Genomic DNA, 72,089 nt, shown 5'->3' with positions numbered 1-72,089 from the left:
CCCTCTGCTCTGAACCCTAAAAACTGCCCCTGCCCTGAAAACTACCTCTCCCCCTGCCCTGAGCCCTAAAACTTGGTGCCCTGCCCTAAAGCCTACCCCAACCACAGCCCAACACCCTGAGCCCTAAAACCGGCCCATTCCCCTAAAACCTACCCCCCTTACCTCTCTGCATCCTGGTCCTACCTGCAATGATCCTTTCAGTTCCTCTCCCCCGGCTTAGATAGCTAGAACGCCGACAGCCTTAACCACGCATTTGCGTGGTTAAGGTATATGCGTGGTTAAGGCAAGCGTTGTTCAGCTTGTGGGGAAACAGCATGTGTGCTTAAGGCTGCATTTGTAAAGGTCATTTCCATCAGAGATGGCCCTGTAGTCAATTTGTGTAAGGCAGAGATGATGTAAATTATTAAAAGGCTGAAAAATAGGCAGGAATGGAAGTTGGTGACATGAGCAATAGCCATGTACTTTTTTAAAGGCAAGGATGTACCATCCTGCTGTACAAATTCACCAGCAAAGAAGTGGAAGAGCAGTCTTTAAAAGGCTCGGATGCCACCAAATCTGGTGAAAGGAAGCTAACATTTTAAGTATGTTTCCACATGTAAAGGCCCTCCTATGCTCCAGAAGTCTCTCAAACGTAGATGACCTCAAGTCGGCTCAGGTCTTATTGGGTCATGGATCAGACCATAGTCACATTTGCACCATTCACATGAGAGCATTGGGAACAAATGCTTGGTGCGTTGCTGCCCTGATAGCACAGAAAGAAATCAACCCTTCTATCATCATCCTTGCATGCAAAGCCCAATACTTCTTTTAGATCCAAGAGACCCTTGCACTTACTAGTATATACAAGGAGACATCCTCCTGTCAGCCATTCTGGCACTCAAGCATTTTTATTGTGGGCTGCAAGTAGGGGTCTGCTTTCATATCAGAATGTGCTGACTTTACCTAAAAAGGAAAGCCCCCATTGCCCCATTTAAGTCACAACCTGTAGCAGTGTGTGGCTGATTGGAACTCAAACACAACTTCCACTTTAAATATTAGTCAGGAATTACATTTCAGGGTAAAAAGAGACAATGCAGTGAAACAAGATGTAGTCGGCTTTGTTTCAGCTAGACAGCAGCATGCCAAATCATTTGGGAGATATAATTGTGTTCAATCCTAACCCAGCTCTTCTGAGACCGATGAGCAAGGACTGGACTGGTCATTTATTCCACCGGTCATTTCCCTAGTGGGCTCAAGCCAAGGGAGGCTGGAATTGAAAGCCCAGGGCCACTCCTGGTGCCTCTGTCTCTTTCTTAAGCTCTCCAAGATTAAATTGCAGCAGGCATATTGGGGCTTGGAAAAGAGAGAGCAAGAGAGAGAGAGAGAGAGAAAGAGAGAGAGTGGGAGAGAGAGAGAGTGAGAGAGAGAGAAGGAAGGAGGTGAAAAAAAAGCTTAGGAAGAAAGCAGTAAACGTATAAATCAAAATAGAGAGCTACTGCTAGGAGAGGAAGAGAGCGGGCTGATTTGAGGGTATTGTCTGGGTTGCTTTATGGTTTCCCAGTCTGGCCCTACTATGGGTATATTTACAAGGAAATGGTGGAGCATTGCAGCAAATTTTGCAAGGATGTGCTGTATTTACAACAATACGGCGCACCCTTGTGTCTTCGCTGGCACTAAAAATAGCTACCTAGCGCCAACACAGACACACTTGCGCCATAGAGCAAAGGTCCCTGTGTTGCAAAGAATGAATGTTTATGTGCAGGAAGGGATTGAGGTTCCGTGAATTCTGAACCCGTTTCATAAAGGTCATGGTTTTGTTACGAATTTGATATTAGCGAACCGTAACTAGTTAGTACGACAAGTATGAGTGATTTCATCACGTTAGACTGATGGATTCACTACGTATTTAGGGATTTCGTTCTGAACCCTTGGGTTCCATTTTGTGTATGGCAGCCATTTTGTGGTTGCCCTCACATAGGCCGATAACTGTGGCTGAATAAGTCCTTAAAGTACATGTATCTCCAGTTCGTGCTGACTCCTGTTTGACCTGAGTGAACTGACCCTGTTGCCTGAAGCTGACCTTGTTAAACCAGTTCCTGCCCTTTAGCTGATCAAGATTAAGGATCAGAGCACAGGACATCGTAAAACTTTATTGCACACAAATATGCCTTATCCTACTCGCACCTGTTTCTGCTCCTTTCTTTATGGTCTGTTTACGATGGGGATGTGCCCTTTTTTATTATGGGTTCGTTCGACCTGTCTTAAGAAGAATGTTGGGTTTGACCAATGATTGATCATGGGCCGGGTAACTGAAAAGTGGGTTTTACCGTCATGCGATACTTTGGGTGTGGATACATGTGATTGGACAGTTTGTAAATGTTAGGTATTTGTCTGGAATGTGATTTTTGGCATAAAAAGGGATGACTTGCTTAGTAAAATTGAGCAGTCTCCTGAGAACTCATACGGTGATGACTTCTAGGACTTCTGTTACTGGCTGCAGCCAATAAATTTGATCTTTGACGCCACCAAGAAGAATTCCGTGTCTCGGTGTTCTAAGACAGGTGATGCCCGAAGACTTTGGGCGTGCCCCTGGCGCAGCTGGGTCTTAAATAACCCGGTTCTTCAGTTGGCGCTTCCAACGTGGGGCGACTTCAGCGGTACCGGTCCAAGCCTGAAGATCGCGAGGAGCTTCGTGAGGAAATTCTGGAGGACGGCCACCACTTCATCGACCCCAGAATGTCGAATGTGGACTGAAGGTCTTTTCTACGAGGCTTCCCGCTTTCCTGACGGCTACGAAGGACTGCTGCCCTGACTGTCGCCCTGTCTTGGACCCATTTGTGATGCTTTGTACGGCGAGACGATAGACGGGTCTTCTGCTGGCGTGACTGATACCTCAGTTAAGTATAAGTGGGTCGCTCCCAGTCCTTATTTTTTGGTCCTTTTGGTCCTTAGTTTTGATTTGAAAATTGCGATTTCCAAAGCCAAGGGTCTTGTATATTTACGAGTGTATCGGTAGAGATAATTCCTTGAAGTTTGAAGCTCGATTAGTGAGCGAAGATGCCTAATCGTAGCAAAATTGGTACTTAGTTTGGTTGTGGTTGTAACAGGGATTCCCGATTGGAGGATTCATGTCCGATACCTCCAGTTGGAACTCCGACTTATGAGCTCTATTCTAAACACGGTGTGGGCCTCATTATGTTTAATGAAGTATGGGTCCGATACACTAGGAAAAACGGTGTTTTAAAATGGCCACATCATGGTAGCTATGACACAGAGGTTCTAGATAATTTGGAAGTTAAATTGTTTAGGAAGAAAGCCCGGCCGGCAATGTTTGACTCCTTTCGCCTTTGGCGTAAAGAAGCCAGACAACGAGAAATTAAACAAGCTAAAAGAGATAAAAGAGAGAAGGATGTATCAATAATGCAAGCTGCTAGGCAGTTTAAAGAAAACGAAGAAGATAAAGCAATTGAGGTGTCCGATAGGCAACATAATATGGCTATTGATAAATGTTATCCAGCATTGCCATCTCTTCTTGAGAATGCAACGAAGGACCCTGAGAAGGATCCTTTGATGTCACATTTGTTGAGATTGCCACCCCCTTATGCACAGAGTGCTACGGCACCTCCGCAACCTCCAGTTGCACAACCTCCTGTTGCTGTTCCGCCACTGGCTCCTCCTCAGCTGGTTCTTCCTCTTACGCGCAGCCTCCTCTGGGGCCGCCGACTTTGCTATCGGTTTTGTCTGGAACTACTTTGCCTTATTCTCCTGTATCTTCAACTTCTCTTGCTACTATCCCCACGCTTCTATCACCTCAAAATACTTTGTCTCCTGTCCTTATGACAGCTTCTCCTTCTGCTCAACAACAAATGACTGATACTGTTACTGATCTTTTGTCTGTCCTTTCTTTGGGTCATTGAGTACGACCCCTGTTTCTGCACGTAAACAAATGCGTAGCCAGCTACCTGGTGCCGAAGAACGGGCAGTGTTAGATCTTTTGGCTCGCAGATGGGTTTCGAATGTTTCGAGGTATAACTTAGAGTCAGTTATGGATGTCTTCCAACAGTGGAAGGCACCAAAACAAAGGTACGTTTTTGATGTTATGTGTACTCTTCTTCGTGATGAATGGGAAGATATTGATTTGGGTTCAGTTCCTGTAGAATTGCTAAATGTCCAGTCTGAGTTTGCGAAAGGGACGATAGTGGGTCCCGGAATTGAGAATGCAGTTGCGATGGTACTTGCGTTAAGGAGCGATTTCCCTTCTCAGCGACTGTTTGAACCTGATTCCTCTGTTAGAAGACAAGCGAGACAGTATCCCATGAGAGAAGTTCCTCCTGTATGGAAGGAAGCAGTTCAAGCTAATGTAAATCAGGGTATTGTTGCCGCACCTGCTCATTTTCAGCGAGTATGGGTATATGTCCCGTGGAAGAGAGCAGAGGTCTTGGCTCTTAAGCAGACCATACCTGATCCTCGTAAGAATCCTGCTGGTTATTACAAAGAATTGTCTCAGACAGTAGATGCGTGTATTATGAATTTAGCCAACATCGACATTTTGATGGGTAATGTTTGTAGTTCCGCAACCTTTGTGGGCGAAGATTCGTCATGAGAATCATGTGGCAGAATTAGGAGATACTTGGGCGAATATTATTGCTGCAGATGGTAGACAACAGGGAGGTGCTAAACCTGAACCTTTGGTTACGGAATTGCCAGGTAGAATTATTAATTTAATGAAGACGATGATGCCTGCTTCACGAGTGAATTGGGATAAGTTAACAGCATGTAAGCAGAAGAAAGAGGAAAGTGTATCTGATTTCTTCACTAGGTTTGAAGAAACATTTATAGATCATAGTGGTCAGGACATGAGTATGGAGGGTGGGCAAAGATTATTTGGGGACAAAGTTGTCTTTAATTTGCTCCCTGAACTATGTAATAAGTTGAAAGATTCAGAAAGTTCTTGGGCTGTTTCTTCGTCGGCCCAGATATTGGCAACTGCACAGTACTATGAGAATAGGGATAAGGACGAGAAAGATAGAGTAGAGAAAAAGACTAAAGACTTAAAGACGAAGGTTCTTTTACAGCAGGCGTATCTGCCTCGCTCGAATCAGCAAGAGTCACAGCAACGCCCACATTCTCAGCAACCTTCACAGTTTCAGAGACCGCAACAGAACGCTGGGTATTTTCCTCCAAGACCCCCCTTGGGTTTGAATCAGTGTGCGTACTGTAGGGAGGAAGGTCATTATAAAAATGAGTGCCCTGTTTTACGACAACGCGCGAGTGGTATGCCGGCCCCAAGAGGCCGTGGTGGTTTTCAGCAAGTGTCAAGAGGTAGAGGACGTGGTGCGTTTCCTCAGAATGAACGTTTCTTTCCCCCACAAAATTCTATGAATTGCTTTGATCAACGGAAAATTGCATCTGGTCAGTCGACTCAGTACTATGCTGATGACTATTATGTTGAGAGTGAGAATGCTGACTATAATGATTGCTAGGACAGCCATGGACAAAGAGAGGGAGTAGTGTCGGTTCCAGTAGATCAGAGTGGGCCTTATGTTGCAGTAGCCACATCGGGTGTGGTAGAGCCTTTCCTTTTGGATACTAGTGCAGCGAAGAGTTCTATCATGCACTCTAAACTCCCCGGCGCACCTTTGTCTGGTTTAACTAATGTTTCGGTAGGATTCTCTGGCGCCCCAGTTCGTAATCCAGTTTCTAGTCCTTTGTCTCTTTCTATAGGGCCTTGTGAATTGGAAGCACCTCTCATTTTAACGACAGGTTGTGGTGAGAATTTGTTAGGCTTGGATTTGTTGAAAAGGTTGCATGCAACATTACGTTGTTCTCCTGCGGGAGTACAGCTTACATTGGGTAAGAAAGTGATCTCTCCGATGTATTTGTCTAAAGATCGGCTTCCACCGGAATTGCGTTCTCTCCCTGATACTCTTTGGGCTACTGGTCCTAATGATGTGGGTCTTTTGGAGATTCCACCTTACGTTGTAACACTTAAAGCGAATGTTAAATTGCCGCGCATTCCCCAGTATAGGATTTCTAACGATGGTGAAAGAGCGCTTTTAGCGATCATTTATGATTTGATTGAGAAAGATGTGATTGAAGAAACGAGAGGTAATGTGTGTAACAGTCCGGTTTTGCCTGTCCTAAAGCGCACTGACTCTTCTCAGCCACCTGTTTACAGGTTTGTGATCGATCTTAGAGAGGTTAACAAGATCGTCGTGGCACAGTTTCCAGTTGTTCCGGAGATTACTGCTTTGTTGACTTTGATTCCTGATTCAGCTGCCTGGTTTTCGGTTATAGATCTGAAGAATGCTTTCTTCAGCATTCCAATTGCCGAGGAAAGTAGAGATATTTTTGGCTTCCCTTTAGGAGGCCGAAGCTTCCGTTTAAGAGAGCTCCTCAAGGCTATTGTGAAAGTCCTTCTATTTATAGCCAGGCTTTGAAAACTCAGCTTGATACTCTTACGTTGCCTGCTGGTAGTGCTCTTATTCAGTATGTTGACGATTTGTTAGTGGCTGCTGATGATGAGGAAACTTGTAAAGAAGCTACTCTTTCTTTGTTGCGACATTTGTCGGACTTGCATCATAAAGTGTCACCTTCTAAATTGCAGTATTGTCGCCAAGAAGTGACCTACTTAGGTCATCTCTTGTCAAAGGAGGGAAGAAGGTTGACCCCAGAACGAATTCAAGCGATTGCTCGAATGACTGTGCCAAGTACACAGAGAGAAGTGCGTGTTTTCTTGGGTATCACGTCGTATTGTAGACAGTGGATTCCAAATTTCTCTCTATTGGCGAAACCTCTGTTGGCTTTGACTTGTAAAGATACACCGAATCCTTTTCCGTGGTCTGACGATTGTCAGAAAAGTTTTTCTGAGTTACGTGATGCATTGTGTTCGGCTCCTGTGTTGGGTACTCCAGACTATAACAAGCCTTTTACATTGTATGTGCACGAGAGAGAGGGATGTGCATTGTCAGTTTTGACACAGCAGTTCGGCGATAAGCAACGTCCATGTGCGTATTTCTCGTCGACGTTAGATCCGGTAGCTAGAGAGCGTTGCCGAGTTGTTTGAGAGCCACAGTGGCAGCAGCTGTTTCCATTCGACAGTCTGCTGGCTTGGTGATGGATAATACGCTGATTGTGATGGTTCCACATGCAGTGGATACCTTGTTAAACAGGACGAAGACACAGCACTTAACTAGTGCTCGATTGTCAGGTTATGAGTTGACACTTTTAGCGAGTCATGTGCACATAAAGAGATGCAATACGTTGAATCAAGCTGCGTTGTTGCCGATTTCAGTAGAGACAGATGTTTCTGAACAGCATGATTGTTTTCTTAGGACAGAAGAGGAAACGAAAGGCAGAATAGACCTTAGGGACACTCCTCTTGTGAAGTGTGATGGTACCTTATGGGTGGATGGTTCGTGCTTCAAGCTTCCGAATGGTGATACGACTGCGGCATATGCTGTTACGACTTTGCATACGATTGATGAAGCTGCATGTATACCACAGAATTCTGCGCAAGCAGCAGAGTTGATTGCACTGACTAGAGCGTGTGTGTTGTCGGAAGGAAAACGAGTGAATGTTAATACCTATAGTCAGTATGCGTTTGGTGTTGCTCACAGTTTTGGGCGTTTGTGGAGAGAGCGTGGGTTCCTTACTTCCCATGGAACTAAAATCCAGCATGGACAGTTGGTGAATGAGCTTCTCGAATCACTTACTTTGCCGAAGCAAGTTACGATTGTGAAGTGTAGTGCTCATCGGAAGGTTACGGATGATGTTGGCCGTGGTAATGCGTTTGCGGATGAAGTTGCGAAAGACACAGCAAGAAATCTGATGAGTCGAATGTATGTGGCAGGCCCTGCGAGATGGATTGGTGATGTTGGAATGTGCGAAGATACGATTGAGAGTGTGAAATCGATACAGGCTGAAGCTACTGAAAGTGAAAAGAATGTTTGGAGAGAAACTACGGGTAGATTGGATTCGACTGGTTGTTGGGTTGAATTGTCAGAACACCAAAGATGGATGCCAGATGCGTACGTGCTTGCAGTGGTTACTATGGCACATGGTTTGTCTCACATCAGTGTGAAAGGGATTTGTAAGTTGTTGGCTCCAGTATGGCAGAATGCTGGAATTCCCAAATGTGCGGAGAATGTGGTCAAGAATTGCATGGTGTGTTTGATGTATAATCCTGGCAAGGGAACTCCAACTCCAGCTGGTCACTTTGCGCCTCCGACGTATCCGTTCAAGGTTCTGCAATTGGATTTTATCCACATGGAAAGGTGTAACAACCTGAAATACGTCCTTGTAGTTGTTTGTGCCTTTTCTAGATGGGTAGAGGCATACCCCCTAAAAGACAATACGGCCTTGTCCACAGCTAGAGTCTTGCTCAAAGAATATTTCCCGAGGTTTGGTTTACCAAGGATGGTGTGGAGTGATAATGGAAGTGAGTTTGTGGGGAAGATCATGAAGAGAGTGTGTGTGAGGGTTTGGGAATACGACAGAAGTTCCATGCTGCAAATCACCCCCAATCAGCTGGACTAGTGGAATGTTACAATGGCACTTTGAAGCTAAAGTTAGTCAAAATTCAGGCGAGTTCTGGTCTCCAATGGCCAGATGCTTTGCCGTTGGCACTTTTGGCAACTAGAACTACAGTACATTCCCGGATTGGCCTTAGTCCCTATGAAATTGTTTTTGCCCGTCCGGCGAATGTGTGGGGAGTGCCGAGGCCAGTGAAGTTTAGTGACATCGAATATCCTGTGTTGGTGGACTATTTGTATGATTTGATGGCTAAATTGCGTGTCTTGCATCAACAGGTTCATGATAAATTGCCACCAGCATCTGTGGATCCAGGTCACACCATCAATCCCAGTGACTGGGTCCTAGTGAGGAATTTTCAGCGGACCAAAAATGAGCAGCCCCGCTGGACCGGCCCCCACCAAGTGCTCCTGTCCACAAGAACTTCGGTGAAGGTCTTCGGGAAGAAAAATTGGATTCACGGCATACATTGTAAGAGGGCTCCTTTGCCTCTGCCGTACGACCGGTGGGTCCAGAAGGGTATTCCTGATTCAGAAACTGACACTGTGCCTCGTTTTCTGCCTTTTAGCGATGCACGTTTAATTGGGACGAGTTCTGAGCGTGAAAGCGACGACCTTCTGCAAGAAGCTGTGCCACTGTCAGTTCGACTGGACACTACTGAGCCTGAACTTTTGTTTCGTGATCAGACATTGCCTAATAAAGGCCGTTATAATTTGGGACCAAGAATCGTGGGACTAATAAAGTAAAAATTATTTTCTTTGCTATTTTTTTAAATTCAGCTCTCCCATCTGAGAAACTGTTTTGACCGATTTTTGTTTTTCGAGCTGCCATCCGAGCTCAGCTGTAGGGTCGCGGTATAAAGACTAGAGAGTGCAAGCCGAAGACACAAGGTCAACGGTTCTGGTTGGTCTAAAGGAGTACCCTGGACTGACAGACGCATTCCTTAGCACGGAAGAACCAACTGCCGTGAACAGCACGGTTAGAGGATGGAGTTTCCTGGGACAGAGAGAGCTGCTGAGAGAAAAAACTCCAAAATGAAACTGTGTAAATTAATGTACAGCAAATGTTTCCTGATAACATGTGTCCTGATGTTTTTAAGCATGACGTTAGCATTGGCGGGCGGGATTGTTTTCGCTACCCAATTGACTTCTGCACCCACCTCCCAGCCGATGTCTTTTTCTACTGCTACTTCTGTGCATTCTTTTCATGTCCTACCTGAACACAAGCAGATTAGAAGGTCAGAATTTGTACATAACACATTCATACAGCTACTACACCAGCATCAGTTGGCAGTGAACATTACTAATTGCTGGGTGTGTGGTCTTATGCCACATACTACAGGTAGAGTTGTTCCTTATCTGATTTTACCGTTTAGTCAGAATGGGTCGATATGGGCTTTTCAGACTATGTTCATTTACGCCCTGGAAGTTTATCCTCTACATTCCATGAGAGATAACTTAAGTAATCAAGCTTTGGTGAAGGGAGTTATGAATATGAGCAGAGATATCGACACGTATAGGACTATTACTAAGGAAGAGTTAGCGGCTTATGTTGGATGGAACACGACTGGTTACAGTGTTAGTCTGAGTGAAAGGCAGAAACGAAAGAGGTCACCTCCGATTTGGGTCGTACCCCACCGAGGTCAATTTTGTCTGCAAGATATTGGCAAAAATCTGAAAGCTCAGCTAGGGAAGAGTGTTTGTATTCAGACGTACGTTTTTACGTCTCAATCTTCCCCGCCGTTTTTGGCAGCTAAGGGCACATATTTTGTTTGTTACAACAGAGCATATACATGGTTGCCCCCTGATTTTTCGGGAACGTGTTATGTTGGATACTTGTTGCCTCCTACGTATACTGTTGCTTCAGATTACCACAAGACGAGAGTTGTTAGAGGTGTCTTCGATCAGGAAGATACTGCTGGACAAGAAGTGGGAGACTTCTTCAAGGGTTTCTTACCGTTTTGGGGACCTTTGGCTAACAGTAGAGGTTTACGACAGTTGACGAGAGTGGTTGAATCCACCATAAACGAAACTGCTGGTGCCCTTGGTAACCTGACAGCTGAGCTTCAAGCGGATCGCCTTATGACGTTACAAAATCGTATGGTTTTAGACGTCATACTCGCAGATCGAGGTGGAGTATGTAAAGTGATCCAATCGAGTTGCTGCGTTTTTATCCCAGATAATGCTCGGACAGTTTACGAGGCCATTTCCAGGTTACATAAGATCTCCGAGTCTATACATGTGGACAAAGGAGATTGGTCGTTCATTGGATGGTTTTGGGAACTGTTATCGACCTGGGGATGGAAGATTCTGATGATCATTGGGATGGCTTTAGCGATTCTTTTCCTGTTCTGTCTTTGTGTGCAGTGGGCTCCTGCTATATGTGGCCTCTGTGCTACTACGTGTGCAAGGAGACCTGTCCTAAGAGAGGTACTAAGTAATAGGATTATGCTCCAGCAACATCTTGATGATCTGATGAATATAGACCTGGACTCAGATTGAAGTGAGTGTAGGTTATTGCCTATGTAAGGGCAAAAGGAGGGTCTGAGGTTCCGTGAATTCTGAACCCGTTTCATAAAGGTCATGGTTTTGTTACGAATTTGATATTAGCGAACCGTAACTAGTTAGTACGACAAGTATGAGTAATTGCATCACGTTAGACTGATGGATTCACTATGTATTTAGGGATTTCGTTCTGAACACTTGGGTTCCATTTTGTGTATGGCAGCCATTTTGTGGTTGCCCTCACATAGGCCGATGACTGTGGCTGAACAAGTCCTTTAAGTACATGGATCTCCAGTTTGTGCTGACTCCTGTTTGACCTGAGTGAACTGACCCTGTTGCCTGAAGCTGACCTTGTTAAACCAGTTCCTGCCCTTTAGCTGATCAAGATTAAGGATCAGAGCACAGGACATCGTAAAACTTTATTGCACACAAATATGCCTTATCCTACTCGCACCTGTTTCTGCTCCTTTCTTTATGATCTGTTTACGATGGGCATGTGCCCTTTTTTATTATGGGTTTGTTCGACCTGTCTTAAGAAGAATGTTGGGTTTGACCAATGATTGATCATGGGCCGGGTAACTGAAAAGTGGGTTTTACCGTCATGCGATACTTTGGGTGTGGATACATGTGATTGGACAGTTTGTAAATGTTAGGTATTTGTCTGGAATGTGATTTTTGGCATAAAAAGGGATGACTTGCTTTGTAAAATTGAGCAGTCTCCTGAGAACTCATACCGTGATGACTTCCAGGACTTCTGTTACTGGCTGCAGCCAATAAATTTGATATTTGACGCCACCAAGAAGAATTCCGTGTCTCGGTGTTCTAAGACCGGTGATACCCGAAGACTTGGGCGTGCCCCTGGTGCCGCCGGTTCTTAAATAACCCGGTTCTTCAGGATCCCTTTCTGCGCATCTCTGCACATAAACCGATAATGGTGAATTATTACTTCTATGTATGCTGCATTTTGCAGCACACATATAAGTAGCAAATCGGGGCACCTTCCCGTACATAAACAATCATTATTGGTGTTTTGTTCTTTCTATGTGTGCAGCAGAATGTAGCAAACATAGAAAAAGCAGAAATGAAGAGAAATTACATTATTTCTCCTCGTTACGCCATTTTAACACCTGCTACTGGATGGCGTTCGTTTTTGGAGCAGCCTCAGATTTACAGATCCTTGTAAATCTGGAGCAGCATCAAAATACAATGGGTGTTGCAGTGGAACAGCAACACCCATTGCTCACCCTGTTCACGCAGATACCTGCTTGAAGGGTACCATATTTGCAAAGCTGCATTAAGCCACAAAAAGTGGCTTAATGCCACTTTGTAAACATGGTGCAGCGCATTGCGCCACTGGAATGTCGGTAAAAGTGACGTTCCGGTGGCGCAATCCCCTTGTGCTTTGGGAAAACAGCTTTTATATATGTCTCCAGAGATTAGCATTCATTCTTATCTCCTCTGCCTGGCGCCTTCCCATTAGCTTCACTTTCATTCTGCTCTCACTGCCAGCAAGAGGCCTTTGATTCAGAACAATAGTAGCTGAATAGGTATAGTTTCCTGCTGCTATAATTCAGCTAGCAAAGTGTACCGTACTACCGTAGCAACATGAGTTGAAGTCACTTTGAGTAAAGTGCCGAGAAGTAAGGGGCTTTGACAGATTTTAAATGACTGATGTGAACACAGTTCGAGTTTCTGTTGTGGGAAATAGCAGAACTTTACCTGCACTTTGATGCTTAATGGGTCCAAGCCTCATTTGCGCGATGTGTCTTTGGTCATTCTCAGACCACTCCCCTTTTGCATAGGCAGATGAGGAGATATTCTCTGCACACATGCAGAGTGAAGGTATACACTCACAGGAGGTTATGTATGCCTTCCTGTGAACCTAGTCTTTCACCACATTAGTCCCAGGCTGTATGCATACACAACAGAACAACCAGGCACGTGTCCAGGATCTCAGCCCAGCTTTTCCTTACAATACCTATTGTTACCTAGAACGCTAGTCCAATTGCTTCAATAAAGGTGCACGAGCACTACAACTCCCAGAATGCATACACAAGTGCTAAAAGTTCGGGACTAAAACAAGGTCACCCTGAAGACATCTGGAACCCTTATCTTTTTCTTGATTTCAGAAGCAGGCTTTTTTTTTTAAAGAATCTAAGAAATCGGGAGCGGTTTCACCATGTCTCTCATCCAGTATTTCCTTTCTTCTTGGGTATGGCCATGCAGAGTAAATAATCCAAGATGCCTCGTTTTTTCCCAAATTATTGAACTATACATATTTTCATTACACCCCTTTCATCCTCTGCTCCATTTTCAAGGGCAGTATGAGCCCTGACTAGTTCAAGGGGGCTCTTTACTGTAGGCCTGAACGTGCACAGCAACAGGCACACAGCGCCTCGTTGTTTTGTTAAAGGAGGCCTGGCCCCATTGCTTTATCTCGAAGAGTGTGATGCAAGACAGATTTCCAGGGGGAGACTCTGTTATCAGCAGGCAGTGCATTAAAGACTGAAGGTTAAACCAGGTGAAACACCCCCATTCCACCCTTGTTGAAATAATGGCCATATTAAAACAGGCCTAGTCAGTATTTATGTTTTCCACGCTGTCCGGGCTGCTGACATTCCAGAGGACATTATCAGCATTCTGGTGAAATGATCAGACAGATGCCAAACAAAGCCCTGAAATATTATCAGATTCAGAAACTAGTGAAACAGAAGTGTGGGAAGGGGCTGTGAAAAGCAGGGAGTGGAAGAGAGAAAGTATTTCAAATTAAGATGAAAAGTTCCCCAGATGGAGAATATGTGAACTCGGGGTTAGCGTAAGCCCTTCTCACAGATGCTGAGAAAATGGCTCAGTAACGTAACCCACTGCAGCTCAGAGCAAACTGGAACCTACAGCTTGTGATTATAGGGCCAGATGTACAGGGTGACCAGATGACTCCAGTTTTCTAGTATGGGATTTCCTTTAACCGGTAATTACTTTCAGGTGTGTTAGTGCAATTGGTTCAGTGGAATCAAACCAATGATCTCTTACCAAGAATGCACCAATTCATTAAATTAAACCACAAGACAGGAAAATTGGTGTCCTGGTGACATGGTGTCATCTAGTCACCCTACAGATAATCTGACAATGCCCCAACTAATTTCCTTCACAAAGCTGTCACGTTTCGAGTTCCACAAAAGAGCAGGTGATCCAGTTATTTTTATTTGCGTTCTGGAACTTATGGTCTCGGTTTTACAATGGGAACAACAGGACTAGGGGCCAGATGTAGGTAGCCAAATACCGGTCGGTAACGGCCGAATTCGGCCGTTACCGACCGGTATTTGGCTTTTGAGATGTAGGTGCCTGAAAACAGGCAATTTCGGTAATTTTACCGAATCTGTAAATATACCGGTCGGTAAATTTACCGACCGGTATTTTTACAGAATCGGTAAAATCGAGATGTAGGTGGGACTCTTCTGAGTCCCACTAGCCCTACAAAATCGGTATTTTACCATCAAATACAAGTTGATGGTAAAATACCCATTCAGGTGTGCATGCACATGTGTGCATGCACACCTGTGCCATATGACAGGCAGACCTGCCCTTAGGGCAGGTATGCCTGCCACATGGCACCTGAACCCGTTTTGGGGGTGCTAGAGGGTGTCAAAGTGACACCCCCTGCACCCTTGTGTAATTCGGTATTTAAATACCGACCGGTAAATGCCCAATCATTCCTATGGGCTATATTTTACCACTTCTTAAATACCGAATCGGTATGATTCGGTATTTAAGAGGTGGTAAAATAATTTTACCTACATCTGGCCCTAGATTCCCAGAATGCACAGGAAAAATCCTTGACAGGACAAGCTACTCTTGCATATATCTGGGAATTTTGGGAGCCGTTCAATGTTACCACAGTGTCTGTCCTACTAACCTTGCAGGGGTTGCTCTGCTCTGGATGTGGCAAACCTCAGTAGCATAATGGGTTGTTTCCAATGAGTAGAACTCTCAAATATTCAAACTTCTAAGGGGAGAGTTCTAAAAAACATATTTGATGAAATCAAAGTTTTAGTAACACCCGTCACCCTTGGCACCAATGACACCACCAAGAAGTTATTAAATATAAAGAATATTGCAGGAAATGATGTCACTGAAATTGTTAAGCACAAGTCCCTAAAAATGTGAAACTTCAAAAATCAATCCAAAACTTAGTAAAATAGATACAAGGCTTAAAATATAATTGAATAGTTTATATATGTAGTTGTCCAGATTAAACATACAACAGGCAAAAATCGACCCGAGTCAAAATGAGCAATAAAGATCTCAATAGTGTACATAGTAATGAACCAAACAATACCATTGAAAATATATGTCTAAGTGTCTCCAGACAGAATATGCACCAAGAGTTTCAGACAGCAGGTATGGAATTTGCTTTAGGCAGCGCATGCATCAATGACCCAAGGCAATGTATACATCTATCAGTCATGATAATACATGTGTCAATGGCACAGATAAGGCATGCATTACTGTCTCAATAGCTTATGAATGAATTGCTCAGTCTGTGGAAGTATCAATGGTCCTATGCTGTACATGCATCAGCTGTTTCAGACAGTGTTTATGCATACATATGAGGCCCATAAAATAAATAGATCAGTCATCCCATACTGGATAAGCGACACTGGTTTGATACAGGTTATAGATCAGTGCCCCCAGACGGTACAAGCATTAATGGTCCAAGCGGCTACATTCACTGATGGACCCCGGCAGTACATACATCAATGATCACAAGGAGTATGTGCATTATTAACTTATGAATTATATGTATTGCATCAATGGCCAAGACAATAACTTTGTCATTTGTCCAACAATCTATATCCCGAATAGTCCCAAGCAGAATGTGCTTCAATGACTCAAAGCACTTAATGCATCAATTGAACCAGACCATATATGCTTTGTTGGTCCCAAGCAGTAACTTTACCAAAGGTACCAGGAAGAATATACAGCAATCATCCTATGGAGTAAATTCATGCATGGTTCAAGTCAATAAATTAATTAGGGGTATATGGCAGTATATGCATGACTTTTAACAAACAAGAGTTGCCTATATGACCCAAAGAGAGGAATGTGACAGGTGCACATTAGATTATTTGCAATGCTTTTTTCTAGCTGAGATGAGGAAGTAGGTCACAGGCTAGATGAGACTCTGCACCTGAGGTCCTGTAATAGCAATGGCGTAACAAAAGTTTGAGGCCCCCGTGCAAAGTACATAGAGAGCCCCCACCCCCCCAGGGTCCAGACGCAGTCAGGATCTATCAGTTGCTGCCTGTGCACAGTGCCGGAGTGGGCCCCCTGGAGCACGCCCCCTCCGCCCCCCACACAGCAGAGGCTGTGGGAGCTAATGTTATGCCATTGTGTAATAGGTGAATACTTTTATTCATTTGGTTTGGGCTGGACTATTGGAGATAAAAAATTTGAGAATGCTGCTTCATCAGCATTATGCACATGAACATAGCATGCTGCATCATAGGCTTGAGGAAATATGACCACATCATCCCCATCCTAATGGAAATCCATTGACTCCCCTTGCCAGCCTACAACATCCCCAAAATGATCTGGATCATCTGAAATGCGACCTCCTCTATCTAGCTGACAAGCTTGCCACTTCTGATGGTTCTCAATACACCCACAGCCAGGACACTATCAGACTGTAGACAAGAATTGCATAAAAGAAAAAATAAGGTAATAGGGCTGATCCAGGTATGTACTCAGAAACTGGAAGAAAATCATTATAGATATGAGGAAAGTCCCGGACCTCCTCCAAATTTAGAAAGAACAAAAGACACTGTTCTTGAAATAACACATCACAACGAAGTAAACAGTCTACATCACTCGTAAAATCCAGCATCTTTTCCAATCACTCATTGATTGTGTGCTTGCCTTTCACCTTGCATGAGGTGCAGATATAGTAGGTAGTGGTTGATGAAAGAGACATGAGGTGGTAATAGATAGACGGAAGCATTACAGAGTGGCTAGCGCTTGAAACGACCTGCCCGGTCCTTGCTTACAATCATTTACTGCTGCTAGGGAAATCATTGTGATATTTTAAAAATCATGATTACTACTTTTTTAAACAAATTGTCTGTGTTTTTAACTAACGCTGTATTTTGCACAATTGAATAGAAAATTGTCTCGCACTCACTTTAACCCCCCTATTCCCTGTTCCGCCGTGGGAAGTCCCGTTGGTTGCGGAGGGAAACCAGGGTAATTTTGGCCCTCACAGTCCACACAGCCACCATCTTAGGACTGGTGGGACTGGTGGGGACGCGCTCTAGCTGACACAACATCCGGGCAAGAGCCTACTTAGCCCTATGCCCGGCCGGACGCGTGCAGCGTGCACGCCGGTGGCGTGCCGAAGGCTTGCCAAAGGCGAGACCGTTTGCGCCTGTCTGCACCCGTCCACGTTGGACCCGCGCCCAGCGCCAAGACCCCTGCCCATTCTGACATAAAATGCTACTCTAAAGCACAACTGCTTCTTTTACAGGCAGGTTCCTGTGAGCACCCGACCATCTTGCACAATATTAGTATCCCAAACATTTCAAATTGCGCTTCCTGCGGATTTCGGATACATAGTGCACCCCCCACTCCCCTCTCTAGCCAGCAGTGCACGAGCAAAGGTGGAAACAAGTTTAATACTACTTGCTTCCACTCACTGCCCACCAATAGATTTAGCCATACCCCAGACGGCTTACCTGATAACAACCATAAAACCTTAAAAAACATACTCATAAATGTTAGATCAATGTTGAAACATAGGTACGAGCTTGAAGCCCTAATAACTGACAACTCCGCAGACCTTGTTTTCCTCAAGGAAACATGGGCGTCCGAAACGTCAGGGCCTGACTGGACCATAGCTGTTCCGAGCTGCTACTCTGTGGCATATGCCAATAGGACGGGCTCAACGGGAGGCGGAATTGCTATAATACACCGCTCCTATTTTAAAATAAACATTCTCCCACAACTAGGTCTGGAGGCTGAAACCATGACCTTTAACGTTAAAGACAGAAATCAAACTGTCTTTTCCGGTCTTTTGGTTTACAGACCCCCAGGACCCAGAGCCCCTTTTATTAAAGCTCTCCTAGCCTTTCTGGAATCTACCTCAGATGCAGCCACTTTCACTGTATTAGGTGACTTTAATTTTCACCCCGAGGAGAATAATAACACCGAGGCGGCCACCTTAATTGACAATTTCCAAAGCTTTGGGATGAACCAGATAGTTTCCAAGCCGACGCACACTGCTGGACATACGCTTGACGGTATTTTTACTAATAACGACCACATAAAGATCACATCGATCTTGCCAGTCCCACGTTCAGACCACGTGGCTATCCTCTTTAACCTACAAACAAATCGCTCTATCACTCGCCGCAGGGATCATACACTGCCAGTTAAAATTCGTCCAAGGAAAAAGCTCCAAGCCAACCAATTAGTGAATGTGCTTTCTAGGAATCCTCCACTACCCGGAACATACGATAGCAATAATGGAGCTAACCACTTTAATACCTGGATTAGCCAAGCAATGGACGACTTGTCCCCAGAAGAATCTATGAAACCTAGAAGACGAGCAGTTACTGCTCAATGGTACACCCCTGATGTTAAACTAATAAAACTTAAATGTCGTCACTATGAGCGGATCTGGCGATCTGATTAAAGCCACCATAATAGGATAGAATACACCAACATTTTACACAAATACAAGATAAAGATAGTACAGGCCAAACGGGCCTTCTTTACCAATAAAATTCAAGAGGCCTCAAATTCCTCAAAGGAATTATTTAAAACTGTTGCACACCTATCTAAGAGTCCTCGCCACCCCATCTTTGTCCCTGATCAGAACTTCGTGGATAATATGGCTCTATTTTTCCAACAAAAGGTCCAGGCAGTCTAAGACGATCTTCATACCTCAGTCACTAGAACAGTAGGGACCCATAGAGCCCCCTCACCTCCTGATGTAATTAAATTCTCACACTTCTCACATCTAGAAATGACACAGGTCATCACCCTGCTAACCCAGACCAAATCAGGATCACCTCTGGACCCCTGCCCTCCCTATATATTACACCTGATTCCTGAGACAATAATCTCTGTTCTGACCCCCTTGATCAATGAGGTCATAAGCTCTGGCATATTTCCTCAGAGCTGGAAGAAAGCATGCATCAGGACTATCCTCAAAAAAGAAACTTTAGACCCTATGGAACTCAAACACTATCGGCCGATATCCTGTCTCCCCTTACCAGCCAAAATCCTGGAAAGAGCCATGAACCAGGAGCTCATGAAATACATTGATCACAACAACCTCCTAGACCCTTCACAACATGGTTTCAGATCATGTCATTCCACCGAATCGGCCTTAATAATGGCAACAGAGGATATCCGCAGAACAATGGATGAAGGTGGTAGAGCAGCCCTGATTCTATTGGACTTAACGGCGGCATTCAATACCGTTAATCATCAGGTCCTATTGAACAAGCTGAGGGCTTTGGGCATTACAGACACTGCCCTAACTCTTTTTGAATCCTTCCTAGATGCCCGAATACAGCAAATCCACTGGGGAGGTCTCCAATCTGACGAGTTTTCTCTTCCGGGTGGAGTCCCCCAGGGATCTGCGCTCTCGCCCACACTATTTAATGTATATGTAACACCTCTTGCGGCTTTAATAAAATCACATGGTCTGCACCTAGTGTCGTACGCCGACGACATGCAATTGACAGTGTCACTTTCCCAAACGGTGGAAGCTACGGCAGAACGCTTCAGAAATTGTCTTTTAGATGTTAAAAAATGGATGAGTCACAACTTCTTAAAACTGAATACCGAAAAAACTGAAGTAATCGAGTTTGGCCAAAAACCATCCATCTGGAGTCACCTTTGGTGGCCCCCAGAGGCGGGTAGGTGTCCAGCCCCTCTCGAAAAGGTCCGAAACCTCGGATTTATGATTGACAAAGACCTCACATGCACAGCACAAATAAGTCAGGTAACATCGGCCTGCTTTTACACTATTAAGGTGCTCAGCAAAATCTTCCTATTCATACCTCTCAACTTAAGGAAAACAGTGATGGGAGCTCTAATAATGTCCCGGATAGATTATTGCAATGCACTCTATCTAGGTGCAGGTGAAAAACAGCTTGCCAAACTCCAGTCAATTCAAAATGCAGCAGCCAGGGTCTTATTGAACCTCCCAAAAAGACATCCCACATCCCCAGCCTTGCAAGAACTTCACTGGCTCCCAGTTAGGCATAGAATCCAATTCAAGGCCCTCTGTCTGGTCCACAAATCTCTTTATGGGAAAGGATCAGAGGATCTTACCAATCTCTTACCTCGCTACGTGCCTTCTCGCACATTAAGATCTGCAAGTAAAGATCTGATCTGTTTGCCAAAAACAAGGAGAGCACGATGGGGTGGAAAATCCTTTTCCTACCAGGCTTCCAAACTGTGGAACACCCTGCCCCTCGCGCTTCGCTCGGACAAGAACAGAACAAGCTTCAGGAAGGTGCTAAAAACCTGGCTCTTTTCTATGCCCTAATTGACAATTGTACTGCCTCTGTTCTACAGCGCCAAGACGCCTCGGCATAAGAGGGCTTTACAAATAATTCAGTCAGTCAGTCAGTAATAAGGCAATGTAGCTTTGGTATTCATCGACCACAGCATTTTGCCTGAGAATGAGAGGTCCTTAGAAAACCCTTGGACCTCAGCACTTACATTTTTGATTTTTTCCCAAATAGGTAAGGAAAATAAGAGGCAAAATACGGACCAAGCATGGATTTCTTTTACTACACATCCAGAGCTAAGGCATGTCCATTTCCCTCGATTTCATTAGGTCCCACCGTCCGTTTGTAAGGGCACTGGATGCACTTGATTACTGAAGACAGATGTAAAAAAAATATATACAAATCCTGGACGCTGTCTGACAGTGACCTCCAAGCATACCAGCCCAGACAGAGTAATTAATGGATGATATGCTACTCTCTGCCTATCCTTCAAACATCATACTCCTACAGGAAGGAAGGACGTTATTTAGAATACTCCTTTACAAAGTGGATCTGGGCACTTCTCAATCCAGTGGAGTAGCAAGGTCAGGTGGTACCCGGTGCAGAACATTTCTTTTTCACCCCCACGCATCGAGTTCACCCACGTTTCGTTGCGTTCGTTGACTGAACTAAAAAGTTTCAATACGTACATATTTTTGCCATTTTGTCACCCCCCTCGGTGATGACACCCGGGGCAGCCGCAGCCACCGCACCCCCCTTCCTACGCTGTTGTCTCAATCTACTACGTGGATTAAATAGTTTCATTATATTAAGTTGTCCTTTTCAGAACAGAGAAAGCCGGCTAGAATTGTTATCCTCATCGGCTGGAGGTGAGCTTCAAGGCTGGTGTAAGAGGGACCTGTTCATCTTTGTTTCAACTTGTGAAAAGTCTGCCTTGACATACCATGCAGCAGAGGTTTACTGCAGAGGAGCATCATTAGCTCAATTAAGGAGCAGCTGGCTTTAGACAGGAGCGCCTGTATTCATGCAGCAGCTAGGATTAGCACCATGGCGCTAAGGATTAGCGAATTTCAAATATTGCTTTAGGGCTTCAAGTGTCACATAAAGTCAATGAGCCTATTTCAGCTCAGGCAAAAAAATGGAAAGGGAAGAAGAAGCGTCAAGAAAAACAAATTGTCTGATACAACATAGAAATTAATTCCACTCGGAAAACTGCAGATGAATTTATCATAATAAAATGGGCCTCGATAATTTGAGGCTATGAGGAAATCAGTCAGTGGTATACCAGGCATGTGTAACAATGACTGAAGCAGGCATTATTTTGAAAACCATGTACACTAAGGAGGAAATGCTTGTCCCAACATTTCCCAACACATGTAATTCTTCGGGTATCCATCCTTTTCATAATTTTGAAATACATAGGCACAGATGTGATAAAAACAATGTAAATGGAATGCTAAATAGAAAGTTACAGTAGTTGAGTAGAAATTAGGGCCTCATTACGATGGCTGAGGGACCACTACTGACAGGCTGTCAGTGGCGCTCCCTGCGCCATCGCAATGTGGTTTCTCCCTGCCATATTGTGATGGCGGGGGAAGCGTGGCAGTCAGTCTTTCAAGATGGGGGATCAAATCCGACCGCCCGTCGGACCAACTGCAAATCCCTGAATTGTGGCAGTGCCTGCCAGGTACCACTGTAGGGATTATGAAATCCCTTCCCCCTGGTCGTTCTGCGGTGGTCAACCTGCCGCAAAACAGCTGGCAGAAACTGATTTGGGGGCTCATAGCGGGCTCCTCTTAATCCCTCTTAATCAGGGACATGTGCCCGCATACATATCCCTGTACCATTTGGCAGGCACTGCATGGTGCCTGCCACGTAGTGCAGGGATATGTCTGCACCCTATGTTTTATACTGCATCCCCGCCACAATACAAAATATAGGTAATGCTACCGCTGTGATGGGGGTCGCATCATAATTCGGATTGTGGGTAGCCAGTCCCAAATCCAATACGATGGCGGACAGACTGAAGTCTGTCCGCCATTGTAATGAGGCCCTTATTTCGGATGCGCATAGTTGCTAATATGAACCAATACCTAAACTAACAAGCATTGGAAAATGCAATTTTTTGTCGCTTGATTAATCAGCGATTTCATTCTAGTATGTGGCGTCGCTAGTCAAACTGTGTCATTAATGCTATGCAAAGTGGGAAACAACCATTGCAACTCAGTCATTACAACGCACTACATTTACAACGCAGTCACAACTCAACAGCCTTTACATTGCATGCCATTACAACGCAGCCATTAACCCCTTCAGTGCTGGCCACGTTCAGCGGACGTCACAAGCACTACCTCTGTAGTGCTGCGCACGTCCATTGAACGTTCCAGCCCGCCCGCGCAATAGAACATTCCGCACTAGCGCGGAACGTTCAACGCAGCGGAGGGGTTAAAACACATGTCACTACAACGCATGCAATTACAACGCATTATAAGGTAAGTAATGGAGATTAGTAATTTTTAACGCTGCACTATCCAACACTTACCCTACTGTTGCACTCACTGAAGTGGAAAATAGTAATTTTTACCCCTACACTATTCAACACTTACCCTACTGTTGTACTCACTGGAGTGGGGATAGTAATGTTTACCCCTACACTGTGCGACACTTACCGTACTGTTGCACTCACTGCAGTGGGAATTGTAATTCTTACCCCTACACTATCCAACACACCCTACGTTGCCCTAAAAGTATTATGCGTTGTAATGGAATGTGTTGTAATGGTATGCGTTGTAATAGAATGCGTTGTAAATGTAGTTTCTATTAATGTGTTGTGAAGGCATACTTTGTAAAATCATGCATTGTAATGGATGTTATGTCAAATAGAACTTCCCTTTGGGCACATTAATTTTAAGAGACATCAACCAATCTAAAACACAATAACCAACAAATATTCAAACATGAAAACTAATATTCAGACATAAAAGCTAAGAGCAACGCATGGGCAACAGAAAAATGTAAAACCAATCAAGTCAATATGCACAGTTTATTTATACATTAAAAAGGGTTAAAAAGACAAATTAAAAATTTATAAAACTTGGGAGCACAGAAAATACATCAAAATGAACAAATCAAGTACATGAATACATCTAATCCATTTCCTAAAGCTATAAAGGGAAGTACGCAAAAGGTATATTCAGCAACAATCAGAATACTCCTAAATCAATATGTGTTGTACTGTTCCCTTAGTTTCAACGCGTTTCGACGGACAACTAGTATATGGCCGCCTTCATCAGGAAATATTGTCTGTTATCCCAAGATATCTTGTATGTAGAGCGTATCGTCTGAGTGGAGATTGATGTCTCCTTTCATTAAAATAGAATAAAAATTCTCATTCTAAAACGATTTATACGTAGATGACGGCAAGGTCGATAAGAGCCGTTATTTTAGATTCAGAGTACACGCGGTAAAACACCCAAATCACAAGTATGTGTTAAGAATCCAAATACTTCACAGTACTCATAGTTACAACATATATTTCATTTATACATATATGTCTGCGTGCACGCTGTCGTATTCAGGGTCACTTCAGTCTTTCTTTCTTTTTTTAGACGGCCTCTTGAATAACCGTACTCCTAGCGTCCCGCGTGTAATTCCGGTCATCTACAATGGAGACGACCGGAATTACACGCGGGACGCTAGCACCAGTCCAAACAACCCAACGGAGACGACCGGAATTACACGTGGGACGCTAGGAGTAACGTTATTCAAGAGGCCGTCTAAAAAAGAAAGAAAGACTGAAGTGACCCTGAATACGACAGCGTGCACGCAGACATATATGTATAAATGAAATATATGTTGTAACTACGAGTACTGTGAAGTATTTGGATTCTTAACACATACTTGTGATTTGGGTGTTTTACCGCATGTACTCAGGATCTAAATTAACGGCTCTTATCAACCTTGCCATCATCTACGTATAAATCGTTTTAGAATGAGAATTTTTATTCTATTTTAATGAAAGGAGACATCAATCTCCACTCAGACGATACGCTCTACATACAAGATATTTTGGGATAACAGACAATATTTCCTGATGAAGGCAGCCATATACTAGTTGTCCGTCGAAATGCGTTGAAATTAAGGGAACAGTACAACACATATTGATTTAGGAGTATTCTGATTGTTGCTGAATATACCTTTTGCGTACTTCCCTTTATAGCTTTAGGAAATGGATTAGATGTATTCATGTACTTGATTTGTTCCTTTTGATGTATTTTCTGTGCTCCCAAGTTTTATACATTTTTAATTTGTCTTTTTAACCCTTTTTAATGTATAAATAATCTGTGCATATTGACTTGATTGGTTTTACATTTTTCTGTTGCCCATGCATTGCTCTTAGCTTTTATGTCTGAATATTAGTTTTCATGTTTGAATATTTGTTGGTTATTGTGTTTTAGATTGGTTGATGTCTGTTAAAATTAATGTGCCCAAAGGGAAGTTCTATTTGACATAAAGTCTATTGTTGGTACCCTATCCCTTTGGGTTTGGGTCCCCCTCTCTTTTATTAGAGATTGTAATGGATGTTGCCATGTAAAAACCGCTTTGTAAAGGCAAGCGTTGTAAATGTTTGCGTTGTAACGCGTCCTATTCATGCAAAGTGGCACTTAGTCACAATAAGAGAGCATTTATATAGCATTTGCTTCCTTAGACTTGCACTTTTGAAGCTCTGCAGGCCTACCAATATTGTGATCCAACGCAGTGGTACACTTTTTTATCAATGACAAAAGGTTCGGACGCTTGAGCTCACTGAAGAGAATTTGAAAATGTAGCTGGAAAGTTACACAAACCCTCAGCAGTAGTTGCAAATCGTGTGGAGGTATTTCTCCAATTAAATAAGTACTTCACTACCAACTCTTCTTTGAGGGTGGTGTGAGAAGTTGGCCTGGTATATGATGTTCACTATTCTAGTGAGCACCTTGCACCAGTCCAAACAACCCTATGGTGATGGATGTAAAGTCAACCTTATAGACCAGCTATCCTAGTGGTAGCATGGACAAAGCAGTCTTAGGCTAAACTCAAGAGGGCATGTGAAACCAGCTGTTTTACCATATGCAACCCCTTTAATACCAAATGAAAGGACACCACAGAGGTTATATATATAAAATATATATGTATTTATTACTAAATGAATCCTCTGAACTCTTTATGAGATCAGAGGCACAAGCACATAACAAGATACTTAATCAACATACAATAAGTTGCACAAAATACAGTAATGCCCTAGGGGCACTTCGAACCATATACTAAAATAGTGGTATAAGAACCACGTCACGAACAAAGGATAGGCCTAGGGCCTAGAGAATTGCTGGGGCTATGCTGTACTACCAAAGGATAGGGAGCAGGAGACCCACAGGATGCGTGTGCAGTGTCTTTACACACACACAAGTTACCATAGAGTTAGAATGGGAACGAAAGAATTGGAAACTAGTTCTTTTAGGTCACTTCCGGATGGACTAGGAGAAAGCTACTTGAAACTAGGACACTAGGATAGTCAATACCCACAGGAGTACCGAAATACTCGCATTACCTCACCGACAGGAAGCGGGTGCATAGGTGTCAAAGTGTGTCGGGTTTCGTCGCTGAATCCTATGGAGCCTTGAGAAAAGATGCTGCAGGCGACCAGGAGGGAAGTGTCCGGTTGGATCCAAGGGCGGATCGAGGATGAAGAGTACCTGAAAGCAGAGGGGACAGAGTCTGGGTCACTAGCCAGTGACTAGGAAGGAACCATGCGATGTCGCGAAGCAATCAGGTGATGTCATGAAGCTTGTCTCTTCAGCCACGTGGATCAGGAGGTGTCGACAACAACCAGGAGATGGATACGGACTGTCCCACAAAGGCTCTCGCTGTTGGCGGTATCGGCTTCTGGATTGGAGTCAACAAGCCTTGGCAAAGGCAACCCACGCAGTAATCAAAGATGGCTTACGGATCAGACCAGCAAGGTCTGATGGGCTTCTCATTTTCAGGGAAGCAGAAGCCATTCTGGAGCAATTAGACCAGTGGTGTAAATCAAAAGGTTCGTCGTCATAGAGGCCACTAGCCAACGGGCAAGTGACTGGACAGAAACGTCAAGCAGGAAAATGCAGAAGGGCCCCACACAGAACTCGTGGAGTGTGGAGGGCTGATCTTCAGTGCAGTTAGTGCTCAGGGCTGGGGCTTCTCAATCCCCAATGCACAACTTCGAGGGTGCCTCAGAAGTTGCATGGAAAGCAATTCACTGGCTTTCCAAGATAGCCGGTCCCACGTCTCTCGCTGCCTCCACTGGTCTCAGCTCTGCTGTGACTGTGGATCGATATTAAAAAACAGTGGTCCAATGGACTAATACTTCTAAATATCACAATTAATTGGACATTTTATATTTCACACAATGAGATATTCTTTGAGAACAACAGAACAGCCAAACAAACTGGTGGTGATTTATTTATTTTCTACCACTAACAGACAATATATTTGTCATAAATAATACAGGGTCGAAATGGTTGCCCCAACCGGAGCGTGCAAAGATAGAAAAAGTCAAGTGGATTTAGTGATGGAGAAAAAGAGGGAAAAATTGTGACATAAAAACAATCCAGCAATTCAAATACAAGGATCAATACTCATCCTTACATAAAGACCTGACCCTAATTCAATTCTGCAATATCCTTTCAAAATTTTTTCAAAAACCGTTATGATTGATAAATCCTACGCACATAGAAAAGAAAAAATATTGGTCCAGGTCAATAATCTATATTGAGCATCGACGTTTCGACTCGACTTGTGGCCACACGGTGAATTAAGCCTGGGCCGGGCGAGTCTTCATCAGGACTAAATGGGCAACCATATATTCTTTGGGATGACCCTATGAAAACAAAAAAATTGTCTCAAAAGGCTGATACTGATGAATAACTCAGTAAAAGTAAAGGACAGGGTTCCATTGCTTACCCTGACGTTGATGGGTGATTCTATATTCGATTATTCTATACTTGTTTCAATCAATGAAGAAAACGTCCTCCTGAAAGAATATATAATTATTCTATTGAGGACCCGCTTTAAAATTCATCGTTAAGGATAGAGGATAGTAACACAATAGTTATTACCTTGATGCGTGTATGCCCTCAGGGAAGTTCAAAAAAAGGGGAGTGATCGTCATTCCTGTCTTCCCCATTCCATTATTTCATTCAAACAATTCACTAAAATAAAAGTAATATACCCAAACTTAATGTCATTATTTGGGATTAATATTAATTAAAAATTCGACATATGATCCCAAATCATCTTACCGTGCTTCAAAGAGCCGTCATCCATAGAGGATATATCGTAGTAGTGACTGTGGATCGGGCTGTTGGAAGTCTGGAAGTCTGGGTCTTGTCAGGCTCTGTGCTCGGGCTCCGGCGGGAGCATCGACAAAGCAAACTGCTGATCGCTTCATGGTGCATGTTTGCACAGGGTGGTCACTCCTTGACCACAAGGGAGATTCTTCGGTCTTCTATGTCGAGTAGAATGTCGAAGGTCCAAAGTTTCGTTTCAAGTTTCAGTCAGGATAAAATCTAAAGTCTTGGGACTCAGCTCCTACCTATGTACCAAATTTAGGGGCTGGATTACCTGCTAGGACCCTCCTATGGGTGAGACCCATGAAGGGGGTGGTTACACCCCTTTCCGTTTGTCCAGTTTCACACCAGAGCTGGGGCTGGAGTGCCCCAGCACCGGTTTGAACTGAACTATGTGTGCCCCAGGCAGTGTCTCATTTCATTCAGCCCTCCCTGCCCCAATACACTATGGCCTGTCTGAGGTGGTGCTAGCACCTCCCAAGACAAGAAACCTATTGTCCAAGCCTCCCTCGCTGGAAGGACTCCCAGCAGCAGGAGGTCAGACTTGTGTCTGTGGCAGCAGCATCCATTTTGTGATGCTGAGGCTCTGGTTAACTTTAACCGGGATTAGTAGGAACAACATGTCTTTTCCCTCTAGAAGGGTGGAATGCTACCCCGTCGCCAGAAAGTGTTTGATTGATTCAGATGCTCCGTCCATCACCACCCCCTTTTGTACCGCTTTTGGCCACCATAAGTGTGGCAGGGTATGCTCAGACGTGAGTCCCTTGCTCACTTTGCCACTGGATTCAAGCAAGCCGGGCTGAAGACGGCTGGAATGCCAGAAACCGGTCCTCGGAAGCTTGTTTCCGGTCCAGGGAAGACATGGTTTGGCAGTTTAGGCTGGACTGTTCCCATGAGGCACAGGGTCAGACTGATTTGCATATAGCCATGTCTGAACTGGGGTGGCAGAGTGGGCTAAAGAACGGTGATGGATTAAACCCAGATCTTTTGACTGGGTGTGAGTGTTTGATTGATTCAGATGCTCCGTCCATCACCATCCCCTTTTGTACCTGTTCAGAATTGTTAAGGCCTGCCATAGGAGTGACTTATAGGTGTATATGTGTCTAGATATACGGTTAGATATAGGAATACTATACCTAAGCAAAGGGTGATTACACAACCTTGCCCCAGATGAGTGATCAGCCAGTTGTATCAGTTTGGATGGCCAGCCAGGGGTGGCAAAAGATATGCAGAAGCCCCTGGTAGGCCTTGGATGCACCTATGCCCTGGGTACCTAAGGTACACTATACAGGGGCTCATAAGGTGACCCAATGTCCAATTGGAGATGTACCTAAATTGATTAGCAGGATCCCAGGCCAACTAAGTCGAAAACCAGCTAAACACAAGGCAAAAAATCTGAGGTAACCATAGTCAGGTATCCACCTTCCTACAGGTGGTATCATCAGAAGTAAGCTTAACAATTGAGAATGTTGGGCCTTATTTATGAAGTACTTACGCCGCTGTTGTGTCACTTTTTGTGAAGCTGCGGCTGTGCAAAATATGCACCACACTGCCATATTTACAAAGTGACGCATTCAAGCAGATGCGACACTTTGTAAACCCCTGTGCTACATTATACCTGCAACAGGTATAATATATGCAGGGTGGGTGTTCCTGCGCAGAGAAGGCTAGTAGAAGTGTTGCAGTGAAATCTATGAGTTTTCACTGTGACCCTTTTAGGACGCCACTGCGTCAAATCCTTACACCTGCATCACAGCAGGCCCAAGGAGTGACACAGGCCCTTCCACTTGGGACTTGCACCATGTGAAAGGACACATTGCTGGAGTTGTGTCTGTTTTCAGGCACACCCCAGCAATGCACCACTTTTGCACCTACAGATACGTCAGGAATACTGATGTATCTGTAAATCCTTGCAACATGGAGTGCAATACAGTAAATACTGTGCATCCATGATGTCTCAAGGAGGGCGCAGTGATGCAACACTTTTCATAAATGAGGCCCCTTTGAGTCCAGTTCCTGGGTGACCTCTGACCCTGTGCCATTAATATTGGTGGAATTCTGCTGGATAGAAGACCCAGAAATATTGGAGAGTCTTCAAAATACAAGACCCGCACTGCACTGCCTGCACTGTTTACTTTTCCCGCTATGTCATTAGTTACTTTCATTGAAGAAGGAAAATGTCCTAAATTTTTGTGGCCTCAATTTGGTAAGTGTTGTTCTTTTGTCCTGGGGTGCCCACTGGGAGATAACGGCACGATTCTGGTCACTCGTGCACGACATCAACTCTCTTCCTTCACACACCTCACTGCACATACAACACTCGCCAAAACAAGCACTGCGCCATGGTGCAGCCTCCTGCTCAAACGAAAATGTGCTTCAGAAGTTGTATGAAGAGTTATACATAAAATGTACAATTACATACTAACTTGCTAGCTGCTGTTTCTTTTGATAGTTATGACACTTCCTCACCCATGAGTCAATGAACTTCGTATTACATTTGCACATCGGCATACATCTTAAATGGGAAACAAAAGGAAGTTAAAACTTCAAACGAGATGCAAATCCCAGACTTAGCAGTGGAGGTGTGCAAACGTGTAAAAGGTGGTTCCTCTTTGATACACTCTGCAGCATCCCTCCTATGCTCAGGATAGGAGATGGGGCCCAGTGGCTATAGCTGCTGAATTTGGAATAGGGGAAGTGAGCTCAGGTACTGGCCTAGGATCCACTTTCTGTGATTATGGATAATCAGCGTGTAATGCGGTCTGCTTCTGGGCCATGTTGGGACTATAACGAAACTACAAAAATAAAAGCGGTGTAGTTGCTACCCTTCTGCCATTTGGTCTAGGAGAGCCCTTCAGTTTATCTTCTACTTGATGGGTGAAATCTCCTGCGCACTGACACTAATACATACATTATTCTTTAGAAACACCTGTTGACGGATTACGCTGAAAAAGAGCCGCCGAGGGGGCGTGGCAGGAAAAGTTTTCATAGGCATACTTTGTGCGTAGCTTCTTGTCATCATCCAAAGCAAACACGCGGCTTAGTTTAATTTCACGAGAAGGGGGGGGGGGGCAGTTTGCCCTCGTGAGCGACTCCTCATAAACAGCTATAATGTTTGATGAGAACGAGCCATGTCAGCTGATAACAATCGTTTACACTGAACAAACACAGGATCTCTTTTGTGTGTGTTTGATTAGATCCTGGATTAACCAAGTGACATAAATTATAAAAATCCAAACAGTCGGGGTTTGGCAGCATTAACGACAAGTGATGATGAATGTGTAGGGTGGCGAGTGTGGCCAGGATTGGGACTATTATTCAAACGCACGCCTTTCGTGTACAGGTGCTAATCAACTCAGCAGCCACCGTTTCAATAACAACGCCCCAATCTTGAATAAATCATTTCTTTACAAAAATGTAAACGATTTCGACAGATGCTGGCTCGTAGTCACCGTGTCATACATCGTCTGTCTACTTTTATAATTATCGTCACTTTTTATTTATAAATTGTTTCTTATAAAGTACAATGGACCACATGCATCAATCAAATTTGCGTTCGCGACCAGGACAAATTCGTTGGTAAAACGGAATGGAGCCATACAGTAAAGGAGTTTGTCAGCAATACAGGTTGATATGAAGTGGACTCTTTATGCGTTCTGATATTAGGTGATATAATTAATTTGCCAAGACTGAAACAAATTTGTATCAAATAATTTTTACTTTTCTCTTGATGCACAAAACTCTTTTCTTGCAAGACCCAGATACCAAGAGCAGCCATAGTCTAATCAAGATTAAGTTTATGATTTTGCTACTATGATTTTTGTATGGGCACTTCTCCCCTCCCACACTTTTTGCTGCCATGAACCCAGTGCCAGTGCTCTCTCTCTGTTACGTGTACATTGACAATCCCAATTGAGAAGGACTTTACCCCTCTTATAAGTCCCTAGTATATGGTACTAGTGGTACCCAGGGCATAGGTGGTGAAGCGGTCCTCAGGACTTGCAATACTCTTTGCGACACCCTGAGTGACCATTGCAGACAGCAGGTGCAGTGCTAATGGATCAGAGGAGACTTTATCCTCAACATGTGTGGCAAAGTCAATGCACTATCTGTGATATATGTCAGTCACCCTTAAGTCTTCCTAAAGCCCAGGAGGAAGGGTGCATTATATCAAAGGTGTGGACATGTAAGTGCAAGCTTATATGTCCCTGTAGCACCCTTTACTATTAAAGTAGTGGTTCCTGTGGACTAATATATTAATATTAGTAATATTATGCGCAATCACAATAAAAAGGGGTTAAGGCTATATCCAAAGATGAAGAAACCCTATACCACTCAATGTTTGATAGTATATATATACAACAATTAAAAAAATCTTCAAAGAAGTAAATACGTATGTAGTGCAAGGTGTCCCCAGTCAAGAACATGGAACCTACAGAAATAGTGACATATCGTGACATAAACAAATGGTTTCCAAAATACTGAGGTAGACCATCAAAATGATGCAAAATAGGAACAGCCTCCTTATACAATAATAGGGAAGGTTGAATGGTTCGCTTAAAATTATTGTCAACGGCGTTTTGACGCCTATGACAATAAGGGAACTCTTCAGGACCTATTGATGTAGGGACATCTATAATTGAAGAAGAAAGGGATAACATGAGTGTGAGCACTGGACCAGCTACACGGTGATATGGAGTAAATTGGGACAGGCCTGTACCTGAGAGAGGGTAAAACTGTCAGCGTGATAAGGTGCACTATCGGGAGGTGATAGGAAAAGAGGGTTACTCACATGGGACCCAGCCGGGCGATGTACATGTGAAAAAGGGAAAGGGAGAGATGTTACAACAGTCTGAGTTGGTACTGCTGCATAAGGTGAACGGTGAAAGGAAAACTTACCCCAGTGAGGGGTACTGACAGGAGTGGGTCAATTGGTGTAGTCCTCAGAAGGGATGGTAAAAATGTGAAGCACAACAATGTGCGTTGTTGGATAGGAATCTAAAAAATGGCTTCAGAAGAGAACACCCCCCATCTAAAGCTAAAAGACCCCCGCCCTCCCTCTCCTCCATACCTAATGTCCCACCAGGAAAGTACCCTAGCAAAAAGAGTCTATCCTCTAGCTGTCTACTCATTAATTGTAGATCAGTTCCCAAACACGCAACGGAATTAGCAGAAACTATCCTCTCCCATGACCTAGACATTGCGTTCATCACAGAGACATGGCTAAAAGAGACCTCCACCCCGTGTTTAGATATGCTTGTGACTCCTGGCTACTCCATCATCAACAAAGATAGGATAGATCAACAAGGGGGAGGTATAGCCATCATCCGGATAGACGACGTAGACATCACTGTAACTGACTCCTGCAAGTACAGATCATTTGAATGTCTTTCTGCGAACATTAAAACTAAAGACATCAGCCCTATAGTCTGTCATCTTCTCTATCACCCCCCAGGCAGCATCCCCACATTTGGGGAACACTTATCCGACCTAGTTGCCTAGTGTGCACTCAAAGACACCAACGTCCTAATCCTGGGTGATCTCAACCTATGTTGGAATGAGACCAACAACTCTCTAATTCAATCTCTCAACAACCTCCTCTGTGACAATAATCTTTCCCAACACTGTTCAGAAGAAACGCAAAACAAAGGTGCAACCCTGGATGCCATCATCACCCACCAGAATGCAATTATGATCGACAATATTCTTCCAGTGGACTGGTCGGATCACCACGTGATCCTATTCCACATCAACCAAAGACTTTTATCCCTGCCTCTGGTCCTTGACCCTCCCAAATGGTCCAGAAATCTCTCCCAGATTTCCCTGTATGCCATGGAAGAGAGGCTAAATCTACTCCTACCTAGTGACTTGGAGCTCCCCACAACTGAGCTCATCTTGCTCTACAACGCAAACATGGTAACCTTGCTTGACCAACTTGCTCCCCTGAAATAAAAAAAAAGTCATTCTATTCCGTCCAGATCATGGTTCGACTCAGACATCAATGATGAAAGGAGACAACTAAGAGCTAGAGAAAGATGCTGGAGGACCATGCCCAGCACCACTCATCGCGAGCAACTTAGAACAGCCCAGAAGAATTACAACAGACATATCAAGAATAAAAAATCTGTGTATTTCCGCTCCGCTCTTGATAGCGCAAAAAACAGACCCAAGGAGATCTTTAATATCATCAGGCGTCAAATCTCTAAACCTGATATGTCCCTAGGGCCGACTTCCAAAGAACGGTGCGATAACTTCGCCAACTTTTTCAATGATAAGATCTCCAAGATCGAACAATCCCTCAACACCAATCTTGCTTCACTTCCCTATAGCAGCCAAGGTGAGGTGTTGGGGAGCGCCCCCTCTCTTACATCTAAAGCCTGGTCTCTCTTCCAGTCCATCACAGAAGAAGAGATAGTTAAACTCATGTCCACCTCCAAACCCTCTTCACACGCCCTAGACCCCCTACCTGCTCAACTCACTAAAAAGCTGAAACTCTCCCTAGCCCCTCTCTGGTGCCGGATTATTAATAGCTCCCTTAAAACTGGTATCGTTCAGGATTGTCTAAAAGTGGGACAAGTCACCGCACTGCTAAAAAAAACAGGCCTAGACATTAATGACTTAAACAACTTCAGACCCATCTCCAACCTTCCTCTTCTCTCCAAAATCTTAGAAAAATGTGTACTCCAACAACTAACCCAACACCTGGACAACACCAATCATCTCGACTCCCATCCGTCAGGATTCAGGAAAGGTTGCAGCACTGAAACTGCAATCCTTAACATAATAGATGACATTCACAAATCATTGGACTCAGACCAATGCCGCCTACTTATTCTCCTAGACCTATCGGCAGCATTCGGCACAGTTGATCGCAAACTTCTCCCCAAGGCCCTCGAAGAAAGGGCTGGTCTAGATGAAGTGGTCCTCAAATGGTTCTCCTCATTCCTCCACAACCGCTTCCAGAGAATCAAAATCAAAAGCTTTGAGTCCAACCTCCATCCAGTCAACAGGGGAGTTCCCCAAGGATCAGTGCTCTCCCCTCAACTCTTCAACATCTACATGGAACCCCTCACCAACCTCCTCAGAAAAGCTAACCTCCCTTTCCACTTATATGCAGACAATACTCAAATTTACTTGGAAATCTCGTCGGCCCAAGACATTCAAAGACTCAACGAATCACTAAGAGAAGTGCAACTGTGGCTGTGCAATAATCACTTAAAACTGAACCAGGACAAAACCGAACTCCTCCTCATTTCGAACAAAGAAGAATTTCCACAAATGGTCGAGTGGATAAAAGCCATTGATGCGCTCAACGGGAACCTCACCCTGGCTGATTCTGTTAAATCTTTAGGCATTACACTAGACTCAAAACTGGACATGACCAAGCACATTAAGATCTCAGCGAAAAGTGCGTTCCTCAACCTGAAGCTTCTAAACAAAATAAAACCTTTTATCCCGCCCAAAGATCTTAAGCAAGCCACCCAAGCATTGGTGCTGTCAAGACTAGAGTATGGAAATGCAGTACTCTCGGGTATAGCTAAAACACATCTTGCTCCCTTGAAAACAACTCTCAATGCGGCTGTCAGAATGGTCACTGGAGTAAAGAAATTTAATCATATCTCTCCTGCACTCAAAGAACTCAAGTGGCTTCCTATAGAACTGCGGGCAAACTTCAGAACAGCCTGCCTCACCTACAAAGCCCTTCACACAGGCAAACCCGAATATCTGGCGGCCAAACTCAAAAAAGCTGGCCAAAACAGGACTCTCAGAAGCTCCAACACCTTACTTCTCATCCAGCAAAAATCCCGAAAACAGAAAACTGCCACCAGGTCCTTCGCCGGTAACGCGCCTACAATCTGGAACTCTAATCCCCCTCACATCAGAACTATTCCGTCCTTCTATAAATTCAAAAGTCAGCTCAAAATCCTTTTCCTTGACCGATCCCTAATGAACAGATAGGAGCAGCTGGATCCTTGAGATTCACACTTTCCTTCCCGGATTTGATGTTAATCAAGATCTTGATATGGACCCTCCATCATTGTGATTTTTATTGCTGAACTGTCTTGCCTTACTGTATTTTGTGCTGCTATCTTTTCCTCTGCTATGTAACCGATGTGAAGCGCTCCGATACCCTCCGGTCAGGCTAGCGCTATAAAAAACTTCTTAAATAAAATAAAATATAAGAATGGGCAATTTAGATAATCAGCAAGACAGTCAGGAGTCACAGGCATCCTTACCAGAGTGAAAGCAGATAGTGCTCATGGTGTCGAAGTTAACCACCCCGATCTGTGAGGGTATGCATCTGGGTGTTAATTATGCGGTCCAAACACACCGATCGGGTAGACTTGAAATGCAGGGAGATGTAGCTTATTAAAATGACACTCTTGTAGGGAGGTAAAGGTCTTGTAACTATGAATTGGAAAGGAAAACGGGGATAAAATCCTTACTGTATAAAGTAAACAGTGTTCCCGGTTGCAGTTACATGAACGCGTGCGTCTGCTACACGTAAGAGGTAGAACTGCACGTGTCCATCTACCCTGTATAGTGACTAGGTGCCGAAGCTTGCCGGGTCTTAAATTAAGTCGTTTGCCCGCCAGAACCGGACGTCACGGCAGGTGTCACTAGGGATAGCCGCCTGACTGCGCGATCCAGTTTTCTGTATTCCGTATACAGAATGGAAATGGAAGAAAGGCACTGTTTACCATGCCAATATGAAGGCCTGACATGTAAAATTTCCCAGAGGGACCAAGATGGAATATTTTGTAAAGAGTTGGGGCGTATCAATGATAATAAATCTACAGCGATATAAAGTCACAGACAATTGCCCGAACCCATAGGCCATGGTAGGTTAAAACCACGCATGCATGGTAAAGCAGACGATGGATATAAATGTTTCAACTAAAATAAGGTGAGACGTCAGTTGTGTACAATTTCTATATAAGCAATTCTTTGCATTCTTGGCAATTACAAATTATATATAAACCATTCTAAGCATGAAATGGCATGTAAAAGAAAATATAAAACAGGAATATGACTCTTTACTACCCGAGTCATTGCATCGCGTGCCTTCACAACGCGGTTGTTACAACAACTGCATTGTTACCACACAATGCCATGGAAGAGGTGTGACGCAGCGGCCAGAGTGCGTGACTCCAGACTACGGGGTCACGATTCGATCCTTGGTGCCGGCGGCAGGTTAGCCCAGCACCATGTGACTCTGGGCAATAGCTTGCTTAATCTTCCCGAGGGCCCCCAGTGCCGGGACACCACTTCAGATGCAACTGTGTGCTTTACAAATACTAGTAATTCACTTATATTTCATTACGCATGTCATTACATCGACTAGCAGTAGATGGCGCCATAACATTAGGAATGTATAATTTACTATTTCAACTCAGGCCTACGCAACAGTAGGGAAGGTGTTGGAACATTAAACTACACTATTCCTTATGTTAGAGCGCTATCTACTGCAAGTCGAAGTAATGACTTGCGTAGAAATGGCATTACGTGGTAACAACACAGATGTTGTAACGACCGCGATGTGAAGCTATTGCAGTGTAATGTCCGTGATGTAAAGGCTGTTTCCTGTAAAACAATGATGATCTATAGTTACATGATTTAGGAGGTCTAAGAAAACATTTATACATCATTCTTAGCATTTGACTTTGAAATAGCAACAGCATATCGGAGAACATGTACAGCAATAATGATGTACAATAACCAAATTTTGAAGCTCTACAAAAGCACAAAGTTGGAATTAACTCATCAGTTCAATAATGTGGCTACAAAACCAAGCCATTCTTCAGCTGAATTCAAGCCGTGCACAATGAAGTTGGTCCATTCTATCCAACGGCACTCTAATCTTTGTAAAATTTGCGTTATGTCACCGCCTCTTTCTGGGACAGTGGCTCTGTCAATGACCTGCCACTTTATATCATCCACTGTATGGTTTTTTCGGCAAAATGAGTAACCAGTGGAGCATTGGTGGCAGAACACCTAATGAGACTCCGATGTTGACTGATTTGTGCTTTGATAGGTTGCGATGTCTGTCCAAAGTATGGTAGATTGCAAGGACACCATATACAGTATACCACATTACGTGTGTTACAAATAGAGAAAAAGTCTAGTGTCTATCTCACATTTGCATGATCAAATTTGTTGGTGTCAAACGTAAATGCACAAGAAACACAGTTGCCACATTTAAAGTGTCCTTTCAATTCAGGAAGACTCCATACTGATTCTAGGGTTCTGGTTCTATGTGCAGTGATGTTTTCTGTGGAGGAATATATCAGATAATCCTTTACATTGTTGCCCTATTTAAATGCAAACATCGGGGATTTCATTGTGGAATCAATGTTTTTTTAAGAGATCCCAGTTTTTTGTGATTAAATTGCGTACCTTATTGGTGTGCACACCAAAGGTGGTTACACAAATGAGTCAGTCAATGGGAGTTTTTTCTTTGGTGGTTAATAGTTACTCTCTCAGGCAGAACCAGGCATGTTTGAGGGATTTTCTTACTAATCTGTTGGGATACCCCTAGCAAGTAGTTTGGATTTCAGGACTAGGGCCTCTTTCATGTAGTCCTCCTTATGTGAACATTTTCTGCGTAACCGCAGAAACTTTCCAAAGGGTAAGCCATCCCTAAGAGCTCGGGGTGGTGACTTTTGTAGGCCAAGAGTGTGTTCCTCTCTGTAGGTTATCTATGTACACTTGTGTAAAGGACACCATTCTCATAGTTTATTTTTAGGTCCAGGAAGGCTGTGGTTTACTTGTGTATGGTAGCTGTGAAGGTAAGATGTTTCTGGATGTTGTTGAGAAATATGAGAAAATCCTGAAATTCTATTTCTGTGCCTGTCCAGGTCAACAAAATATCATCTTCTGTTTCCAACATCTAATGTTGGAATGGTGCATGTTCATCATGTTCAGAGCAAAGGTCTGTTCCACATAGTCCATATAGATGTTAACTAAATTTGGAGCGAAAATAGCATTGAACCGCACCCAGATAGAGTAGGGCTTCCAGGAGGATTACTGGTGCTTTTGCTGATCTATGGGAGGGTATATCGACAGGGGTCCTTGGGTTTTCCACATTGAGGAACTCAAATTCTGTTTTACTAATGTATCCCTGTTCTTTACCGTCTGTGGTGATTTTTAGAATCTCTCTTCTAAGGTCTGTCAAGGGGTTTGTACCCAGTTTCTTATAGTGTTTTCTTCATTAATCTGTTTGCCGATTTCTACATCATAGTCTTTGCGATACTGGACTACAATCCCACCACCCTTATCAGCAGGATTAAGAATTATAGCCTTATCGTTTTTGAGGGACAGTAAGGCTTGTCTCTCCTGTAGAGTGATAATATAAGGTATGTAGCATTTGCTGGTTTTTAGGGTATCCAGACATTCCAACACAAGTTTCTCAAACACTAATAACTTTGGTGGCATCATTGAGTTAGATGAGTAAAAAGAAGATGGTGGTTTTAAACCTGTCACTGAATCTTGCTGTGTATGTTCTCTATCACTGGAGAATAGGCGTAGTCGTATCTTACAAACAAATTGAAAAAGCTCTGTTTTTAAATGAAAGAAGTTGGTATATTCAGTAATTACATATAACAAACCCTTACTTAATAGGGACACTTCAGCTGATGATAGTATGTGTTGAGATAGATTAAACATTGGTATTGTATTGCTCTGTGTGACCTGGTCTAATATGGTTGGGGACCCCATTGGTAATGTTTCCTCCAGGTCTGGTGTTCTCCCAGGTACTGATTCCATGTCTTGCCCTTGGCTTTGCCACCTCTCTCTAAAAAACGCTGACCTGGGTGGTTGTCTGACCGACGTGGGTCTGGTTGCGCATCCGAGACTTCAGAGCCTCCTGATGATTCAGAAAAGGTGATGGGTTGATTCCTTCTGAATCTGCCCCACGTGTTCTGCCTGTTTTGTGTGCCTATTGTGGTATAATAGTCCTCCCTGAGATCGGGATAGACTTTCTCTTTAGTGAAATTTTTTATGTCCTTGTCTGCCTTTTTCTTCAGTTCAAATGTATTGAACTCATCAATAGTTTTGTTTAATTTATCTAGGAGGGCCTTAGCTTCTGCTATTCCATCTCCTTTTAAAAGTTATTTTTCTGATTCCTCTAATTCACTTAGTACAGCCTTAGCATGCTCTTTAGCGGTTTCAACACCCAACACCATCCAATGTCGTATAATTATTACTATTATTGTATTAGTCCACAGGAACCACTGCTTCTGTTTATATACAACTTACCCTGGTTCCAAGTGAGTAGGGTTTCCCATGTCTCCTTTCCGCAACTTTACCATTAAAGGGCATTGTAAGTGATAGATGTTCCATAGGATAACATGGGCTGGCACTGTCTAAATATGTCATGTTTGGTATCAAACAATGCGCCATTTCATCCCTGGTCAACAAAGACCTGGGCAGGGAGGAGGGCATACCTATTCCCTTCAAGGCAGGCTAGTGAAGTGACACATCAAGGCGGGACCTTCAAAGGCTGCACCACTTCTGATTTTCATCAAGGGCGGCTCCTCAATTTATTACAATTTTTCTTTTTCCTCCTGCTGTCCTGAACCAAGGGTCAGGATGGGGTACGGCTTGCAGAGTGAAAACTGCTGCTAACACTAGCAGAGTAAAACTGGTGAAAGGCCCATTAGCATTAAAAAAAAACATGTTAGTCAGCCCAACGTGACCTCTTTTGCCTCTAGAGGCAAAAAGAGCCTATAAGTCCACCTCCAATGAAAAATAGGAAAGAAAACCAATGGAATGCAGAATGGAGCAGCCAGGGCCAAGTGCAGCACAAATCAACAACCCCCTAAGCCCCCCAACAGCCAGGATGACCAGCCAGAGTCCCAGGGGAAAAAAAAATTCAGGGCTACAACCATGAAAAGAAGTGCATCGCTTGTCTGCACCCGTCCGCCCATGGACCACGCCCAGCACCAAGGACACTTCGAGATTCAGACCAACCTCAACACCACCCTCCATCGCACCATCATCTACAGGCCCCCGGGCCATGAACCCCCATTCACCGATGCCACTGTAGACCTCATCGCATCCCAGTCTCTCCCACCCACCGACTACATCCTATTTGGAGATGACAAGTTCCATCTGGAGAACTCCAATAACCAGAACACCACCCCCCTCCTGGGGAACCTTGCCAAAATCAGACTCAAGCAGCTAGTCACCGCACCAACTCACATAGCCTGACACGCTCAAGCCCGTCTTCTCCAACAGCGGAACCTCAACTACAGCCACATTACAGGACTCTCCTGTACTGACCATCATTGCTTAAATCACGCCTTCACCACGCCCACTGCACACCATCACCATCATTGCCCCCCATCACAGCTGGATCAAGGCCACCGAAGGACTTCTCATCAACTCCTTCAGCACCACCACTCAACCAATGCTTACAGATGCCAACACAGCAGTGTGCATCCTCCACCGAAGGATCTCGAATTGCGCCGACACCCTGGCACCCCTCAAAAAAAAACCAGGCAAATAACCCTTCAAGAAAGCCAACTGGTTCACTCCCGCCCTCCACTAGTCCAGCCTCACCTGCAGACATCTCGAGAAGAGATGGAGCACACTCTGTAACACAGGCACCCTTGCACCATGCAGCAAGGGTGCCTGCGTTAGTGCATTGCAGCCATTGTACACCAAAGTAGGGGAAAAAGACAGGGGGTCTTATTCATGAGCCCCTTCTGACAATTTCACCCCACCGGTGTGTCATTTTCTTGACATACTTGCAGCGTGATTCTTACACCACATGTTGCCGTATTTGCAAAGTGATGCATCTAGGCATATGCATGACCTTGTGAAGTCCTATGCAACATTATACTTGCATCAGGCATGATGTATGCAGGGTGGGCGTTCCCACGCAACAAAGCCTCATAGGAGTGGCACATTGTGATCCATCAGATTTCACTGCAACAATTGTAGGATGCCACTGCATCAGTACCGTACACCTGCCTCATGGCAGGCGTAATGGTGACGCAGTGCCAGAAGGATAGGCTAGCCCCATGCATTGCTGGAGTTGAGTCATGCTTGTGACACAACTGCAACAATGCGTGAATTTTTGTGCTGACAGATACGTCAGGATTCCAGAAGTATCTGTCATTAATTGCATCATGGAGCGCCGGACAGTGAATAGGCGCATCCATGGTGTCGCAAGGAGGGCGTAGTGAAAAGTGTTGTAACGCTGTTTCGTCACAGCGATGCAACACTTTTCATGAATGAGGCCAGGAATGCGCCCTATCTTATTGATGGTCCGCATTCCTGCCCTGTAGTTTTGTCCCAGGACAGCGCAGCAACATTCCTTGCAGCGCTGTCCAGCACCAAAACATTCAGGAGAAAGGGGCCTGGCCTGCTACCACCTCTCAGCAATCCCACTGTGTGGGGCTTACTGGAGGTAACAGGTGGGTTAGTTGGCCCCTAAGGACCCTCCGCAGTGAAGGGAACATCATACCCCAACCTTGAGCGCACCAGGAGGCGCGTTTGCAGAGTGATGGAGAATGGGGGTGTTGGACTTGACCCTTCTGGCAGGTTCACCCCTGAACTTTTTGCCTTTTAATATTACATCATTATAGTGATTTCTTGTCTTTGCGCACTTTGACACTGTGTCCCAGTGTAAAGTGCGTGCGCAGTCTGAGTGTGTGTGGTGAGACTGGCCTGCCCTCCCATAGGAATGCATGGGGAATATGTGTGTCCATGGTGGTTCCTGATGTGTGGGGAGTGGAGGGGTGAGTTTGGTATGTGCAGACTCGTGAGATTGAATGCTGCACGATGATATGTGCAGATTTAATTTGTCTAGTGTGGAAGTGCCACTTCTAGAAGTTGGCATGACTGTGCAGTGAATGTGAATTGCCTGTCTGGCTTGTGATTGGCTGGAGCTGGCTGGTGTGCCTGGCTCCAGGAGTCAAGATGGGTCTGCCCCGGTGGTGAATGGAGAGATCTGCATGTTGATGGGAGGGAGGAGTGCACCTGGGACCTAAATAGGGCTGGGCCGTCCCTCCACAATGCTGGCTCCACCCCCTGTGGTGTGTCTGATGTCCCTGGCCTGTCCTGTGAATAGGCAGAGGGGCTGAGCAAAACAAAGTGCTCAAGAACCAGTTGCATCTGGTTCGCCCCTTGCCTGCACCTTTGACAACAAAGGATTTCTGTGTATAAAAGAGGGGCTGTGACCCCAAGTAAATGTTCTTGTCCTGATACTTGAATCTACCAGGGGCGTGCTGCTGCTGGGCCCAGGGGAAAGCCTGCCTCCCTGGGACCTGCCCAGCCCCTAGATGCCCTGGATGCTGGAGGACTTTCCTTTGCTGGGAGCTGCTGTGCTCCACCTTTTATGCCCAGGACTTCTTGGAGCCCTTTTTCCCCAGTTGCTCTGTGAACTGGGGGTTCTTTCTCCCCTAGCGCCTGGGAAGCGCTTTATCCTCATTTGTCCTTTTATTGGGGGCACCTAGCTCCTCATGGCTGCATTTACTCGCAGCGCGGGTGCCTACCCCGCTTATTTTGCTATTTACAGGCAGGAGCCTACCCTGCATTATGTCCGCATTTAATTATTTATATTACGGGTGTCCACCCCGTTTTGCGTGCCAGTCCTTTACCTAAATTACGGGTGCCCACCCCGTTTTAATGAGTTCCAAAGCGGGTGCCCACCCCGCAGTTTATTTCTATTATCGAGGGACCCTATCCCTCTAACTGCCCGGGAACGAGAGATCACCGCCACGGCTCACGCTGCCTGACTGTGGGCGGGGCCAGAAGGATGTTATTTCCGCTTCCCCCTGCTTGGGGGAAGCCGTGCCGTATTGGGCCCGGGTGAAGTGGAGACGGCAGCCCGGAGGACCTTCCCCGGCAGAGAACGCCAGGTGAGTGTCGAAGGGCTGCGGGGGGAAGCTCCGGGGGTGCATCATGGTGACTTGGAGGCACGGGGACAGTGTTTCTTGTGAGCAGCCCGCCTGGCAGAGGGCTGCTCCCCTCCCACGTGTTGTTGTATTTAGAGCCCACTAGGCTCCCAGGGGCATTGTTGTGTTTAGAACCCCTGGAGGCTCCACCATGGGGGCATGTTTTTGTTTTCTTTCCGGAGCCAGTGTGCTCCATGGGGGCAAGTTGATTTCTATCCCCAGTGCTCGCCCTTGGGGCAGAATTGTTTTTCAGAGCATAGATGGTTCCAGCCCTATGCTACACTATATTTACAGCGCCAGCGCACTCCACAGTGTTTGAGTGCATCATGTATCTTCAGAGCCCCGTGTGGCTCCAACGTCGTGACGCAACTTGTTCTAGAAAGGGCCAGTGAGAGCCATGCTGCAGTTTTGCTGATCCCCCAGCTGGCCAGCAAGTAGTGGGCAGCTGCACCGTTTAGGTGCAATTCTTTGGGGACATGTTCTTTTGGACTCAGGAGTAAGTCGCACTCCTTCGCCCCTACGTTGGCCTTCCACAGCTGCGCAGCATTTAGTGCCAGCTGCAGCGTTTAGTCCCTGTTCTGGTTCTCAGCTACCCAGCAAGTAGTGGGCAGCTGCAACGTTTAGCACCTCCCTGACTGGTGCTGCGTTGGCAGCGCGCCCTGACATTCTGGACACAGGGCATTTGAGCCCCTTCTTGATGGCCAGTTGGCCAGGGGGACTGGTAGAGGTATAGGGCACAAGGCCCTAATGTGATTGATATGTGCTTTAAATGTAGTGCTAGGAAATGTAATGCATCTAGTATGTTTTACACACCCGGTATTGATACCTCTAGAGATGGTTTTACCTATGGAGGTTTGTGTTAGTGAGTTTGTACTTCACTGTGATTTACGCCCCTAAATGTGAGTTATACTTAGGAGGTAGGGTCTAATGTGTTTATACTAGTGAGGAGATTGCCTACTGTATTTATACTGGTTAGGCCTAATGTGATTTATGTGTAATGTGCAATGCCTTTATGCCTGTGATACCTCTAAATGTGTTTTCATGCTTAGGAGGTTGTTTTGCCTAGTATAGTTTATACTAGTGAGTTTATGTGTCCCTGCGTGATCTATGCCTATGGTGATTAGTATTGCGTAGTGTGTACCTACCTTTTACCAGTGGTTACTGGTTGTGTTCTATAATTGTTATTTTGTGCTACAGTTACACTAAGTGCTATTTCTACTAAGTGCTGATCCTGACAGTGGCCCACGTGGCCCTGTCCTGTGTAAATAATCCCATGTGAATATTGCCCGTGCCAGTTGGCACAATGTATATTGTGTGATTACTATATGATGTGTTTTAAGAATACAAACGTTATTTTTATATAACCTTGTGTGGAGTTCCTTTTGTAGTGTGCCTGGGATGTTGTTGCTGTGTGCGTGCTCAAATGCTTTACACATTGCCTCCGGGATAAGCCTTACTGCTCGTGCCAGGCTACCAAGGGGGTGAGCAGGTGTTATCTTTGGCATGTAACTCCCTTGCCCTGACTAGAGTAGTGGTTTCTGCCTGGCTTTGGCGCAAACCTCAGCCAACCAGAAATCCCATTTCTAACAGGGGGCATGGCCTGCTATCAGAACTCAGCAATCCTGATGTATGGGACTTACTGCAGGTAAGAGGGGGAATAGTTGGACGACTACCACTCCTGTTACCTCCAGTAAGTCCCAGTGGCGTTGCAAGAGGGGGACGAACCGCCCCAGGTGACATCAGTTTTGGAGGTGGCAGGTTCCCCTCACCCCTGCTCCTATCTGTGGCTTTCGCGGGGCGGTAGCCATGCACGAATCATCAGAACCCCTGGCCGTCGGGAAATCCATCAGCACCACCCCCCACTCTTCAGGTGCCACTGCGGCGGGCAAACACCGGGCTGTACCAGGTGGCCAAAGGTCTAGCTACGCCACAGTATTGCTGAGTTGTCAGAGGCCACGCCCCCTTTTCCCACCACTCTGTGAACGTGCCTCCTAACACACTACTAGTTTGGAGATAAAGTCCTCTTGGCTCCAGAGGACCATGGGGGCCAAGAAGCCCTCCTGGTACCTCCTGTAAGTCCTACACAGCGGAATTCCTGAAAGCTGGTGGGAAGCCCAGCCCCCTTTCTCCATCACTCTGAAAATTCAACTACTTGTTAAAAAACCTTAGACATTCACTTAAAAAACCAAAGGCTACAAGGACATTATAGTTAGTCTAATTGAATTAAAAAAAACTTAGCAATTCACTAAAAAAACAACGGTTACAGGGACGTTATAGTTAGTGAGATATTCAGCCATTATTGTTACCTGAGTTAACTATAACTCGCGCCCGCAATGAACTGCTTATGATCTCACATATTACATCATTCATGACATGGTCAGTGACATCACTCATGACATCACTGATGAATTCTCAAATAACATCAGTGATTACATCATCTACAGCATCTCGGATGAACCCACTCACACCCTATAGAATCTTTTCGACACCCACTGCCGCGACCACACAACCATACACAAACCCATTCACAGAACCATACCAGTACTTACTCACCCATTCACTGATTCATAGATCTATGCACTCATCCACTTGCTCACGCATACAGCCACTCATATACCCACTCACTCATATATATATTAATATTTATATTATTACATTTGGAAAAATACTTACAATATAATATAAATTAGATTAATACTATTTTTAATTAGATATATGTAAATATATATACAATGAAAAATAAAAAAGGGAATAGCCGCAGATGGGGAACTATACTATTTGTTTTTGAACAAAGATATATAGATCCAAATTCTTGCATTTAGATCATAAACTTTAAATCCCTTTGGTAGCAGCATGACTAGAGGAGCCCATGTATGCTACATTTGCATTAGAATTGCATTTTTTAGTTACTGATTGCAGTGATAGCATACTCTACATGAGTTGATGGCAACAGGTGGTGGGAATACTGTTGTAGTCAGTCCTGCAGGAATCTGTATCGGGGCAAATTGACTAATGTAATATAAAATTACAAAAAGTTGTGCAAATCTTCAGTGTTGTTCAGGATGTTTACTATCTAATTCTAAAATTATTGGAGATTCCAATTGACTTAAAGACCGTACTCTATTGCCCCCTCTTCGTGGTTTGAGTACTGAATTGATTACAAATTAACTGAGACAGTTGAGGTCATTATTGTGCGTTTGTTTGAAATGCCTGGCAAATGGGTATGTAATATATATATATATATATATATATATTCACTGAAAAAACCATAGGTTATAGACCATATATAGTTAGGAATTAGCATTTACAAAACCTTGAAAATTCACTGAAAAAACCATAGGTTATAGACCATATATAGTTAGGAATTAGCATTTAGAAAACCTTATTTTACTCACACAAAACCATTGAAATTCCATATATAGTTAGTTGCACTAACTATATATCGCGCACCCGCAATCCACTGCTGATGATGTCACATATTACATCATTCATGACATGGTCAGTGACATCACTGATGACATCACTGATGACATCATCCAGTGACTGTGTGTTTCTGTAAAGTTTAAATATGTTAGATATATTGAAGAATGAGTGGATGTATAAGTGTCTCGATGAAGGATTTAGTAGGTGCGTGACTGACTGTATGAGTGAGTGAATAAATGTGTCGTACTAAATGCATGGGTTAGTGACTAAACTGCCTGAATGTTTGCTTCAGTATGTCTGTTGTGATGTAAACTGCTGCATGTGTGGATCATTAGCTATACGAGAGGCTACATATGTTATTGATTGGTTGCCCAAGTATTTGTATGGGAGATTGAGTTTGTGTGGGGGTGGCTGGGAGGTGTGTGACTCTGTGCATAGATGTGTGAGCAGTTGATTCACTAGGTGTATGAGTTCAAGAGTGCATGTGGAAACAGCTACATGGGCGGTTGACTGTGTGCATGAGTGTATTGATGAGTGAATGGATATGTCAATGCTACATGTCATAGTAAGTACATATGTAAAACACAGTACATGTGAGAGTTGGCATGTATAAATAACTGTGCATGAGAGCCACTGAATGTGTGAGTGGCTGTATGGATCATTGTGAACTTGTATCAGGGATTGTATAAGAGAGTAAATATGTGTTAGTATATGTTTGAATAAGTAAGGTGTGTATAACTGTATAGTTGAGGAAATAGAGGTGTGATTGATTCTTTGCATGACTGACTAGGTGTGTGAGTAACTCCATGGATGAGTAACAGTGTGTGAGTGTCTGTATACACTGAGTGTATCTAAGGTTTTATTAGAGTCTGAAGAGGTTTATCGTATTAGCACAAGAATGATGTCAAATGAGATGTCATCAGTGATGTCATCAGTGATGTCATTTGAGATGTCATCAGTGATGTCATCAGTGATGTCACTGACCATGTCATGAATGATGTAATATGTGACATCATCAGCAGTGGATTGCGGGTGCGCGATATATAGTTAGTGCAACTAACTATATATGGAATTGCAATGGTTTTGTGTGAGTAAAATAAGGTTTTCTAAATGCTAATTCCTAACTATATATGGTCTATAACCTATGGTTTTTTCAGTGAATTTTCAAGGTTTTGTAAATGCTAATTCCTAACTATATATGGTCTATAACCTATGGTTTTTTCAGTGAATTTCATTGGTTTTTTAACAGCTAATATCTGTAGCTGTAAAATGTATTCTTCTTTAAATCCCAAAATATATTTTATATGTTTATGAATAATTTTTTTTTTAAATATTTTTTTTTCTTCGTTCCCGCTTCGCGAACCGGGAAGCTTCCCGTTAGCTGACCTTGATGCCGCGAAATAGACCGCGAGCCGGTAAACGTTTCTTTACCGCAACTGCCGCGTTAGAAAACAACATCGTGACGCCTCCCGTCCGCATGACGTTTCACGTTGTCGCGTGATACGTCATATGACGTGCTACGTTAGCGAACTGGTACGCGAAGCGAGTCGCAAAGCGCAGGTTTCTGGAAGCAAACCGGGAGGCCCTGCAAAGTGCTTAACGTAAACACAGCAGGTCATGTGACTTGGTAATAACACTTTTCATTGGTTCATTTCACTTTTGGTTTCCTAATGATGTAAGACTAGGTCATATAATCTAAAATGAACACTTTTCATTGGTTGAGAACTCTTGTTTTTCCCAAATGATGAAAATCCCTCCTTCTTTCCTCACTCTGACTTTCATCATTGTGAGAGAAAGACCCTTTGTGATCACTGAGCAATGGCTTCTTTAGTAGCTTCAGCTGGTGCTTCCCCACCACCTCCACCACATCCAAGGAAGAGTGGACCACCTGCTCAAGTTATAATTCAACAAGAAGAGGAAGAAGAGGAACAGGAGGAAGAGCACGAAGACAGGCAGTTTTTGCCTGAGGAGCCCAGGACGTCTCACCGGAAAGAAAACTTCATTTGGCAATTTTTTAAAATTCCCAAAGGTGAGAAAAAAGTAAATGCAAGATACGTAACTTGCCTTATATGTCAAGATAGACTGTCCAGAGGAACCGAGAAAAAATACAGTTTCGGAAACTACACAATGCATCGCCATATGACTAGGTGGCATCCTAACAACTACAGTGCTGCACAGTTTCGGAACGACCTAGATAATCTCCCTATTATGGCCAGAAGATCTGTTGTACCGGAAGTAACGGGACCAGAGGGCAGGGAGATGGTGCCAAATATACAAATGAGATTTGGTGAAGTAAAACACATCTGCGTATTTTGCGATGGATTCATTTGCTACGGAGAAAGAAGCATCACTCTGATCAACAGAGCTATTGACTATCATATGCAAGTTTGTACGAAACGCCCAAAATAATAAATACTTTTTTTTGTTTTGTTGCTCCTGTTGAGCCCTTTACAATGAATCGTTTTCATTGCCCCCTCCAAGAAAACCCCCAAAAAATATAAAACTGTTCAGAAAAATTCAAAAAAAGTAAAAAAATGTTCCGAAAAATAATAAAAAAAATATAAAACAACAAAAACAATTAAAAAAAAAGTTCTTTTCAGAACTACCTCCCCGTTATTAAAAAATTGGTACAATATTTGGAACTGTGCCAACCTCTATTTCTCTTAGTTCGCTTCCCAGTTCGCTCGCCGGTACGCGAACCGGAAGCGAACCAAAAACAGTAAGTATAAGGGAAGGAAACAGACACTTATGTTAAAAGAAAGACAGCTATAGGGGAGTAAACTAGAGATACTATTACCCGTAATCCACTGCTGATGATGTCACATATTACATCATTCATGACATGCTCAGTGACATCATCAGCAGAGGATTGCGGGTTTTTTGGCAACGTGCCTTATCCACGGTTTAATAACGCTGCCTTTTGCTTTATATAAGTTTTCAAATTGTATGAAATATATACCAATAGGTCGTTATGAACCTTTAGGTAGTGCTTTTCTTCATGAGGTCTGGTCGCTTCCATACACATACAGATGTTTCAAAGATGATCAAGAAGTTTATCTGAATGGAGAGGAATGCACTGAGACGCCAGATCATTCACTAATGTGTAGGCACATACAGTTACACGGTTCATGCAACAAACACCGACCAAATATGGCTTGCGTGTTGCAAGGCACGCCAGTTCCTGCTATCATCCCCACGTTCAAGTTGTTGGAAAATGGTAGTTATTTAATGCTCAATAATGAAGATTGTTCTGGGTTAATTAAAAGTATTCCTTTTATCGTAACAGTAAGTGAACGGGTTATTTGCTGCAGAAATGTTCTATTTCCTCCCACACATGAACATAGGGAGTTTTCAATCTCGCCACAAATACCAACCTTGGGAGCACATTTCAACGGCATGGCAAGAATAAGAGCTCTTTTGTCTCAGAGAGAGGTGGCCTTGAGTTCGGCCCGTGAAACTTTCGTGCTTCACATAGCGAACACCCGTACAGAGGTGCAGACCCTTTTCAATTCAGATTTGCCTTTCCATTTCAGCAAGATGGTTCGGACTATCTTTAACGCATCCTCCACAAAGGCCCTGGCGCACTTTTTTAAAGTTGTTACCAGTGGTCTCGTGACTTCATTTGAGAAAATCTTTGGAGTCATCCCTGCTTTCTTTCATTCTATTTTTTCCACTCTGCTTCGTGGATTGCCATTTTTACTTGCATTACCAGCGGACGCTCTTGTGCTTTTTTACATTTTTAAATATGGATGTCCCTCCTATGCAACCTCCCGCCCTGCAGCTGCTGACACTGTTCCGCAATCGCATGCTAGAATATTATGGCACAATGCCGTTGGCGATATTAAGCACGGCATATGGATTATCTTTTCGATTCTCCTACTTCACCTGTGTCCAGCCTGTATTTCACTGCCTGACCTGTGATTTCGATTGGGCCATTGATTTGTGTCTCTGCGGACCGGTTTCTCCTGACGTCGACTTTAATCAGCTGATGACTCCTATCATTACTCACGAGTTGGTTTGTCCTGGCGAAAGGATTATGGCTGTGGCATTGATGCATGGACTAATTGGTCCCTGGAATTTACTGGCGGCAACACAGTCTTTCTTGGAACAGAGCTTTCTTGAAAACCCACCGAGCTGTACTCTGATGGTGATAGAGGATCCGGTGCTGGGAGAGCACGTATGTTCTTTTCCACTTTTAAATTGGATGGCTGAACTGTTTTCGGATGAAGACGGTGACTTCCTATTGGAGGCTGTTGCAGCTTATTTTGCATACACAGTTATGTCATAGACCTTTTTCATGTTTGATATGCTGAGTACTAGCATTTCATTGACAATTCATTGACTTATTTGTCAAGTTTTTATTATTTACCTTGCCTATTGGCTTAAGACTCGATAAAGTACTTGGCTGTTTTATTTTTCTTTAGCATTAAATTTTCCTAGTTTTTAATGCTTTACCTTGCGGACCGTCCACATATAAACTTGCAATCTGCTCTCATGAGATGGCACTTCTATTATCTTATTCAGTTCGTTTCCGGATCATGGGGAGGTGTCATCTAGGTCCTGGATATCTTTACACCGTGTTAAGTTAGCATGGGCTCATTACCGGTTTAAACGCCATTTTTCCTTTTTTGAAACTTCTGCACACGACACTTAGTTGTTGCTTTAGCTTTCAACCTAGTAGTTCATCGTGGTTTACATGAGAATAATATGTTATTGCTCTACTATCTGCTTTGCTTGTTAAACTATATCTGTACAGCGAGTGCTAAAGTTTCAAGAACAACACGATACAGAATTGTTATGAGGTCTGATCTCCACGACTTCATACTCATAACATAAGTGCAACTTCTGCCAATTCTGGGCATGAGGCGGGTTTTATATTGCTTTGCCGAACACACATACACAACACTTGATGCGGTTCACATGAAGAGAGAGCTGGTGTATGCTGATGTGATTCCTTCAAATCTAAGACACTAAAGTATGGGCACGCCCTAAACCAACACAAAGAGACCTTCTTAGCAAATAATATAATATGTGTATTAGGGACGGTGAGATATAAGCAGCCGCGGGCCGTTGAGGGAGTTACGGTGAGGCAGGGAGGCGGGGAGGGGGAGAAGCAGGGTGGAGCCCTCTCCACCCTGCCCCTCCCCCTCCCCGCCTCCCTGCCCCACCGTAACTCCCTCCACGGCCCGCGGCTGCTTATAAGTGTTGCTAACTCTTATTCATTTACAGCATGTTAACATACTGTCACCATTCGCTTTTTATGTACTAGTAACTATGCTGGTAATTTTGCTACTGATAATATGTGTACTTGTATTATCTAAGATACTACGCCTGAGAAGACGGCATTAGTAAATAAACATTTCAAATACACATGTGTTCTTCTTAACTCCATGTTCTGGTTTCTAAGAAATATATAACGACCGACTGTTCATGAGTTCCACGTATCCTGAGGTACTATAAGTTCATATTCTGGATTGTCTAAACATTGAGAGTTTGTTATATCCAATGTGACACTGTACCTAGCTTGCTAAGGGGTTTTTGATTACTAAGGTGAGTTTTGGGGCACCCTAATTCGCCGAGGTTCCAATCCTCTGTCCACAGTTCTGTGTGAGAACAGAAACCCTGCGACAGGGGCACCCCGACCCTTGCTGGAGCTTTATCACACTTGCGATACAACTCCAGCAATGCGCCACCTTTACGGCACAGATACATCACGCATCTGTGCTGTTTTTGCCCCATGATGCGCCGCATTGTAAATGCAGCACACCATAGGTGACGGAACAGCGGCACAGAATGACTAACACATCCCTGGTGATGCGCCAGTCATCATAAATCTATCCCTATGCTTCTTATCTTGTTAGAGATGAACCGCCATATGTATCATCAAAGTTTTTTGCATTTCCTAAATAGCGAACTTTAAGGAATAAATAGCGATTCTTTACCATTCCTAGTTTGCGATGAGCTATTTGCTAATTACAAATTACCCATTCATTTCCTTCATTTCCATAGGGCGGTTGGACTCACTTTTAGCTCGAACGGCTGAATGGATTTCCACGAAACTTGGCAAAATTGTAGGGACTGGTAGCCCGATGTGCCTTTGCTATGTCTCAAGATATATGCTCCAGTGGTTTTTACGAAAATTAACTTTGAAAAATATATATTGGGCTACATTGGCCTATATATATGTTGGAGCCCAAATGTAGCCCAATGTAGCCCAATGAAGCCCAATGAAGCCCAATGTAGCCCAATGTAGCCCAAAGATGGCCGCCAGAGACGAAAAAAAACAAATGTAGCCCAAATATCAGCCAGATGTAGCCCAACTATAGCCCAGTGACAGAATGACCAATCAGCTTCGCAAACCTCCGTTACACGAAGCGGAGCGCTGTTACAGATATATATCTTTTTTTGAACGTTAATTTCTCAAAATCCACTGGAGCACATATATTGAGACCTAGCAAAGGCACATCGGGCTACCAGTCCCTAATATTTTACCAAGTTTCGTGCAAATCCATTCAGCCGTTCGATTATTATTATTATTTTTTTTTTTTGCCCCGCGGGGCCCTTTTAAAACCTCCACATCAAACCTAGGGGGTCAGCGAGGATCTACTATTCCCCCTTATGGTCATTTGCCCCTTCGCTTTCGCCTCCTCTTGTCTCTCGATCCTACCGAGAGACAAGATGGCTGCCGCTACGGACTGTTTGGAATGTTGACAGACGCCGGAGAACCAATCAGCTTCGCTTCACAAAGCTCCGTTGCGCGAAAAGTACGCGTCCTGGAGCGCTGCCCGGTCCGCTGTTACAGATATATATCTTTTTTTAAACGTTAATTTCTCAAAATCCACTGTAGCACATATATTGAGACCTACAAAAGGCACATCGGGCTACCAGTCCCTACAATTTTGCCAAGTTTCGTGCAAATCCATTGAGCCGTTCGGGCTAAAAGTGAGGCCAACCGCCCTATGGAAAACTCAATGTTAAAAACACGTTTTGGGACCCCCCTTTTTTCTCGGCCCCCCCTTGACGAACCCCCCCCAAATTTTCAAGGGCTGCTCAGAAACAAAATGTGCCATTTTCCTGAAAATTTCAGCCAATTCCGTCCACAAACGCCAAAGTTATTAGACATAGAATTTTCAAAAATCCCATAGAGAAAAAATCCTAACTATATATACCTACTGGCGACCGCCAGTAGGTAATATATATATATATATATATATATATATATATATATATATATATATATATATATATCCAAACACTCCTTGGAAATGTTTTTTTCTTTTTTTTAAAAAGAGCCAAGAGCCGTGGCCACGATTCAATTTGCGCTTTATTGGCACGAGAAACACCCAACGCGTTTCGAAGTTACCTCACTTCTTGTCAATGTTTCAACACATAAAACATAAGATTGTCTGATAGCCTGTACTGTATCACTTTATCAGAATTGAGTCATTCAATGATAATTATACAATACATAGGTAGACTGTTAATATAAGTGGCAAAGTGCAGTTTAGTGACAGTTGTGTTTAAAGTGCTCACAAGGTGAACGATATATACAGTGTGGACAATATATACATATTATATACAAGAGTTTCAATGGCCAGCTAGTTATTTTCGACCAAGGTGTCATGATCTGCCTTTGACCTGCATAAAGCGCCTACATGAATACAAGTTCAGCATTGCTTAATGATTACAATATGCGATTATTTGACTACATGTTCCACAATGCCTAGCAACTGGGAGGAGTTAGGTAATCTATTAAGGTGGCCATTTTTGTGCTGCGGGTTGTACGTGATTTTGCTACCCAAATTTGGATCTGTGTTCTAGGAACTGTTTGAAACTGTTTCAGGAGTCCTTGTGTGCTTACACGGTATCTTCTGTTTATGGATTTTGTCAACGTTCGGCGGCTGCTGGACGTCCTTGTTTCATGCCGGGGAATTATCGTGTCTTGACGGAGACACGAGAGCTGCTGGTTGCTCTCAGCTGTTGCTAGCGTTTGGCGGCGGCCGAGCGCCTCCCTGGACTCTCCTGTGTTTAGGCTGAGACACGAGAGAAGCTGTCTGTTTCACAGCCATTTAGTTAAAAGCATTCAGCGGCTGCTGAACGCATTCCTGGAACCGTTTTCCTTCATTGGGGAAAAGAGAAGTGTAACAAACGTGTTCTCGGCTGAGACACTTCGCCAGCAACATCGGAGTTGCCCAATGTGTAAAACCAACATTGGAATCCTTGGGTTCTTTTTCTACGCTGAAATCAGCAAGTGTTTTCTGATTAACGTGAGTACTCGCGTTCTCGATTGAGACGCGCTTCGATGTTTTGTTGCATTGGACTGGACAAAAAGAACTTGGCAATTAATGTTAGTGGAACTACATATTCGGGACTTGGTTCTATTTAAGGATAAAGAAACTTGTCAGTTCTTCCTTGGTTTGGAGTCAGTTGTGCAAGACTGTTATTGACCTTTGGATTCCTCCACATTTATTTTTGCCCCTTATTTTTGATGACTTTGAAGAAGGGTTGAAGGGTTTTCTTTTCTGTTAATATTGGAAGGCTGAAAGGTATGCATGGAACTAGAGAGAGGTGATTATAGGTGCTTGGTGTGCTGAACCCCATGTATGAATGCTTCTTTTTGTTTATGTATTACAGAGGCATATGCTAGGGTATAGAGGCGTTTATCTGATACCTACCAAGAAAGAGGAGAACAGTCCACAGCTAATTGACTTGGTAGGTGGTGTTATAGCGAGAAATGAACGAGAGTAGTTAGTAATTTACTGTACTTACTTTTGTGTGTTTTCTTCTTTTCTCGTTTCAGCCTCCCTTTCCCGTTCCAGACCCTTCCTTACCTTTTCCCTCGCCTGATTTCCTTTATGCTCTGTGTTATAATACAGTCAGAGTGTGGGCAATCTGGAGGTGGACCCCTTTTAAGCATCATCCTGATCCTGAGGAAGCCTGGTCGTGACACAAGGTTTCCTATTCTTTCTGTTGGAAGCCTGGCTGCGCTGGACCAAAAGAAAAGCGTTGACGTTTCAACCCTGTGGTGCCTCAATCGGTGGTCACGGCGGGTCTTTTTCAAGACAGGGGTGAAAATGACAGTTAAGAATCATGGCCGGAGCTTCTCAGCCTGATTTTGTAAGGCACAATGGCTCGTGGACCCGTAGTCGAATATAAAAACGGTCCAAAGACGGTGGTTCACTCACTCATCCGTCGGTTCAATAGAGTTGAAGAACTCTTTGGACCGTCTTTATATTTGACTACGGGTCCACGAGCCATTGTGCCTTACAAAATCAGGCTGAGAAGCTCCGGACATGATTCCTGAACTGTCATTTTCACCCCTGTCTTGAAAAAGACCCGCCGAGACTACCGATTGAGGCACCACAGGGTCGAAACATCAACGCTTTTCTTTGGGTCCAGCGCAGCCAGGCTTCCAACAAAAAGAATAGGCAACCTTGGTCGAAAATAACTAGCTGGCAATTGAAACTCTTGTAAATAATATGTATATATTGTCCACCCTGTATATATTGTGCGCCTTGTGAGCACTTTAAACACAACTGTCACTAAACTGCACTTTGCCACTTATATTGAAAGTCTACCTATGTATTGTATAATTATCATTGAATGACTCAATTCTGATAAAGTGATACAGTACAGGCTATCAGACAATCTTATGTTGTATGTGTTGAAACATTGATTTTGAAAGTAATGTGTATATGAGAGCATCCGTCCTACAGTGCATTTCATAGCAGCTCTAAAAGCAATTTTGTTTTTACCCAACAGAACCACTTTCTTGTTTAACCAGCTTATTCAAATAGCCCTTTTCCTTTCAATAATGCGGTACCTTGAGGGCAGTATATGTTTGTGGCTGACCTCAGGACAGTGTATGATTTGTAACAGTTGCACTATCTCTGTTTGTTCACTGCTCACCTCTTTAAAGGTGTGCCATGGTGCAAACAGGGAAGTGCTCCTTCTCTATAATATGGACCCAGGCAAATAAATGTTTGGAAATTAAGATGTTGACTCAACTTCATCGAAAAGTGTCACTACCATCCCAGCAAATATGTTAAAAGTGTTTTCCCCCTTTTTTACAATCCCTGATGATTTGGCCTTCCCCATACTTGTCTTATAATATTTTTCTCACAAATTAACATCTACATGCTGGTGAGGCTTCAAATTATTACTTTGATAACCAGATAGTGGCAGGAGAACTAAATGCGTCCAGTTACAATATAGGCTTGAGGTCTTTCACACTGTGTGAGCACCTGCGCTCTGGCTGCATCCACAGGGGACATTGGGAGACTTTCAACTAGCTTTACACTATGGTTGGCTTCAATAAGGTAACATCAATATAAGAGGAATGCCCTTTGATATCTTTTCAAGTTGATGCCCTTTTATGTACACATGTTTTGGTATGACTGTCTATTAATCTTTTTGTATTGTAGCTGCTACGAGTGCAAGAGAAGGTTGAAAATTAATACCATGGTTCCACTATGTCCTTAAATATGTAATCAAATGAGGGCTTAGAAAGATGTCTTTTAGATGGTCTCTAGGAATGTAAATGTAATAAAAACCTCTTTCCCAATATGGCTGCAAAATTTCTTATTGAGGATGCGTTGCAAGGTGTCCTGTTTACTAAAGAAGGGCACTGAAAATGATATTATGGATAGACGTCGCAATATGTTTTGGGGCCACAGGATTGGGATTGCAATTTGCCAATTTAGTGACAAGAACAGATGTAGCCAAATGCCTAAGATTACATACTTCTAGTTAGGGACCAAGTACAATGGAATGCCATGAACTCAGAATGCTCCAGAGGTATGAGAGAGGCCAATAGAGCTTCAGAAGTAGGCCTGCTGCATAGTACATAGAGTAAACCAACAAGGAAGCGAGACATGTGAGTGAGAAGTTGAACGTAAGTGCTTCCATGCTGTGAAATCAGGACACAGCCTGATCTGTACATCAGAGCCCTAGCACTGCAGTGGGAAAAAAATAAAACTGAAAGAACAGTAGATAAGAGTTGCCCATCACAAACTGTGACACAGAGAGCATTATGCCCAATTTCCCACACTTTGAAGAGCCCCCCAAATTTGTATTTGAAAACAAGCCTCCTACATTAATTACAAAATTTTATAGCTTATGTGGCCGCACCTCTAGATGGGACCAGATGTTACAATTCTATTCTATTGATTACATTTACTTTGTAAAGCTTAGACAAAGGTGCTTATGGCACGTTGCTCATGTGGAAAATGATATATGTGAATTAATGGTAAAAAACCCAAACTGAAAAAGCACATGGAAGGAAACCAGCTCATAAAAAAATAATTTTAAGGAAATGCAAATACATAAAAAATGAAAGGAAACATTTTAAAGGAAAGATAATGTTAAGGAAACATCCAAAATCACACGCTTGAGACAAGATTAAGGGTAGAGAGTTTTTGGGGAGTGTTTAGGGATGGGTGATGCTTCAGGGCAATGTGTTTTTTTTTTTACAGTTTTTAGGGTTTAGGTACTAGTGGAGTTTAGGAGTGGTGAAGGTTTTTAGGGATCAGGCATGGGTGGCATGTAGAGGAGTTGAGTTTGTATACGTTATATTGATGAGTGGAGTTCATGGCTGGTGAGTGTTTTTAAGATTCAGTGATGACTAGAGGTTTGGGTTGGTGAGGGTTTTAGTGTTCTGGAGTAGGTGGAGTTTAGTGTGGTGTTGATATTTAAGGGTTCAAGGATAGAAGTTTGTATGTAGAAATGTTTTCAGGTTTCAGAGATGAGAGACTATAGGGGTGGTGAGGGTTTTTATGAGTCATGAATGGTGATTTTCAAGGGCGGTGAAGGTTTTCTTTGTAGGGTTCAGGGATGTGTGGAGTTTAGGGGTTGTGCTGGATTTCAAGGGATCAGGGAAAGGTGGGGTTTAGACATAGAAAGTTTTTGTTTGTTTTAAGAATGGGTGAATTTTATGGGTATTGAGGCAATTTTAGGTAAGAGATGGGTAGAGTATAGGAGCGGAAAGTGCTTTAAGAGTTCAGGGAAGTGTGGAGTTTTGGGGTTAGAGATGGGTGGAGCTTAGGTGTGATGAGGGGTTTTTAGGGATAAGGGATGGCTGGAGTTTAGGATTAGCAAGGGCTTTTAGAGTTCACCAATCAGTGGAGTTTAGGGGTCAGGGATGGGTGTAGTTTATGCACGGATATGCATTTTTAGGGGCAGAGATGGATGGTGTTTAGGGGTTGTGACGATTTGAGTGTATTAAATGATATGCCTGTTGGGCCTTATCGTGGAATACACTTGCATAAAGCGGTCTATGGTCAAGTGAGTCATGGATGTTTGTATCATCTTTGCTCAACCCTGGGTAGCTGTGGCCTAAGGCTTGATAGAGGAACTCAGTGCAAAGCATTTAATAGCCAAAAATAACAAAATAAGAAAGTCACACGACAAAAAAGAGACACGACAACATTAAAAACAGTGCATATTTTTTTTAATATTTAAAGACTTTGATCATTGAAATCCACAAGAATGTTCCAAAGACACAGACTTTTGAAAATGTAAATATTTTTATATGCAACCGCAAACAAGCACTGGTCAACAAAAACTTGTAAACTTTTGAACATTTTGAAAGAGTTAGTTTGACAACTACTGCCTGGCTTGGTTGACCAAATCCAACAGGATGGAGGTCTAGGGGCCCGAAGAGGATACTTTGGACAGTTACTTGGCCACCAGAGCTATTTTAAGGCAAGTTCCAAACTTTACAGGACGACCACCATAGGTTGTAATGAAGTGGTCCTTGTAGGAGAGTAGGAGAGTAGGATCTGCTTTCTATGGTTACCCCCACTTATTGCTGGTGTTTCACTGTTTTTTTTACTTTAGTCTGTCTGGGGCCCTGCTATCCAGGACCCCAGCCTAGCTGCTTCCTCTCTAAATTGATTGCATGTACTTTAGGTACACTCCAGATTGGTTACTGGGTTACCCTTGCGAGTTCCTCGTATATGGTACCTTAGGTACTAAGGGCATAGGTACACCAGAGGCCTACCAGGGGCTGAAGCATGTATTATGCCACCCCTGGGAACCCTTCAAAAATGGCACCACAGGTCTGCTACTGCTTCCTGGGTAAGATATAGGTTACCTATATCTACCTTTTATCACTGACACATATAAACCTATAACTCACTCCTATGGCAGGCCTTAACAATTCTGAAGGCAGAATGCTTGGCTTTGTGTGAGAGGGTGCCCATGCATGAGCAGGACCCCCTGCAGTATTCAGAATCTATTCTCTGAGGCTGTTGTGATGCAGACAGACCATATACTTTTAAGTGCATTATAACCTCGCAGTAAATGCTAACTTTGGAATGGCTGCATGGAAACATATCGTGTTTGGTGTCAAACACCTTGGAATCCTACCCCCCCCCCCCCCCCCACCAATCATGGCGGCAGGGGTAGAATTCCACCCTTCTAGACGGAGAAAACATGTCCACACTTACCTAACTGGTAATAGTTTAAAAGAGCCCCAGTCTCACAAAATGGATGCTGCAGCCACAGACACGAGTCTGCTGCTGTACGAAACTCTGGAAGGGGGTGCCTGGACAATAGGTTTCCTGTCACTGGGAGGTGTAACCACCTCCCAGACAGGCTGTAGTGTATTGGGGCTGGATGGGTGCATTCATAGAATGCTATTCAAACAGTGCTGGAGGCACACTTGGTGTCCCTGTGCATACCCCAGTTCAAATCGGTTGCAGGGGCGCTCAGCCCCTGCTCTGGCACGAAACTGGACAAAGGGAAAGGGGTGTAACCACCCCCTCCCTGGATCACCCATAGGTGGGTCCCTAGAGTAAGTCCAACCCCTAAACTTAGTATAAGTATAGGAACCCAGTCCTTAGGACTTCAGATTGCACCTGGATGAAACTCTGCAACATATATCCTGGAACTTCGACATTCTATTTCGACTAGAAGACGGAAGATTCTCCCTTGGGGTCAAGGAGTGACTCCCCTGTTCAAACAGGCACCAACTAAGCAATTACTGGTCTGCATCTTCGACGCTCCTGCCGGATTCCGAAGTACCGGCAGCCCAGGAAGAGGATTTCCAGACTTCTCTTAGGCCGACACAAGTCCCCAACAAAGCTGAGACCCACAGCCCGAACTCCTGATGTGGAACCGGAACTCGTGACATCATCTGCACCGAAGATTGTGAGCCTACACTCCACAAGTGTTCCGTGGGCCTGCTTCTTGCATTTCCACTTGAGGCGCCTTCTCGAACCCTAGTCCGATGACTGGTGGGTCCCCTCGAAGGTAACTCTTCTGTTTCTTGGGCTTTCCTGGTTGCTCCAGATGTGCCCTGACTCCCCTCCAAAGTGTGAGTCCCTCAGACCTTGCTGGTCTGTACCGAAGCCAATCTTTGCTTTCTGCGTGGGTTGCTGTTGCCATGGCTTATTGGGTCCAATCCAGATACCGACACCGCAGCACTCAACATCCTTTGTGGGACAGCTTGAATCCAGCACCTGGTTGTCGTTGACGCCTCCTGGTCCTCGTGGCTGAAGAGTCAAGCTTCACCTTCTGCACCTGAAATCACCCGACATCGGTGGACATCTTCTCCTTGCCTCCCTGGTCACTGGCAAGTGACCCAAACACTGTCCCCTCTGGTTTCAGGTTCTTCACTACTCTGATTCAGGTTTGGATCCACCCAGACACTTTCGACATGGACGCCAGCAGCACTTTGCAGCAGCTCGCCATTGAAATCGACGGCGAAACCCGACACGAAAAGACACCTATGCACCCGGCTTCCCTGGGTGAGGTAACTTGAGTACCCCAGTGCTCCCATGGGTGTTGACTCCTAGTTCTAAAGGGGTCTGCTCCAAGTCCTCTTCTAAGTGTCCTTAACCTGTAATTTTCCAACCGCGACTTTCCCCATAGAAGTTAATGGTGATTCGCGGCTGTGTTTAGACACTGCACGCGTCCCCTGTGGGTCCCCTGTGTCACTACCTTGGGTGGTTCCTGGTGGCCCCAGCGGTTCTAAAGGCTCTAGGCCTTGTATCTATGACAGTCTTGTTTCTTATACCACTTTCTTAATATATCGTTTGGTATGCCCCTAGGGCTCAACGTATATTGTGCTAATTTACTATGTTCTAAATAAGTTTACTTTATGTACTTTAGCCTCTAGCCTCATAAATGTAATTTAATGTAAAATGAATTTGTAGAGCACATAAATCACCCGAAGGTCTCAGAGCGTTAGCAGATACCTCAGTACAGATACAAAGAGCAGGACTATGGGTTGGTTGCCAGAAAGAGCCAGGTTTTTAAGTGCTCACGGAACCTTAGATGGTTAGGTTCTGTCCTGATCTGGAGGGGAAGGAAGTTCCAGGCTTCGGGGGCTGTTTTACTAAAGGCCCTATCGCCATTTCTGACCGTACGTACCCTGGGGAACGTCAGAAGCGACTTGCTGGAGGATCTGAGAGATCTTACCGGATTGTGAGGTTTGAGCTTTTGTTTTATGTATGTTGGTCCGTGTCCATTGATGGTTTTGTGGACTAGGCAGCATAACTTAAATTTTATGCGCTTCTTTATTGGGAGCCAGTGCAAGGTTTTTAGGCAGGGCAGAGATGGGGTACGCGGGGGGAGATTAAGCACCAGTCTTGCAGCAGTATTTTGCAGGACCTGCAAATGGGCCAGGAGAGTGGTGTTAGTTGAGGACAATAGTGAGTTCCCATAGTCTATCCGACTGACAATGAGTCCCTGCACAATTGCTGGCGTTCAGCATCAGGAAGTTCTCTGTCATCCAGTTTTGTACATCTACCATGCAGTTTTTAAACCTCAGTTTGGTTTCGTCTGGATCCTGGTTGATTGTGATTAGTATCTGGGTGTCATCTGCATAGGACACGGTTCCGAAACCGTGTGCTCGGATAACCTTTGCAAGGGGGGAGACATATAGGTTAAAAAGGGTGGGGCTCAAAATTGACCCCTGAGGGACACCCTTGTCGTTGGCATAAAAGCTGGAGGAGTGGAAGCCAACTTGGACCTTAGACCGTCTATTGGTAAGGTAGCTTTTTATCCATAGTAGCGCAGAGCCTTCGACACCAGCCTCTGCAAGATGCTCTAGAAGAATGTGATGCGAGATGGTGTCGAAGGCTGCGGACAGGTCGAGTAGGACAAGTATGGCAGACTGATTGGAATCCAGAGTCATTCTGACATTGTCAACAATCTCGAGCAGGGCAGTTTCGGTGCTTTGGAATGCCCTGAACCCCGACTGTGATGGATCCAAAAGCCTGTTAGACTCCAGGTGGGTAATAAGTTGCTTATTTATTAGAGATTCCATGACTTTGCCAAATAGAGGCAGAAGGTAGATGGGTCGGTAGTTTGAGAGTAATTTTGTATCGGCTGTTGTTTTTTTAGGATTGGCCTTATTATCGCCTCCTTCCATTGCAGGGGGACAGAAGAATGCAGGAGGGACTGATTGAGGACTTTAGTTAGGTCGGAGACCAAGACAGGGGCAATTTTTGCTAGGATTTGAGGGGAGGCTGGATCTCCCGGGGCTCCTGACTTCATTTTGTACAGGGTTGACTCCACCTCCATTTCAGAGCAGGTTGAAAATTCCCTAAGATTGTTGATATGGTTAATTGGGTCCCTGTTGCAGTTGGTGGGTGGCGGGATGGACTGTGACAGGGGGGAAACTTGGGGAAAAAGTTTGTGAATGTCATTAATTTTTTCATGGAAATACAAGGCTACGGAGTCAACCCATTTTTTTGACTCATTGGGTGGTTGCTGACAGGCAGATGGATTGGTGAACTCTTTTACTATTCTATATAGCTCTCTCTGAGAGTTAGCTGCTTGGGAAATCCTATTTCCTAGGTATACTTTTTTGGCCATGGCAATTTCTTTCATGTAGGACCTGTGCGCTGTCTTATAGTGATGCCTATCATTAGCGTCTTTGGTTTGACGCCATTTCCTTTCCGCTATCCTGACCAGGTGTTTGGTCTTTTCCAGATCAGGGGTGAATCACGGAGAGATCTTGGAAGGAGGCCTGGATATTCGGGCTGGGGCTATAGAGTCTAGCGCTAGGGAGATGGCGGAGTCAAGATCGGTCGCTGCACTGTTAGGGTTGGTATTACTAGTGATGATGGGAGAGGAAAAATGGGTGGCAAAGGAATTCAGGGTGATTTTGTTGCATGGTCTGCTCAGCTTTTCTTGGGTGATTTTATGGGGTTCAATGCAGAGACCGGTGATAGAGAATGTTATTACGAAGTGATCCGTCCAAGGCACAGGAGAGATCTGATTGATTTCTACTTTGGTCGAGTTAGTACATATGAGATCAAGTGTATGACCAGCATTGTGCGTAGGGCCGGTCGGTAATAAACAAATTCCTAGAGAAGTCAGATTGGTGACTAGATCTATGGTATGGGGGTCGCGAATTTGTTCCAAAAGATAGTTAAAATCCCCTAATAGCAGGAAATTCCCTGCGACCAGGGAGTAGGGAGCAATAGCTTCTACAAGCTTGTTTACAAAGTGGGTTTTTACTCCTGGAGGTCTGTAAATGAGGGCCACTTTCCACGACTCATTATTTCCGACGGTCAGGGTAACAATGCACAATTCACCCTAAGTCTCTAGGTAGGAGTCATGGGAATGGAGCTTGATGGTGGATTTATATATGACGGCAGTGCCCCCCACTTTTTCTGTGCCATGCAGGTCAAGCCTATATAATTTATAGTTAGGAGGCAAGGCAATAGCTATATCTGGGATGGAGGACTCTTGCAGCCAGGTCTCCGTGATGAATAATATATCTGGATTGTCAGAGTCAAGGAGCGACCAGATTTCTAAGGCATGTTTGGGTAGCGATCTCGCATTGCAGGTCATGCATGTAAGGCTTGTCTGAGGTTGGGTACCGATTATGCTGTTATTATATTTTACACGTTTGGCTTTGTTTGCGTTACTCCTGTTGCGGTTACTGGGTAACTGAGGTGTTTTGTTAGTATTGCCGGCTATGTTTAGGGAGTGAAGCTCCTGGTTTGTATATCGTAAGATGCCCATTAAAGAGGCAAGCCCAGGGGGAATGTGGAGATATAGATAGAAGATAAAAAGGTATCGGTCGGGAGCGGACGGGCGCAGACGGGCTTGCGCACTGGTTAATGAAGTGAAAGTGGGTGGGACCGCAGCAGTGTGAGAACGAAGCTAGAGCGCTACCCCTGATAGATCCAGGAAATGAGGGTGCCTAGAAAGATGGTGTTTGACCCCTCCGCTCAAACGGCACAGGCCGCGGTGGACCAGGGGGACACCGAAGTGCAGGTATGAAGCAATAAAGAGACTAGAGGGATGTGTTTAGAATAAATACATATAGTATATATATATATATATATATACCTGGTGTGGTTCTCCTTTCATTTGGTCATTCATGAGTTTATAGACTGGTATAACAAGCTGCTTTACATTCCTTCAAGACTTAGCCTAAAGGTTTCTCTCCACAGCTACCACTAGGATAGCTTTCTATGTAGGTTGTCTTTAAACCTACCATCAATAAGGGTCATTTAGACTGGTGCAAGGTGCCCACTAGAATAGTGGACAGCATATGGCAGCCCAACTTCTCACAGTCCTGATGCTAAGGATACAGTTAAAAAGGTGATCAAGAATGCTCCGGTTAAGGTGAGGGCAATGGGGGTGTCTTTATGGTGAGTCCTCAGTCCATGAGCTCTGTGGGCCGACTTTTGTCACAGAGATTGGAGTCCTTAGAAGTCCCCTTTTTCCAGTAGCTTACCAGCCGATGCTGGGCTTCTGGTCCCCTTGCACAGTGGCTGGAGCAAAATCCTTTGATGGGAGCTGATGTCCTTCTGGGTTGATGAATTTAGACCTGAAGGCATTCCTGGGTCCAGCAGACTCAGATGCAACTTTTGGTCATTGAGGATTGGTCACTCTGTATGCCCAGTTACAGGTGGAGGCAAAATGTCTACGATGGCTAACAATTTGCCAATTTGGGCTTCTTCAACTCTTGTGTCACTGGAGCTACTTCTAGGGGATTAGCCAACTAATCATTGGAGTCATTGATTTGACTTGGTCCCAGGAATCAACTTTTTCCCCAGATCAGGAGACATAGGCACATTCCAAATACACTAGCCCAGAGTGCAGCAGGTAAAGTCCTTCCAGTGGTGCAGCCTCTCTCTGTGCAGTTTCAAGGGCAGCCGAGACAGTTCATGTGTTGCATCTGGCTGTCCCAGTGTGCACTTTTCTAGCCATTGCAAAATGTAGGGATCCTCCCTTGGTCATCAGGAATTGGAAAGCCCACTCTAGAGGCTACATGTGTTCTACAAGCCCACTGGAAAACTGGTTTGGGGATGAGTTTGTCTTCTCTCTCGCTGTCTCCAACTTGTCTGCAGGAACAAAAGGAATTCTGCTCAGGAGTGTTGTCACAGGTGACCCTTAAAAGGTGGCTTCCCCTTTGAATCTCGCCTTTTGGGCTAACACCCTGAGTGACCTTCCTGGGAGAGGAGGTAATACCACACTCTGCGGCAACTGTCTTTGTTCCTAAGCCTGGGTGTTTTTCACACATCTCTCCGGGTAGGCAGAAAGTTATCTGTGTGCTAAGGCCTTTGTGAGGCCCCTGGACAAGCTATGCACAAAGTGGCAACTTTCTAAAAGTTGCTTATCTTTAATTGTGACACTAATTTTGAGCTCTGCATCAAGTTGGATTTATTGCCACAGTTAATGTAATAACTTACAGTATCCAGATAGGTAGTCCCATTCAGAAGTTAGCTAAACTGGTGTGGCAGCTGGTAATCCTTTGTTAGCCAAGGGGGCTACCAACCTGTCCCCAGAAAAACATCAATTTCAATGTGTTGATGTTAAGACATATCAAAATGTATATGTCTAACTTAACAATATATAACTCCATGACATAGAGCTCCATAGGCCTTCTTTAGGGGGGACGTACATGGTGGGTTAAGGTAGTGATGGCTTTGCCATTGGTTTTAAATGGCAGAGTCGAACTTGCAGTGAAAAACTGCTCATCACATCTGCAGTGGCATACTGAGAGCCATTTCGTCCTTTTTCACACTCAGGATGGCAAAGCAGTACTGCAGCTCCGAGTGAATACTCTGCCTTGCATGCCCTATGTACCATATACTAGGGACTAATAAGTAAGTCAGTACTTGTCAACTGGATATAGACAATTTGACATACACTTTTTAGGGGTTAGAACACTGGCACTGAGGTCTAGTTAGCAGGCCTCAATGCACTCTCTGAGTCGAAAAACCAGCAGCATCAGTTAAAACATGTGGGCGTGACTATGCAAACAGAGGCATTTTCTTACAGTGGTAGCGAGAGTTTAGTGAATTAAACACATCCAAAGTTATTGTTTCATGGTGTAAAAGAATGAAATCCAAAATAATGGCCGCTGATGAAACAGATTGAAATAAATAACTACAACAAAAATGTTTCTGAAATTAAGACCTGCAGCCATTTAATTTTCACCTTAAAAATAAGCATGCCAAAGCCAATTTAAAAAACAAATACATTCTATGAAATGTTTTCCATGAAATGGTGAATGGAATTCTTCCTGAAAATTTCCATTTAACCGTTTAGATGAAATGGTTTCTCAGCTATGGAATTCCACTGAATTATTTTTGTATTAAATCACATGCAACTGTGAAAAAAACATATAGCGGCCCTACATTAAGGTTTTGCCCCATTCCTCACAAAAATGCCTGACCAGCTTTGATATGTACCTTGAAGGGCGCAGATATTTGGGACTGGTGTTTGATCCCACAGGAGGGAGCGAGTCCTCTGATGCTGTGCGTTGTGAGAAGTACTTGGATGAAGCTGTTATTTGCAGGGCAGGATGAGACCATCTTAGACACCGTGGTAACCAAAACATTGCGAATACTATTCGCGCTCCCTCCATACACTTCCCCAGCACAGCTAAGGCTTGAGTTTGGCCTACAGAAGCAGCAAATCGCACGCAAGGGTGCATACGTAAAATGCTGGCACAAAGTAAAGAACGCTGAAATAGACTCTCTGAATGCCCATCTTTGGAAAGAACTGGAAATAAAAAAGGACTCCCCTGCAATGGTCTACCTCCAAGCAGCCATAAACTCCCTTGTGCTAAGAGATCTTTGGGACTCGAGTTGTACACACAATTGCTTCAAGCTTCTGGTCAATAAATCTGTGAAAACAATTTCCTTGGAAGAGGACAAAGCAGCACTAACCAAGAGGTCCCATGGGTGGTTTGTGATCCAAGGCTACATCAGCGCCTCACCACAGACATACCTCAGCACCGGCTTTTCAAGGAAGGCGAAGGAAGACTTTTTGCGGTTAAGGATGGGGGTAAAACCATCTAAAGCACATATTCCCCCTGGATGCGCCTGGACTGCAATCCTAAGTGCAGGCTCTGCGAGAATGTTCTGCATCTGCTGTGTAGTTGCAAAGCTCTAGATAGTACCCGAAAGAGCTTACTAACACAGCTTTGGAACCAAAGACGTGTGCGAACTCGCAGGCAAGCCCTGCTGATGAGCTTTAAGGGAGAAGACATCCAACTAGCATGCAGGCTAGTGCGCTTTATGAAGATAGTCAACATGGCCCTAAACCCAGCGGTCAGTAACTGAAATTGACGTAGCGTGATTAGCATCCGCTCTTCAAGACTATTTTTCTTTGATAACCAAAGACACAATTGATCGTGAAAGTCCTTTTTCACTAATGCATAGTACTGTACTAGCCGCATTGCCTCTTCTTTCACTTTTTGTAACTTTTCTAAATGTTTTTTTTTTAAAGTGTCTTCCTAAAATGCTTTATTCATGTACTTTCCTCCTTCCTGTTTTTATTGACCAATTGCAAAGATTTTAATTAATCATGCAATAAAGATTATTATTATTTGCAGGGCAGTGTGAATACGTTTCCAGAGCAGTGTAGATAGGACTGGCAACGTGGTTGTGGTAATGGGAGGCACAGCAGTATTTAAATAGGAATTCATTTCACAAGTCTTCTGGCTATCTATTAGATAGGCTAACCCAACATTCGAAGATCTCAGCAAATGGTCTAATCTGGGCTGGATTTTCACCCCAATAAAAAAAAGGACATTTGGCTTCACTCCTCCCAAAATGGTTAATTGGGCAGTGGCGGTTTATGGCAGGCGTAAGTGTTGGGGGCCAACAAATCCGTCATTTTTACACACTAACAGGCACTGAGACATTGAGAATGCGTTAGGGTCAATGCCAAAGCTTTCAATCATGGCTTGTTATAAAGAGTGTTTATAACAGACCATGACTGAGAGCTTTGGAGTGACTGAAGGCAGTGCAAGTTTCTCACAGTGCCTGTCAGTGGCTCATAACATTAAAATTGTAATATGTACTTACTCACTGGCTCGCATCCTCCTGTGCTCCTCTCCTTGGGGTTCTTCAGTCTGGCGGGGAGCACGTGGTTTCAGAGTCAACACCCTTAACCACTCCAGATGTTCTCATGCTGCTGATAATGTGGCGCAGCATGAGAGTTTTAGTGCGGGAGGATTCTACTCTCATGACCTTAACTGCAACACTCCTACTGGGCCCATGGAGTAGGAGTTTCACCAAGTTTACTACTCCACCTCAGAGGCAATGGTCCTCCAATGGACCTTTCTCTAGCGTAGTGAAGGATGAGGAATAGGAAGTACAACTGTCACCTGCTCAATGAGGCCCATTAATTGGTAGGCAAATTTGTAACCAGGTTCAGGCAAATTACTTTTTACACCAAAAGGAGTAGAGAGCAATAAAATGTCTGTGTCTCGTGGTGGCACGTGCTGTGTGTCTTAATACCGCCCTCACTCAAACGATTGTGTGACATGCTTCATCAAAGGGCTGCTACAAAACACCCTGGCACTGCCAACGCCTGGGGTGGAGCAATAGGGTGGGGACGACAATACAACACAAAAGAGAAACAATGATTTTAAAAGTGACTGGGAACACCGGAAGGGAAGGTGCAGTGTGGTGTAGGTTAAAACTAGCTTGGAGGGGTCGCTGTGCTTAAACTTTATTCCTGGACCCTCCGGCCAGGGTTAAAAACGTGAAGGATGGAGGTGATAGGGAGATGTAATGGGCTCCTTGCACCCCTCCTTACTGCCAGGGTGGTCAACATGTTTCGACTGTGTGTATGTGCCCCTCGATTGGGGTCACACCGGCCTTCTTCAGGGCTCTGCCTGTCCCAGTGTAAATGTGCAACTTTCTCACCTCCGTTCGAGATGAGAGGGTGTCAGAACCCCTAATTCTGTATCCGAGGGAATTCCTCAAAAATAGTAGTGGAATTTACTGAAAGGAACAAGGAGATAAGAGCCTTAACAGGTAGAGAAATTAGAAGGAATGATCTTCCTCGTGTTTCTAAATCTAAATGAATATGTATACATATACACTAGGGTGTGACCTCTTTGATCATTTATTCCACCACAGACCTGGGTACATGACCCTAGCAAACTCCTATCAATCGGAGTAAAATGAATAACTCAATCAACCATTCATGCTTGCTGCTTACTAGGTAGGCGTAAATACCAGTGTTGCGTGCACCAAACCATATACTCGTACATTCCACCAAATGCAACAGTAGCGATTCGGTGTGGCCTCACTCACCGAGTTTCACCCTAATTCATGTTAGAAATACCCGTCTTTAAAAAAGGCTCAAGAACCGACCCTGCCTGTTACAGGCCAATCTCTCTGATTGACTCTGCCGTTAAAATCTTGGGCAGAGTCATTCTGCAGAGACTCGGTGAACATCTCGAAGGGAGGAAGGTCCTTTTTGAATTACAATACGGGTTCCGGGACAAAAGGGGTACTCTTGATCAATGCCTAAACCTCCACATGCTAATTAATCAATCAATCAATCATACCATTTGTATAGCGCACTACTCACCCGGGAGGGTCTCAAGGCGCTTAGGGGAAGGGGTATGCTACTGCTCGAACAGCCAGGTCTTGAGTTGTCTCCTGAAGGCGAAATGGTCCTGGGTCAGCCGAAGGTGGATGGGGAGGGAGTTCCATGTCTTGGCAGCCAGGTAAGAGAAGGATCTTCCTCCGGCGGTGGCTCTTCAGATGCGTGGTACGGCGGTGAGGGCGAGGCTGGTGGACCGTAGCTGGCGGGTGGGCGTGTAGAAGGTCATGCGGTCGTTGAGGTACTTGGGGCCCAGGTCGTGGAGAGACTTGTGTGCGTGGGTGAGGAGCCGGAACGTGATCCTCTTGTTGACGGGGACCCAGTGCAGGTTCCTCAGGTGGCTGGAGATGTGGCAGCGTCGGGGGACATCCAGGATGAGTCGAGCGGAGGCGTTCTGGATGCACTGGAGTCTTTTCTGTAGCTTGGCTGTGGTTCCGGCATAGAGGGCGTTTCCGTAGTCCAGTCGGCTGGTGACGAGTGCCTGGGTGACTGTCTTCCTGGTCTTGGTCGGGATCCAGCGGAAGATCTTGCGAAGCATATGCAGGGTGTTGAAGCACGATGAGGAGACGGCGTTGACTTGTCTGGTCATCGAGAGGGAGGAAACCAGGATGAAGCCCAGGTTGCGTGCGTGGTCGGTTGGCTTGGGTGCAGTGCCCAGGGCTGGGGGCCACCAGGAGTCGTCCCAGGCGGAGGGCGAAGATCCCAGGATGAGGACTTCCATCTTGTCCGAGTTCAGTTTTAGGCGGCTGTCCTTCATCCACTCGGCGACATCTTTCATCCCTTCGTGTAGGCAGGTTCTGGCGGTGTCAGGGTCTCTGGTGAGGGAGAGGATCAGCTGGGTGTCGTCGGCGTAAGAGATGATGTTCAGGTTGTGCTGGCGTGCGATGGCTGCAAGAGGTCTCATGTAGACGTTGAAGACGGTGGGGCTGAGGGAGGATCCTTGCGGAACGCCGCAGATGACTTCGGTGGCCTCGTATCGAAACGGGGGGAGGCGGACTCTCTGTGTTCTTCCGGCGAGGAACGAGATGATCCACTCCA

The sequence above is a fragment of the Lissotriton helveticus genome, chromosome 11 (genome assembly GCF_964261635.1).
Source record: "Lissotriton helveticus chromosome 11, aLisHel1.1, whole genome shotgun sequence".
Lineage (NCBI taxonomy): Eukaryota > Metazoa > Chordata > Amphibia > Caudata > Salamandridae > Lissotriton > Lissotriton helveticus.
This window is presented reverse-complemented; position numbering follows the sequence as displayed.